General features: G+C 48.7%; 1 protein-coding gene and 1 non-coding gene across 5 annotated transcripts; one reads left to right on the forward strand and one right to left on the reverse strand.

Annotated features, from left to right (window-relative positions):
* Positions 1-1,801: 1,801 nt before the first annotated feature.
* LOC135277098 (U7 small nuclear RNA) lies at positions 1,802-1,863 on the reverse strand. The gene has a single exon (XR_010344699.1). It is a non-coding gene; the product is annotated as a U7 small nuclear RNA (small nuclear RNA).
* A 2,957-nt stretch (positions 1,864-4,820) lies between these two features.
* ZNF341 (zinc finger protein 341) lies at positions 4,821-60,311 on the forward strand. 4 transcript variants are annotated; one of them, XM_021665821.2, is made up of 15 exons: positions 4,821-4,875; positions 14,651-14,761; positions 15,643-15,839; positions 18,847-18,996; positions 21,900-22,151; positions 26,698-26,893; positions 28,260-28,350; positions 31,357-31,550; positions 35,590-35,780; positions 39,140-39,348; positions 48,032-48,128; positions 50,459-50,591; positions 55,972-56,083; positions 56,951-57,021; positions 59,058-60,311. In XM_021665821.2, exons 1-15 carry the CDS (start codon positions 4,845-4,847, stop codon positions 59,585-59,587), a joined length of 2,565 nt encoding a protein of 854 aa, XP_021521496.1. In that variant the 5' UTR covers positions 4,821-4,844; the 3' UTR covers positions 59,588-60,311. The 4 variants fall into 4 exon arrangements, with proteins under 4 accessions (XP_021521496.1, XP_021521497.1, XP_064238399.1 ...); XM_021665822.2 differs by having other exon boundaries at positions 26,698-26,872; XM_064382329.1 differs by lacking the exon at positions 15,643-15,839 and having other exon boundaries at positions 4,831-4,875.
* Positions 60,312-70,589: the final 10,278 nt, after the last annotated feature.

The raw sequence follows: 70,589 nt of genomic DNA on the forward strand, positions 1-70,589 counted from the left end.
AGTTACATTGAGAAACCTGCAGGGGAGAGAGGAGAATCTGAGGCTATTGGATCCAGGAGCATGTGAGAGACAGGGAGGAAGGAACCCAGGCTATACTCTGCCAGCGAGGCAATGCAAGGGGACGTTTACAGCTTGGGGTGTGCCCTGGGTCTTCAAGATTCCCAGGAAGGGAGGTAGGGTGTGGAGTCTTGGAGAAGAGAGGATTTTCTCTTTTTTCTCTCTCCTTTTTGTGGAGAATGGGGTCTCACTACGTTGCCCTGGCTGGTCTTGAACTCCTAGGCTCAAGCGATCCTCCACCCTCTGCCTTCCTAAATGCTGGGATGAAGGCTTGAGCCACCGCCCCTGGCAGAGTGGGCTTTCTGTGGGGAACATTTGCTCAGGGCTCACTGTGCAGAGGGGGATGGGAAGGGAAACGGAGGTAATGGGGTGGCAGTGGTATGCACAAGAGTGGTGTTCAGGGAAGTACAGGGAGCTCCCTGGTAGAAATGGGCCTTGAGGGCGTGAATAGGCAGAGAGTCTGTGAGGCTGTTCTGTGAAAGAGCTATATATACAAAGCGGCCTCCAAATGCCAAGGGAGCCAAAAAACCAAGGAATGAGGCAGACAAATTCAGTTTGTCAGTGAAGGGTGTTTCAATGTGGAACCTTAGAGACAGAGGCATGGGCTTGGGCGGCAGCAAGACATGGAGATCCCTGCATCTGTTACTCCCAGACTCAGGGCTCATATTCCACAGGAAAAGAGTTTTAAGTGCTCTGTGCAAGACGATTAAAGGAATCCTTCAGAGCAGGCAAGAATGCTATATATGTCATAGCTTATAATTTGTGCAATAACATCAGGTTGACTAGGGACAGTAAATAAAGTAGGAATCAGGAGGCATTCATAGGACTGGGGCTAATCAGAAGTCAACATGGGGGATTAGCATCCAAGATGGAGTCACTTTTGTCTCCACAGAAACAGCCTGTCAGGGAACAGTGGCTGGCAAGTTTCCCCAAGGGGAGAGAAACTTTGAAAAAACAGTTTAAAAAAAGTTGGCCAGGCATGGTTACTTATGCCTGTAATCCCAGCACTTTGGGAGGCCAAGGTGGGTGGATCACCTGAGATCGGGAGTTCAAGACCAGCCTGGCCAACATGGTGAACCTGTCTCTACTAAAAATACAAAAATTAGCCGGGCATGGTGGTGCATGCCTGTAGTCCCAGCTACGGGAGGCTGAGGCAGGAGAATCACCTGAACTCGGGAGGTGGAGGTTGCGGTGAGCCGAGATCTCGTCATTGCACTCCAGCTTGGGAGACAAGAGCAAGACTTTGTCCTCCCAAAAAAATTGTAGTTCAGAGGTCTCAAGCTCCTGGGCTTATGCAGTCCTCCTGCCTTGGCCTCCCAGAGTGCTAGGATTAGGGCCATGAGCCACCATGCCCAGCTGTGAACAAATAATTTTTTTTTTTTTGACATGGAGTCTCATTCTGTTGCCAGGCTGGAGTGCAATGATGAGATCTCGGAGTAGCTGAGATTTCAGGCACACGCCACCATGCCCAGTTAATTTTCATATTTTTAGTAGAGACAGGGTTCTACCATGTTAGCCAGGATGGTCTTGATCTCCTGACCTCGTGATCTGTAGGCCTACCAAAGTGCTGGGATTATAGGCGTGAGCCACCATGTCCAGCCAAACAAATAATTTTTAATTATAGGAGTTATATAGTGAATACAAGAAAAAGAAAATTGTGACTTTTAAAATTTATTTAGCTGAGGTTAAAATATATAAAATCAATGCACGCATTTTTTTTTTAATTAAAAAAAAATTTTTTTCTGGGGGCTTTCCAGCAAAAACCAGAAACCCTGCTAGACAAATTCTAAAAGAACTATAACACTAGTGAACGCATTTAGAGTCCAATCTATGGTGGTCCCGTCGTATGAGGATATTTCCATGTTCATGGGAGAGATCCATGATTGATGGTGACAAAGATTCTTTGCTTGGTCTAATTGCTTGGTCAGACTTTGGAATCTTCTGATAGTCCCACCTGTGTACTTCCTGGTAAAATCTGGTTTCTGGAAAGAATGCTTTAAGTCAGTTTAGCAACAACTCCCATCCTTGATATCTAATCATCCTAGATACCTGACCAGGTTCCGCATCTGTCACCATCTCCCAGGTGATGTTGATTACCCTGGCCTGTCTTCAGCAAGAATCCTGTTAAGTCGGTTTAGCCAGAATCCCCTTACCTCTGATGTTTCCTCTTGGTAATTTTCTATCCACTGACCCCCCCATCCCCACCCCCAGCCAGCGCCCACAACCTTCTATGATGTTCCTCGGCTTTACATTTCCACTTGCCTATGCTGTATTCAGAGTTGAGCCTAGTCTCTCTCCCCCACTGCAAGACCCCTTTGTAGTGGTCACCTGAACTTCTTGCAGTAGTCCTGAATAAAGCCTTCCTTATTGTGTTTGTGTTTTAGCAAGGATCATTGAACAATTTTCTCTTTTACCTTTTCTTTTTTTTTTGAGACAGGGTCTCATTCTGTCACCTAGGCTGGCATGATATAGTGACATGATCACGGCTCATTACAGCTTTGACCTCCCAGGCTCAGGAAATCCTCTCACCTCAGCGTCCCTAGTAGCTAGGACTACGGGCTAATATTTTTTTTTCTTTTTTTTTTTAGAGACGGGGTTTCACCATGTTGGCCAGGATGGTCTCAATCTCTCAACCTAGTGATCCGCCCGCCTCAGCCTCCCAAAGTGCTGGGATTACAGACATGAGCCACTGCGCCCGGCCTACAGGCTAATATTTTCAAAAATCATTTGTAGAGATGTGGGTCTCACTATGTTACCCGGTCTGGTCTCCAACTTTTGGGCTCAAGTGATCCTCCTGCCATCTCAGCCTCCCAAAGTGCTGGGATTACAGAAGAGCCACCACGACCAGTTAAATAATTTTTTCTTTCTTTTTTTTTTTTTTGAGATACAGTTTAGCTCTTGTTGCCCAGGCTGGAATGCAGTGGCACGATCTTGGCTCACCGCAATCTCCACCTCCCAGGTTCAAGTGATTCTCCTGCCTCAGCCTCCCAAGTAGCTGAAATTACAGGCATGTACCACCACACCTGGCTAATTTTGTATTTTTAGTAGAGAGGGGGTTTCTCCATATTGGTCAGGCTGGTCTCAAACTCCCAACCTCAGGTGATCCGCCCAACTCAGCCTCCCAAAGTGCTGGGATTACAGGTGTGAGCCACCGCGCCCGGCAATTTTTTCTTTAACAATGGTCCCTTCCTCTGTTTTTCCCTCCCCTCTATGCACTCCCTAAACTCTTGCTTGTTGCCCAAGGATACTTTGAAACCACTATCACACATTATGATTATGATTATTGAGAAAAGGTCTAACTCTGTTGCCTAGGCTTGGGTGCAGTGGTGAGATCATAGCCCACTGCAGCCTCCACTTTCCAGGCTCAAGCAATCCTCGTCTCTCAGCCTCCGGAGTAGCTGGTAGTTTGAAGTGCAAACCACCATGCCTAGCTATTTTTTTTTTTTTTTTGTAGAGACGGGATCTCACTATGTTGCCCAGGCAGGTCTCCTGGATGCAAGTGATCCTCCAGCCTCAGCCTCCCAAAGTGCTGGGATTACAGGTGTGAACCACTGTGGCCGGCATACACGTTGTAATTAATTAAATAACCTTTAAGATTTAATCTTAAAGGTTATTTAATCTTAGAGGTGTCTTTTTTCCCACCTCTAATTCCATGGGAAAGGACCACCGTGTCTCTAGAGCTATCACAGGATTTGGTGCATAGCAGGCCCTCAATAAGCAGTTGATGGAGCATGAATGAAGACGAGAGGGGTCTGTGTGTGGGAGGAGTCCCAGTGAGGAGCACCTCTCATTCTGTGCCACCTGGACAGGGTCCTTCAGAGGCTGGCCTAAGAGTGGCTGAGGTGGGTGTTGGGGGTTTATATGACAGAAATGGGGTCCTGACAAGCAGGGATGGAGGGTGAAGAGATGGAGTTACTTAAGAGATAATGGGAGCTCCAGCACGGAGACTCACGCCTATAATCCCAGTGTTTTGGGAGGCCGAGATGTGAGGATCGCTGGAGGCCAGAAGTTCGACACCAGCCTGGGCAACATGAGATCCTGATCCCTACAAATAAATTTAAAAATTAGCAGGAGATGGCAGTGTACGCCTGTAGTCCATGCTACCCTGGAGGCTGAGGCGGGAGGATGGCTTGAGCCCAGCAGATCATGGTTATGATCGCCCACTGGGCTCCGGGCTAGGAGTCATGCGAGGAGAGACAGGTGGCTCGGTGAGGAGAGACAGGCAGAGTTGAGGGGGGTGTCAAGGGCTAGAAATCGTTAACAGGGAGTGGTGAATGGGAATCTGTGCTGCACAGTTGCGGGATCCCTGTGACAACTGGGTGGTCTGGGTGAAATGGAATGGGGTTCATGGTTTGTTGCAGAGTCGGAGCATACTGTGCTCAGTGGAAATGGGGTCCGTGTTGCAGACCTGGGGGACTCACGTGCAGTGGGAATGGGAGGTTCTGTGTCAGAGTTGGAGGGTCTGCTCCAGTGAGATGGGGATATGGGTTCAGATAATAGGGACGGGAAATTTCGCGCGTGCGGTGGATATAAGGTCGGCGTAAGACTCGGACGTTCAAGTGAGGCGGAGTCCACACTCGATGGTCCGGTAACTGGGTTATCGAGTGGAGCCGTGGCAGCCCAGGGATGCGGGGGTCCCGCGAGCCGAGGCTTGGTTTCCAGGGCTGGGGGCTCAGCGGCGGCTCCTGGGCGCCCCCTGGCGGCCCCGACTCCGCCGCCGCCGCGGCTCCCACAATGCTCGCGTAGCCGGTTTCGGCTCCCGCGGCGGCGACGGCGGCGGCTCCAAGATGGCGCAGGCGATCTTTGAGGCCCTGGAGGGTGAGCGACGGCGGAGCCGGGGGAGGCGGCTGTTCCGCATTGGGCCCCCTCCCGCCGCGCCCGGCCCTGGGCGCGCGGCTGCCGCGGGGCGGAGGGCGCCGGGGCCGGAACAGCCGCGGGAGGGGCGTGGGCGGGAACAGCGTGGGAGCCGAGGCCCGGCGGGGGGGCTCCGGGGCCGGAACAGCCGGGGAGAGCCGGGCCGGCGGGGAGGGGGCTTGAGCCCGGAACAGCGCCAGCCTGGGCGGCCTAGGGCGGGCGTGGGAGGGGCTCCCTCTAGGGAACCGCGCGGAAGGCGGCGGCGGGGCGGTCTGGAACAGCTGCGGCCCGAGAGGCTGCTCGGCGGCGCGCGGGGCCCGGGACGGGGGTGCGGCCGCAACTGCGGGCCGGAGGACCTCGGCGGCCTGACCACGAAGAACTTCTGCGGATCGGACTGTATGCCTCTTGCTGGGACGTAGTCTCAAAATCAAACCACAGCAGCAGGGGCGCCACCTGTGTGCACAGCCTGGTCTCAGAGCTAGGGACCTAAGCCAACAAACACCCAGCGCCTGCAGTGTGCACCTTAGCCGGTGCAGTTTTACAAATTCAATCGACCCAAGCCAGCGAACGCTGGGTGCCCATGGACTGTCCCGTGCTCTGCAAGAACCTGGGATGGGGGTGGTGCTCAGGCTCAGAACTGTGGGCTTTGGAGACTGCAAACTCTGAGCGCCTCCATGTGAGCACCTGCTGGGCGTCGGGGAGGAGGAGCAGCCTTGGCGACTCAGGGCCATGGCACAGAATAGACACTGTGGGAAATACAGACTCTTGGAGGAGTGGGATGAGATGGGTATATAGATAGGGTACAAACTCGATGTGCTAGACTGGCGGGATGAAGCTGAAGCTTTGAGTCCTGTAGCTTCCTAGGAGAAGTCAGCCACTCTTGCACTTTTTTAGTTTTTGAGACGGAATCTCACTCTGTCGCCCAGGCTGGAGTGCGATGTCTCGATCTCGGCTCACTGCAACCTCCACCTCCCGGGTTTGAGCGATTCTTGTGCCTCAGCCTCCCGAGCAGCTGGGACTACAGATGTGCGCGGCCACGCCCAACTAATTTTTTTGTATTTTTAGTAGAGATAGGGTTTCACCATGTTGGCCAGATTGGTCTTCAACTCCTGACCTCAAGTGATCTGCCCGCCTCAGCCTCCCAAAGTGCTGGGATTACAGGCGTGAGCCACTGCTCCGGGACGCCCTTCACTTCTTGAAGGATCACAGTTTGCACCAGGCAATGGGAGGGGGGCGGGTAGGCCTACCTCCATCTAGAGGTGTTCGGATTCAGAATACTCACTGACACTCTGCATAGTCTCTGCCCTTCAGTCTGGTGGAGGAGAGAAATTATAGAACAAGCAATTATAGAAATTATCGAATTAGGGAAAAGGTCATATAGAAGAAGATGATCTCAGCTGGCGTTCCTACTGTGAATAACATAAGCAGGGGGTGGTGGATCTGGAAGGCCAGGGTCAGTGGTGATTCCCTCCCAGAGGCCAGTAGAATGGGGTGAGGCTCACTTTCTCTTTAGGCTGTTTGGACTTCCTCATTGTTTGAATTTTTACTGCAAGAATGTGTTTGTGTATTGAGTAATGAAGACAGTTAAAGAGAAATCAGTTCCTACGACAGTGGGATGCCTGTTGGGTGAAGAACGGGCAGCAGGGGCCGGGCACAGTGGCTCCCGCCTGTAATCCCAGCACTTTGGGAGGCTGAGGCGGTTGGACACAAGGTCAGCAGTTTGAGACTAGCCTGGCCAACATGGTGAAACCCATCTCTACTAAAAATACAAAAATTAGGTGGGTGTGGTGGTGCATGCCTTTAGTCCCAGCTACTTGGGAGGCTGAGGCAGGAGAATCACTTGAACCCGGAAGTTGGAGGTTGCAGTGAGCCAAGGTTGTGCCACTCTGCTCCAGCCAGGTGACAGAGGGAGACTTCATCTGAAAAACAAAAGCGGGGTGCAGCAGGACTGTGGAGATCTAGGAGAGCATGAGAATGGCCCAGGCAGTGGGAACTGCATTTTTTTCAAAACCCTGGGGAGAGAGGTCTCCTAGGATTCACAGAAGGTCGGTGTGGGTGAGCTGCTAGAGTTGGGGTTTGATGGAGGAGCTGAGCTTTATCTTGGGATCGATGTGGAGCTAAGAAAAGGTTTTCAGCAGGGGAGCAGCACAATGTGATGTATGTTTTATAAAGTTCACCCTGGCTGCTCTGGAACAGACTGGAGGGGGCCAGAGTGGCAGTTGGGGGTCGAGGTGGAGGCTGCCAAGGTTGTACCGCAGAGAACAGGGCTGGGGAACAACGGTGGGGATGGAAAGAAAGTTTATTTGAGATGTATTAGCAAGGCAGAATAGGCTAGAATTGCTGAAGAACCAGAAATGGGCAGTAGGGAGGGGGAGCAGTGGGTTGGGGGAAGACCCAAGTGGTGCCCCAGGGGCTGTGGATGGGTAGACAGTGGTGCCCTGGTGCCTTGTTCTCCTTGATGAGGATTCCTGGAAGAACAAACTTCAGGATGGAGGATGACATTTAATTAGAGTTCAGTTTTACACAGGCTGCCTTTTTTTTTTTTTTTTTTTTGTGAGACAGAGTCTCACTCTGTTGCTCAGGCTGAAGTGCAGTGGTGCAGTCTTGGCTCACTCTAGCCTCCACTGCACCTTCCTGGGTTCAAGCAATTCTCGTGCCTCGGCTTCCAGAGTAGCTGAGACTATAGCCTCATGCCATCATGCCTGGCTAATTTTTGTATTTTTAGGAGAGACAAGGTTTCATCATGTTGGCCAGGCTGGTCTTGAACTCCTGACCTCAAGTGGTCCACCCATCTCGGCATCCCAAAGTGCTGGGATTACAGGTGTAAGCCATCGAGCCTGGCCCAGGCTGCCTTTTTAATTTAATTTAACTTAATTTTTTTTTTTTTTTTTTGTGACGATCTTGCTCTGTCACCCAAGCTGGACTGCAGTGATGCGATCTTGGCTCATTGCAGCCTCTGCCTCCCGAGTTCAAGCAGTTCTCCTGCCTCAATCTCTTGAGTGGCTGGGATTACAGGCGCTCACCATCACACTCAAATAATTTTGTACTTTTAGTGGAGACAGGGTTTCACCATGTTGGCCAGGCTGGTCTTGAACTCTTGACCTCAAGTGATCTGCCTGCCTCAGCCTCCAAAGTGACGGGATTATAGGCATGAGCCACTTTGTCTAGCCAGTCTTTTTTATTTTCATTTGTAGAGACAGGATCTCACTCTGTTACCAAAGCTGGAGTGCAGTAGTGCATTCATAGCTCACTACAGCCTCAAACTTCTGGGCTCAGGTGATCCTCCTACCTCAAACTCCCAGGTAGCTATAGGTGCATAATACCACACCCAACCAATTTTTAAAATTTTCTAGAGATGAGGTCTTGCTGTGTTGTCCAGGTTGGTCTTGAACTTCTAGCACCAAGCAATCCTCTCACCTTGGCTTCCCAAAGTATTAGGATTATAGGCATAAGGCACTGTACCCACTGTTTAAATTTTTTATGTTTATTTCTATTTTTATTTATTTGTTTTTAAAGACGGGGTTTCACCATGTTGGTCAGGCTGGTCTTGAACTCCCGACCTCAGGTGATCTGCCCACTTTGGCCTCCAAAGTGCTTGGATTACAGACGTGAGCCACTAAATTTTTTATTTTGAAATCACTTTTTCTGTAGATTCACATGCAGTTGTGAGAAATAATATAGAGAGATCCCACGTGCCCTTTGCCCCATTTCCCCCAGTGTAACATTTTGCGAAACTGTGGTATATCACCACTGGTCAACATACAGGACAGTGGCATCACTCCAAGGGGTTGCCCTTTTATAGCCACACCCTAAATGTTCCCCTCCTCCCACCATCCTTGATGCCTGGGAACCACTCATCTGTCTCCATTTCTAAAATTTTGTGAGTTCAAGAATGCTATGTAAATGAAATACTAAAGTACAGAACATTGAGATGGGCTTTTTTCACCCATCATAATTCCCTAGCGATTCATCCAAGTTGTTGTGTATAGGAATACTTTGTTTCTTTTTATTGCTTAGTAATATTCCATACTATGGATATTCCACCATTTAACCATTCATTGAAGAAAGTCTGAACTGTTTTCAGTTTTTATATTTATAATAATAATAATGATAATTTTTTGAGACAGAGTCTCACTGTGTAGCCCAGGCTGGAGTGTAGTGGCATGATTTCAGCTCACTGCAACCTCCACCTCCCAGGTGCCAGCCAGTTCAAGCAATTCACCTGCCTCAGCCTCCCGAGTAGCTGGGATTATAGGAGCGCATCACCATACCCAGCTGATTTTTGTATTTTTAGTAGAGATGGGGTTTCACCATGTTGACCAGGCTGCTCTTGAACTCCTGACCTTGTGATCTGCCTGCCACTGCCTCCCAAAGTGCTGGGATTATAGGCATAAGCCACTGTGCCCGAACTTTTTTTTTTCTTTTTTTTTTGAGACAGAGTCTCCCTCTATCACCAGGCTGGAGTGCAGTGGCACAGTCCTGGCTCGCTGCAACTTCTGTTTTCCAGTTTCAAGCGATTCCCTGGCTTAGCCTCTCGAGTAGCTGGGACTACGGGCATGCACCACCACGCCTGGCTAATTTTTTTTGTATTTTTAGTAGAGATGGAGTTTCACCATATTGGCCTGGATGGTCTCTATCTCTTGACCTTGTGATCCGCCCGCCTCACTCTCCCAAAGTGCTGGCATTACAGGAGTGAGCCGCCACGTCCTGCCTTTTATTATTTTTTTTGAGGCAGGGTCTCAATGTCTCAAAAAAGAAAAAAATAATAATAAAAGCTAGAAACAGTTACAGTTGTTCTTCTGAACCATTTCCTACACTCCGTCTCCTCTACTACCTTCTGGTCCTCTTCCCCAACTCTAGTGGGGCTTAAGCCCCCCACCATTCTGAAACTGCATCTGCAAAAATTCTAACAGTGAGAAAATCGTGACAGAAAAAGACACCTGACCTCACCAGCCCTCACCTTGCCTTTAACCTCCAAACTGCCCTTAGTTGTCCCTGGGCTTGGACTAACCTACCTTTGGGAGAAATTTAGTTTACGGTTTAAATGATAATAGCCCTTCCCCAAAAGTAAACCACCTTTGTAAAGCTACTGAAAGACCACCAGGTTTTCACCTGGGCAATATGTGGTGATCCCATCTCAAAAGGTTCACTGTTGCCCAGGCTGGAGTGCAATGGCATGATCTGGCTCACTGCAACCTCCACTTCCCAGGTTGAAGCAATTCTCCTGCCTCAGCCTCCTGAGTATCTGGGACTACAGGTGCGCACCACCACACCTGGCTAATTTTTTGTATTTTTAGTAGGGATGGGGTTTTACCATGCTGCCTCGGGTAAGGTTTTTACTATTATACATAAAAGTGCTATGAACATTTGTGTACAGATTTGCACACAAATGTTAAAATACTGACAATTTTGTGTAAAATGGTGGGAGATTCACTGAAGCTTGTTCAGGGGAGCTTGAACCGCAGGCTTCAAACTCCAGATATTGGAAGGAAGTAGACTGGGGTGAGTGAGACTGCCCAGGGACAGCCTGAGAGGCAGAGGAGAGAGAGTCCAGACAAAGGAAGAAAGGACAAAATGTTTCCTCATAATGGAAACACTTGGGAGTGGCCAGGAGAAGAGAGTAAAGAAGGCACAGAAAGGTAGAGCAGACCCAGGGAGGCCGTGCCCTGGAGGCAAGAACAGTGTGTTTCAGGGAGTGGCAGATGCTGCCAGATGGTCTTTGGTGATGATAGGGAAAGTGTTTTGGTGGAGCTTTAACCACACAATGGATTTATTTTGCTTGCTGCCCAGATACAGCCAATTTATCCATACAGGGGAATTGCAATAGAGAAAAAATTAAATTCACACAGAGGTGGCTGAATAGGAGACTGGAATTTTGTTATTACTCAAATCAGCCTCCTAGAAAATTTAGAGGCTAGGATTTTTCTTTTTTTTTTTCTTTTTTTTTTGAGATGGAGTTTTGATCTTGTTACCCAGGCTGGAGTGCAATGGCGTGATCTCGGCTCACCGCAACCTCCGCCTCCTGGGTTCAGGCAATTCTCCTGCCTCAGCCTCCTGAGTGGCTGGGATTACAGGCACACGCCACCATGCCCAGCTAATTTTTTGTATTTTTAGTAGAGACGGGGTTTCACCATATTGACCAGGATGGTCTCTATCTCTTGACCTTGTGATCCACCCGCCTCGGCCTCCCAAAGTGCTGGGATTACAGGCATGAGCCACCGCGCCTGGCTGAGGCTAGGCTTTTTCAAGGATAGGTTGTGGGGCAAGGACATGGGCTGCTGATTGATTAGGGGTACAATTATAGGGATGTGGAAAATAGTCATCCTACATGCAGAGTCTGCTTCTGGGTGGGGCCGTAGGACCCACAAAAATATGAAGATATCTCAAAAGGCCAATCTTAGGTTCTGTAATAATGATGTTGGGACCGGATGTGGTGGCTCATGACTGTGATCTCAGCACTTTGGGAGGCTGAGATGGGCGAATCACCTGAGGTCAGGAGTTCGAGACCAGCCTGACTAACATGAGGAAACCCCCTTTCTACTAAAAATACAAAATTAGCCAGGCGTGGTGGCGCATGCCTGTAATCCCAGCTACTGGGGAGGCTGAGGCTGCAGAATCACTTGAACCTGGGAGGCAGAGGTTGCCATGAGCCAGGATCATGTGATTGCACTCCAGCCTGGGCAACAAAAGCAAAACTCTATCTCAAAATAATAGTAATAATATTAAAAAATAAAATAAAAAAATAGTAATAATAATGATGATGTTGGCCAGGTATGGTGGCTCATGCCTGTATTCCCAGCACTTTGGGAGGCCGAGGTGGGAGGATCCCTTGAGCGCAAGAGTTTGAGACCATCCTGGGCAACATAGGGAGATCCCATTTCAAAATAATAATAATATTATCTGCAGGAGTAATTGGAGAAGTTTCATATCTTGTAACCGCTGGAGTCATGACGGGTAATCATTTGTGTCTATACCTTAGCAGAATTTAGGCTCCTCTTACCCTCCTTACCTGGTAGTCTTTCATTAGCTTTACAAAGGTGGTTTAATTTTGGGGAAGGGCTATGGTTATTTAAACTGTAAACTAAATTTCTCCCAAAGTTAGCTTGGCCCAAGCCCAGGGATGACTAAGGGCAGGTTGGAGGTTAAAGGCAAAGGTGGGGGTTGGTTAGGTGAAGTGTCTTTCTCTGTAATGATTTTCTCACTTTACAGTTTTTTCAGAGGTGGTTCCAGATGGTGGAGGGCTTAAGTCCCACTAGAGTGGGGAGGAGAACTGGAAGGTGGTCGAAGAGATAGAGGGTATAGGTGACCCTCATGGGATACTTGCCGTTGAAGGGAGGAGAGATGAAGAGTTCGCAGGAGGGCACTCCGGAGAGACTGATCTGTGTAGCTGTGGATGGTTCCCGGACACAGGGTGGTGAGAGCTGGTGGAGAGTGTTTTCTGGGGAGCAGGAGGGATTGGAGGGGAGGGCTGGCGTCAGGAGGGACACAGCCTGCATTGTGACAAGGGAAAGCATGGATTTAGTTTGGCTGTAGGAGCTGGTTTCAATTTGCATTGCAGTTAGAAGCTGGGGCAGACTTCCAGGTAAGAGCTGAGAGGTTGGAGACAGAGTATTGGCTGTGGGGTCATAGAGATGAGGCACCATCTGGGTCTTTTGGGAGGGGGGCAGTGTGCCTTGGTGGCCACTGAGATGTGAGGTGGCCCGTCATCCGGCTAGTGACATGGCCGGACAGTATACTACTGTGAACTTCAACTGTGGTAACTGATGAGAAAACATGGAAGAAGTCAGTTTCTTGATCCACCAATTCAGAGTCTATTGTTTACTGAGGAATAAAAACGACAGGCACACATTGAAAAATCAGGAAGGCAAGGATGCCTGTGTGCAGACAGATCTGTGGGGTTTGTGGGTGTGAATGAGGATGACTGGCTAATGTGATTTCCAGAGGGACTTTGTCACTTAGGATTAGAGTCAGCCATTAGTAAGGAGCCGCACGTCACAGTGGCTGCAGCAGGCTGGAAGGTTATTTCTTTCACGAGAAAGTTCAGAGGAAGGCAGTGTAGGATAGGAGGATGGCTGTGTTCTACAAGGTTCTTAGAGGGCTAGGATTTATCCAATTTATCCAGCTTTTTCTTTTTTTTTTTTTTGAGACAGAGTTTCTCTCTTGTCACCCAGGCTGGAGTGCAGTGGCACAGTCTTGGCTCGCTGCAGCCTCTGTCTCCTGGGTTCTAGTGATTCTCCTGCCTCAGTCTCCCAAGTAGTTGGGATTACAGGTACATGCCAACACACCCAGCTAATTTTGTATTTTTAGTAGAGATGGGGTTTCACCATATTGGCCTCGAACTCCTGACCTCAGGTGATATGCCTGCCTCAGCCACGCAGAGTGTTGGGATTACAAAGCATAAGCCACCGTGTCCAGCCCTATCCAGGCTTTTTTTTTTTTTTTTTGGAGACAGAGTCTTGGTCTGTTGCCAGGCTAGAGTGCAGTGGCACAATCTCAGCTCACTGCAACCTTTGCCTCCTGGGTTCAAGCAATTCTCCTGCCTCAGCCTCCCGAGTAGCTGTGACTACAGGTGTGCGTCACCATGCCCAGCTAATTTTTTTGTATTTTAGTAGAGACAGAGTTTACATTGGCCAGGATGGTCTCGATTTCCTGACCTCGTGATCCACCCGCCTCGGCCTCCCAAAGTGCTGGGATTACAGGCGTGAGCCGCTGTGCCCAGCCCCTATCCAGCTTTTTATCCTATGATCCTAGGGTTTGTCCTTATGGTCCAGGATGGTGGATAGAGTTGCAACCACCATATTCTTATTCTGGGAAGTAGAAAGGAGGCTGGGACAAAGTAGAGGGTCACTTATCAGTCAGTTTTAAGAAAACTTCCACGCTTGTAATCCCAGCACTTTGGGAGGCCGAGGCGGGCGGATCACGAGGTTAGGAGATCGAGACCAGCATGGTCAACATGGTGAAACCCCGTCTCTACTAAAAGTACAAAAAATTAGCCGGGTGTGGTGGCATGCGCCTGTAATCCCAGCTACTCGGAAGGCCGAGGCAGGAGAATTGCTTGAACCCAGGAGGTAGAGGTTGTAGTGAGCCAAGATCGCGCCATTGCACTCCAGCCAGGGCGACTGAGGAAGACTCGGTCTCAAAAAAAAAAAACAAGGAAAAGAAAACTTCTCAGAAGCAGCCATACAGCACATTTATATTCCTTTGGCCAGAATTTATTCCCTAACTGCAAGAGAGGTTTGAAAGTGTAATCTTTATTTGGGGGGCCATCTTTCCATCCCAAAATCTTGGGTTCTATCACAATGGAAATAGGAGAGAATGTATATTGGGGCATAGTCAGCCGTCTTTGCCACAGGGTTTTGTCTTGTTTGAGACAGGGTGTAATTTTTGTATTTTTAGTAGAGATGGGGTTTCACCATATTGGCCAGGATGGTCTCAATCTCTTGACCTCGTGATCCACCCGCCTCGGCCTTCCAGAGTGCTGGGATTACAGGCGTGAGCCACTGTGCTTGGCTTTTTTTTTTTTTTTTTTCTTTTTGGGCAGTCATCTTTAGCTAAGACTGGTCTTAAACTCCTGGGCTCAAGTGATCTCTTGCTTCAGCCTCCCAAAGTGCTGGGATTACAGGTGTGAGCCACCATACCCAGCCGCCACAGGGGTTTTGCTGTAGGTCTGGCTTATAAGGGTGATGTCAGAGCACGATGCTGGGCCTGCCTTCCAAAGAGGCTGCATTTCTTTTTTCAGGAATGGACAATCAGACCGTTCTGGCTGTCCAGTCATTATTGGATGGCCAAGGAGCAGTCCCTGATCCAACAGGCCAGAGTGTCAACGCGCCTCCTGCCATCCAGACATTGGGTGAGTATCTGTTCAAGTTCACCAGTGGAAGGGTGAGTGGCTCCCCAGGAAGAGTAGGTGGAGCTCGTGCTGGGCTGTGGGAGTGAAATGCCTGCTGTGGGCCCCAGGACGTGCTCTGGAGTCTGAACCCTCTCCCCTACCTCCCAGCCTGGATCTCTGGGCTGACGCCTTTCTCTGCTTAGCTCTGAGGACACCAGCTCTCAACTGCTTAGTAAACGTGGGGAGATGGGGTCATGATGCAGGGAATGGCTAAGGGCCCTGCTGCCTTACAACAATGTTTGTGCCTTTGCCCTGGAAGTGATTTTTCAGCCTCTCTTCTGTAGAAATAATAGGCTGAGCATGAGTTTCTCCTGTTTACACACCAGGCCTGTAAGGGTCTTCTTCTTTTATTTATTTATTTTTCTTGATACTGAGTGTTACTCTGTCCCCCAGGCTGGAGTACAGTGGCACAATCTAGGCTCACTGCAACCTCTGCCTCCCAGGTTCAAGCAATTCTCCTGCCTCAACCTCCCGAGTAGCTGAGACTACAGGCATGCACCATCATGTCCAGCTAATTTTTGTGTTTTTAGTGGAGATGGGGTTTCACCATGTTGGCCAGGCTGGTATTGAACTACTGGCCTCAGATGATCCACCCTCCTTGGCCTCTCAAAGTCCTGGGATTACAGGTGTGAGCCACTGTACCTGGCCACCTATGTGGTTTTGAAAGCTCCTAGGAAGCACATGGTTGATACCTGACACCTGCGTGTCACCCAGATTGCTGCTCCTGTGGTCAGCACAGTTCTATTTCACACTGTGATGCCCCTTGACATATTCTTGCTTTTTTTTCATTACTTTACCTTTGTCTGTGGCCTCTTCCCACCACCCTGTGGGTATGACCCCAGATGACGAGGATGTCTTTCTCTGCGGGAAGTGTAAGAAGCAATTCAACTCACTGCCAGCGTTTATGACCCACAAGCGGGAACAGTGCCAGGGGCACACCCCCGCCCTGGCCACAGTCTCGCTGGCCACCAACAGCATCTACACACCTTCAGCAGTCCCCACAGCGGTCCAGCAGGCCCCACCTCCTGCCAATCGCCAGGTATTCATTTGTTTGTTCATTCATTCATTCAGCATGTCTCTTTTGAGTGCCTATCATGCTCAGGTACTGTGCCAGGCACTGGGGCTATAGTGATGGATAAGACAGACCAAGTCACTGCCCTTGTGGAGTGGGGTGGGATGGATAGTGCACATGTATGTTTTCAGCATGTTAAATGCAGAGATAGGGGATGCCAGATGGGGGTGGGAGGCTTTGCCATATTGCCTCTGGTGCTTGGGGAAGGGCTCTGTGAAGAGGTGAGCAGGAAGAATAAGTACTATATAGCAGGTAAAGGTGTTGTATGAAAAATCAAGTCGTGTAATAATAAGTAGATAATATATTATTATTTTAAAAATCCAAAATGATAGTACTATTTAATTTCTGCAGTTACTTAATAGGAAGAACATACCAGATAGACCTAAGGAGGCCAGGGAATGAGTCATGTGGCTGGTTTGGGGAAGCAGGAGCCAGGTTCGGGGATCAGCAGATGCAGAGGCCTTGAGGCAGGAGTGGGTTTGTTCCAGGAACTAGGAGGAGGTGAGAGTGGCTGGGGCTGAGTGAGTAAGTAGGAAGGTGGGAGGTGATAGGAGGGGCGGCAGGAGGGTCTTGGCAGATCGTGTGGGCCCTGGGGCTTTCACTGAGAATGAGATGGGAGCTATTGGAGGCTGTCAAGCCGAGGAGGGACATAGTGACTTTAATCAGGTCACACTGGCTGCTGGATAGAGAATAGGTTTTGAGGGAGGGCAAGGGAGAAGGCCAGGAGACCAGATTGGGGGACTGTGGCACAGATCCAGGCAGTGGATGCAGGTAGCTTGACCAGCATGTTGGCAATGGAGGTGGTGAAAAAGCGTGAGATTTTAGAAGCACTTTGAAGGTGTTGCGGACAGAGATTGTGAATTGATTGGGTGAGGAATGTGAGATAAAGAAAGGTCCCAGGGGACTCCTGATTTAGAGTTGCCACTAACTCAAGGGAGGAGGCTGTGAGGAGAAGGTTTTCGGGGGATGTCAGGAGCTCAGCTGCGCATGTTAAAGTTGAGATGCCTGCCGACCTTTAAATGGAGGCAGTGACGAAGTAGACAGTGTAGACTTCCAAGTCGGGAGGCCAGAGGAGAGGCCCAGGCTGCAGGCATCTGGGGAAGCTTCCAGAGTCCTCAGCCAAACACATGCTTCTGGAGCAAAGACACCCTGGGTGGGGGGCTCATAGAAAGATTAAAGGATCCCTCATAAAGGAGGCTGGGCATATCTCAGGATGCCAGGTCAAGGGGTCAGATTTCCAACTGGCTTCCTTTTCTTTCCTTATCCCTTTGGAACATTATCTTCATTCATTGTATTTTCTCACTGCTTGACTATGAGTTTTGCTAGTAGAAAATATTCCCCTCACCCCATCTTTGTTTGTTTGTTTGTTTTTGAGACAAAGTCTTGCTCTGTTGCTCAGGCTGGCGTGCAGTGGCACAGTCTCAGCTCACTGCAACCTCCATCTCCCAGGTTCAAGTGATTTTCCTACCTCAGTCTCCCGAGTAGCAGGGACTACAGGCAACCAACCACCATGCCTGGCTACTTTTTGTATTTTTAGTGGAGACATGGTTTCACTATGTTGGCCAGGCTGGTCTCGAACTCCTGACCTCAAGTGATCCACCTGCCTTAGCCTCTCAAAGTGCTGGGATTACAGGCATGAGTCACCACACCAGACCGAATATTCTTCTTGACCTAAGATACTTGTGGACTTCCTGTGGACGTGGGTTCGGTGTTTCTCTAGGATAGATACAAGGAAGTATTTATTTATTTATTTGAGATGGAGTCTCACTCTATTGCCCAGGCTGGAGTGCAGTGGCACAATCTGCTAACTGCAACCTCTTCCTCCTGGGTTCAAGCGATTCTCCTGCCTCAGCTGAGTAGCTGGAACTACAGGAATGCGTCACCATGCCTAGCCAGTTTTTGTATTTTTAGTAGAGACAGAGTTTCACCATGTTGGCCAGGATGGTCTCTATCTCTTGACCTCATGATCCACCCGCCTTGGCCTTCCAAAGTGCTGGGATTACAAGTGCGAGCCGCTGTGCCCGGCCAATACAAAGAAGTATTATTACTGAATCATAGGGTATGTACTTTGCAGAGAGATGTGAATTATTCTCCTCATTTGTTTTGAGACAGAGTTTTGTTCTTGTTACCCAGGCTGGAGTGCAGTGGTGCAGTCTCGGCTCACTGCAACCTTCGCCTCCCAGGTTCAAATGATTCTCCTGCCTCAGCCTCCTGAGTAGCTGGGACTACAGGCGCCTGCCACCATGCCCAGCTGATTTTTTTTTTTGTATTTTAGTAGAGATGGGGTTTCACCGTGTTGCTCAGTCTGGTTGCAAACTCCCGAGCTAGGCAATCCACCTGCCTCGCCCTCCCAAAGTGCTAGGATTACAGGTGTGAGCCACTGCGCCTGGCCTGTTTTTTTTTTTAGAGACAGAGTCTCACTCTGTCATTCATGCTTGAGTGCTGTGGTGCGATCATGGCTCACTGCAGTCTGTACTTTCTGAGCTCAGGTGATCCTCTCACTTCAGCCTTCCAAGTAACTGGGACTACAGGTGTGTGCAACCACACTGGCTAATTTTTGTATTTTTTTGTAGAGACAGGGTTTCACCGTGTTGCCCAGGCTGGTCTTGAACTCCTGGTTGAAGCAATTCACCTGCCTCAGCCTCCCAAAATGAGTTCAAGTGATTCACCTGCCTCAGCCTCCCAAAGTGCTGGGATTACAGGTGTGAACCACCATGACTGGCCTTATCTTTCTTGTTTGGTAGATGATTAAATGGAGGCACAGAGACGTAGAGTGACTTGCCTAGGGTCACATAGCAGGGAGCAGTGGAGGTAGAAATAGAACCCAAGTCTGTGGGACTCCAGAACCTGGATCTTTTGCATCATGCCCTCCTCGGCTGACTTACAGAGCCTCAGATGTGTCCACACATGTGCACACACACTCTGTCTCTCTCTCTGTTTCTCTCTCACTCAGTCTCTCTCTCTCACTGTCCAGATCTCCACATACATCACAGTGCCCCCATCCCCACTGATCCAGACCCTGGTACAGGGGAACATCTTGGTGAGCGATGACGTGCTCATGTCTGCCATGTCAGCCTTCACATCCCTGGACCAGCCCATGCCCCAGGGCCCCCCACCTGTGCAGGTAAGAAGGCGTGGGCTTCTCGTGGTGTCTTGATTCCAGACCTGCACATTAACTCCTGCAGATTCAGAATCTTGTAGAATAAAGGGGGCCTGGCCCCAGCTCTCCCTGATGCCGAGGGGGGTGTCAGCTTCCCCCTTGTCCAGCTCTGCTATAGGTGGGGAAACTGCTGCATCTAGGTGGGACCCAGAATGTGTGGGGCTTTGTAGGTTCAGTCCAGCTGTTTTGACCTTTTTTTGTTTATTTTTGAGATGAAGTGTCACTCTGTTGCCCAGGCTGGAGTGCAGTGGCGTGATCTCGGCTCACTGCAGCCTCTGCCTCCTGAGTTCAAGTGTTTCTCCTTCATCCTCCTGAGTAGCTGGGATTACAGGTGTGTGCCACCACACCTGGCTAATTTTTGTATTTTTAGTAGAGACGGGGTTTCACCATGTTGCCCAGGATGGTCTCGATCTCTTGACCTAGTGATCCACCCACCTTGGCCTCCCAAAGTGCTGGGATTACAGGCGTGAGCCACTGCGCCCGGCCTGTTTTTATTCTTAACAAGTTTCCCCTGTCCATTAGAAAAACAGAAAATGCGGGCCAGGTGCGGTGGCTCACGCCTGTAATCCCAGCACCTTGGGAGGCCAAGACAGGTGGGTCATGAGGTCAGGTGTTTGAGACCAGCCTGGTCAACATAGTGAAACCCTATCTCTGCTAAAAATTCAAAAAATTAGCCAGGTGTAGTGGTGGGCACCTGTAATCACAGCTACTCAGGAGGCTGAGGCAGGAGAATCTCTTGAACCTGGAAGGTGGAGGTTACAGTGAACCAAGATCGCACCACTGTACTCCAGCCCAGGCGACCGTGCAAGACTCTGTCTCAAAAAAAAAAAAAAAAGAGAAACAGAAAATGCATAGTAGTTCCTGGAACTAAAAATAAAAATTGTAGAGATGGGGGTCTCCCTTTGTTGTCCAGGTTGATCTTGAACTCCTGGGCTCAAGGGATCTTCCAGCCTTGGCCTCCCAAAGTGCTGGGATTATAGGTGTGAGCTACTGCACCTGGCCGGGATTTTTTTAATACAAAAAGGATCTGCGGCCAAATGAGCCTAAGGTGGAGGCGTTTTACTTCTCCCTTTGCTGTGTCCCTGGGTTCTTCCTGCCATATAGAAATCCTTTTGATTTTTCTCAACAGAGACTTTTTTTCCTCAAACATATTTTACTGTGGAACATAAGGAATAGCAGTGAAAAGGAGGACTCCGTGTTCTTTATGAAATGCTCATCAGCATCATCATGTTTTTTGTTGTTGTTGTTTTGTTTTTTCTTTTTAAATTTTTGAGGCAGTGTCTCACTCAGGTTATTCAGGCTGGAGTGCAGTGGTGGGATCATAGCTCACTGTAACCTCAAACTCTTGGGCTCAAGCAATCCTCCCTCCTCAGCCTCCTGAGTAGCTGGGACTACATACGTGTGCCAACATACTTGGCTAATTAAAAAAATTTTTTTAGAGACAGGGTCTGGCTACATTGCCCAGGGTGGTCTCGAACTCCTGGGCTCAAACAATCCTCCTGCCTCTGCCTCCCAAAGTGTTGGGATTACAGGTGTGAACCACTGCACCCATCATCACCATCATTTTAATAGCTGCAAAGGATTCCACCATATGGAAGGGCTGTCTTCTATTTAGCCAAGTTTCTATGTATAGACATGTAGGTCATTGCTAGTTTTTGCTGTTATGAAAATGGTTGGAGTCACTATCTATGTATAGACGTCTTTGCCCACCTGCTTGATTTTTTTTGTAGCATAAATTTCTAGAAGTCACTGGCTGTGTTTCACGACTACCCACACATTCATGATTCTCTCGAAAGACTCACGGGACTCAGAGGTGGTTGTACTCATGGCTGTGGTTTATTACAGCAAAGGGACAAATGGCAAGTTCAGCGAGGGAAAAAGACAGCATCTGGTGGCATCTGTAGAAATCCAGAGTTCTCTGTCTTGGGGAGGAGGAGAGAGGTTGCACAAAACACACTTCTTCCTGCAGCCATGAAGTCTAGCAACATGTGTGCCGTGTTTCTACCTGCGGAAACACACTTAAGACTCCATGGCCAGGGCTGTTTTTTTTGTTTTTTATTTTTTCTGGAGTCAGGGTCTTACTTCAACTGCCCTGGCTGGAGTGCAGTGGTGCGATTTTGGCTCACTGCAACCTCCACCTCCCTGGGCTTGGGTGATTCCCCCACCTCACCCTCCTGAGTAGCTGGGACAACAGGCATGCACCACTATGCCTGGCTAATTTTTTTGTATTTTTAGTAGAGATGTGGTTTTGCCATGTTGCCCAGACTGGTCTCGAACTCCTGGATTCCACCCACCTCGGCCTACCAAAGTGCTGAGATTACGGGCGTAAGCCACTGCGCCAGGCCCAAGGTCAGGGTTTCTGTTAGGGACTGGTCATATAGTTGACCAGTCATCATGACCAAAATTCCAGATTCCCAGAAGAGAAGGAAGTGTTCACCATGAATCCCATTTTTGTCCAGATAGGCTACGTAAGCTGGTACAATAGAACAGTGCCCCAGGTGGGCAAAACAAGCCTTATCAACAAAGGAGATGTCCCACAAGCCAGGTTCTCAGATCCCAGTCACAAGCTGGTGCTGCAAGAAAGCCCTTTTTAAGACAGCAACATTAGGCTGCTCTATTAACTCTTTTCTGTGTGAGTTAGGTCATTTTTGCCTACTTTCATAGGGAAGAGGGATAGCAGCACCAAGCCAAGGCTTCCTCTGAATTCTCCCATGACTTTGTTTCCCCAACCCCTCTTAGCCCCTCCCCAGAGCTGCCTAGTGAGTAGCTGTTCTTTCCACCTGGCTGGCTAAAGCCAATGCCCTTCCTCCCTGACAGTAAGACAGCTGGTATCAAGAAGCTGTAACACTTTTCTTTTCTGATTTCAGAGCAGCCTAAACATGCATTCCGTGCCCAGCTACCTCACCCAGCCTCCACCCCCTCCTCCGCCTCCTCCACCACTGCCCCCACCGCCACCACCTCAGCCCCCACCACCTCCACCCCAGAGCCTAGGCCCCGCTGGGCGTCCCAACCCTGGAGGGAATGGTGTGGTGGAGGTGTACAGTGCTGCTGCGCCCCTGGCTGGGAATGGAACCGTGGAGATCCAGGCGCTGGGGATGCAGCCCTACCCACCCCTGGAGGTGAGCAGAGGGGGCAGGGTGGAAGGGAACACTAGTCATGGACATCATGGGCAACCTGGACCTGTCCTGAGCACCAGCTGTGTGCCAGGTCTTATGCTGGGGATACCATGAAGACTAAACCCAGTCCTGGCCTTCATGGGGTGTACCACATCATGGGGAGAAGGACTTTCATCAAAGTATCAAACCCACAGATGTAAGATGCCAGCCATGAGAAGGTGAAATGGAGTACAGGTTGTAGCAGAAATATAAGCTGCCTGCAGGTAATGCTCAGAACAGTCCGAGATTGCCTGCCTTTTCGGGCAAAAAAATTAAAAAAGATTCAAAAAAGTTATCTGCCTAAGTGTCTCTGACAGTTTTTAATAAGCTAGGTGTATCAGTTAGCTATTGCTGGGAAAGAAATATCCATCAGACGTCAGTAACGTATCGCAAAAGTGCTTATTGTTCACGTGTTTGCATGGTCAGCTAGACAACTCTGCAGATCTTGGCTGGACTCGCTCATATGTCTGAAGGTTGGCTGGTTGTCAGCTGCTCTAGGATGGCCTGGGCTGGGACAAGTGGGGTGTCTCAGCTCTGTTCTGCGTGACTCTCATCCTCCAGTAGGTTCTCGTGGCTATGGTGGAGGTGCAAAAATGCAGGCAGAAATGCCCAGGGCCTCTTGAGGTTTAGGCTTGTGAATAACACGGAATCACTTCTACTGGCCAAAGCGGATCACAAGGCCAGCTTAGATTCAGCAGGTAGGGAAATAGATGCCACCTCTTGATGGGAGGAGCTGCAAAGTCACACTGCAAAGGCATGGGTACGGGGAGGGATGAAGAATTGGGGCCATAATCCAATTAATGTACCATGCTAATTTCCTGCCCATGAGCTCTAAGCTACAGGCTGTCTACTTAAAATGCACTGAGTTCATAGAAGCTTCTAAGACACCAGTGCTAGAGGGGATGGTTATGACAGAAACAACCGACCTGCACTGGAAATCACACTAACTCAGAATCACCCCATGTCAGGTAGTCCCTTATAAAGAGAGCCCAGACCAGTTGGAAGATCCCACCGCAAGGCATTCACGTGATGTTCTCAGGGGCTTTGAGGGGCTTTGCCCTATCCTGGGAGAACAGAGCAGGCTTCTCTAGGGAATTGATTGAATTGAGAAAAAGTTCAGTGGGATGCTGAGATAATCCTGGTGGCTTGGTAGTCAGGGGACCAGCCCAGTGGGGACCAGCACAGAGGGAGCTGCTGCTGTTGATTTTCCATGTAGATGAGGGTGATATTTGAGGGCAGAGCCTGAGTCTTATTAGACTTTGCATCCTTAGCACCTAGCAAAGCACCTGGCCTGTGGTCCTCCTAGAGTAGGTATCTTAAATTGGGCCATGACCTCAGTTTGCACTCCTCTAAAATGGGAACTCTCCTAGAAGAGCTGTTGAGGATAATAAGAGCCTATGCCAGTGGCAGTCACATTAATTATTCAGTAATGCCTTGAGTGATAGGTGAATTTATTCGTGTGACAAATATTTATTTATTTATTTAAGACAGAGTCTCACAATGTCTCCCAGGCTGGAGTGCAATGGTGTGATCTCAGCTCACTGAAACCTCCACCTTTTGGGTTCAGGCAATTCTCGTGCCTCAGCCTCCCAAGTAGCTGATATTACAGGCGTGCGCTACCACGCCCAGCTAATTTTTTTGCATTTTTAGTAGAAATGGTGGCCAGGCTGCTCTGGAACTCCTGGCCTCAGGTGATCTGCCTGCCTCGGCCTCCCAAAGTGCTGGGATTACAGGCGTGAGCTACTGCACCCGGCCCAACAAGTATTTATGGAGTGCTGTATTGGTCAGGGCTTGGCCAGGAAAATAGAAACCAGGCAAGGTATTGCTGCAGAGGGATTTTTTTTTTTTTAATTAGAAATGGTGATCTCACTTTAGCCCAGGTTGGTCTCCATCTCCTGGCCTCAAGTGAGCCTGTCACCTCAGCCTCCCAGAGTGTTGGGATTACAGGCGTGAGCCACTGTGCCCAGCTAGATTTTATAATTAGTGTTTTTTAAACCTTTTTTCAGTTTTGTCTGATTTTATTACTCCAACTGTAGCTTTCTATTTATTTATGTTTGTCTGAAATGTTTTTTCAACTTTGGGCTTTTTGCTTAGTTGTAGTCTTTTTTAAAATTTTTTTTTGAGACAGAGTCTTGCTCTGTCACCCAGGCTGGAGTGAAGTGGCATGATCATGGCTCACCGCAGTCTCGATCTCCCAGGCTCAGGTGATTCTCCCATCTCAGCCTCCTGAGTAACTGGGACTACAGGCATGCGTCACCATGCCCAACTAGTTTTTTAAATATTTTGTAGAGATGAGCTCTCCCTATGTTGCCCAGGCTAGTCTCAATCTTATGTGCTCAAGCGATCCTCCTTCCTCAGCTTCCCAAAGTACTGGAATTGCAGGCATGAGCATTGTGCTTGGCCAGAAATTTTGGGTAGGACACCTCAGGAAGACCAATGAATGATGAATAGGCCAGGCACAGTGGCTCATGCCTGTAATCCCTACACCTTGGGAGGCCAAAGTGGATGGATCACTTAAACTCAGGCGTTTTAGACCAGCTTGGGCAACATGGTGAAATCTCGTCTCTACAAAATACACAAAAATTAGCCGAGTGTGGTGGCGTGTGCCTATCATCCCAACTACTTGGGAGGCTGAGGCGGGAGGATTGCTTGGGCCTGGGAGGTCAAGGCTGTGGTGAGCTAAGATCACATCATTGCATTCCAGCCTGGACAATAGAGCAAGACCCCTTCTCAAAAAACAGCAACAATAACAACAAAAAGGCTGAAAAAATGAATTCTTTATGATGTCCCAGGTGGGGATGTAAGCTTAATGTTAACTAAATCTGAATGACTCAGAATTCGTGTGGTCATTTCTTGTGGCTTCAGTTCTCAGTGAGGGGAAGCCTGCTACTGTGCCATTGGGTACTGTCAGTCAGGAAGTGGAGCAGCTGGGGAGAGCACAGACCCCTCTGACTTCCTGGTTCTCTCTCTCATTTTTTTTTTTTTTTTGAGACAGAGTCTTGCTCCGTTACCCAGGCTGGAATGCAGTGGTGCGATCTTGGCTCACCGCAACCTCCGCCTCCCAGGCTCAAGCAGTTCTCCTGCCTCAGCCTCCTGAGTAGCTGAGATTACAGGTACATACCACCATCCCTGGTGAATTTTTGTATTTTTAATAGAGATGGGGTTTCACCATGTTGGCCAGGCTGGTCTCAAACTCCTGACCTCAGGTGATCTGCCCACCTTGGCTTCCCAAAGTGCTGGTATTACAGATGTGAGCCACAGTTTCCAGCCACCTGGTTCTCTTACGCTAGCAAAGAACCATTGATAAGAGTAGTTGGCCGGGTGTGATGGCGCATGCCTGTAATCCCAGCACTTTGGGAGGCTGGGACAGGTGGATCACAAGGTCAAGAGATTGAGACCGTCCTGGCAAACATGGTGAAACCCTGTCTCTACTAAAAATACAAAAAAAAAAAAAAAAAAAAAAAAAAAGCTGGGCGTGGTGGCTCACGCCTGTAATCCAAGCACTTTGGAGGCCAAGGCGGGCGGATCACCTGAGGTCAGGAGTTCAAAAAACCAGCCTGACCAACATGGTGAAACCCTGTCTTAAAAAAAAAAAAAAAAAAAAAAATTATGGCCGGGTGCGGTGGCTCACGCTTGTAATCCCAGCACTTTGGGAGGCCAAGGCATGCGGATCATGAGGTCAAGTGATCGAGACCATCCTGGCCGACACGGTGAAACCCCATCTCTACTGAAATACAAAAATTAGCTGGGCGTGGTGGCACGCACCTGTAGTCCCAGCTACTTGGGAGGCTGAGGCAGGAGAATTGCTTGAACCCAGTGAGCTGATATCGAGCCACTGCACTCCAGCCTGGCACCTGGTGACAGAGCGAGACTCTGTCTCAAAAAAAAAAAAAAAACAATTAGCTGGGCATGGTGGTGTGAGCCTGTAGTCCCAGCTACTTGGGAGGCTGAGGCAGGAGAGTCGCTTGAACCTGGGAGGTGGAGGTTGCAGTGAGCCAAGATTTTGCCACTGCACTCCAGCCTGGTGATAGAGTGAGACTCTGTCTCAAAAATAAAAAAAACCAAAAAAAACCGTAGTCATGGCAATAATAACAGCTAATGTGTATTTTGTGCTCACTCTGTGCCAGTCACTGTTCTAAGCCCTTTACTTGTTGCTTCCTTTAATCTTCACAGTAACCCCATGAGAGGGGTACTATAATGAGTCCCATTTTACAGATGTGGAAACTGAGACAGAGAAATTAAAAGATGCCTAAGGTCACTTAGGTGCTAAGTGGAAGAGTCAAGATTTGAACCCAGGCAGCCTGGCTCCATAGCTGTTCTGGCCTCCTGGCTTCATGAAGTTCTGAGGGGACTTGGGAGTGACTTGGGTGACCGGGGCAGGTGGAGGGTCTGTGATGGTGATGTAGGGGACAATGGCTGAGGTTGCCAGGGAGGCAGAGAGAGTGCCCCTGGCTGGGAGCTCTTCCCCTCCCCTGGCAGGGCTTTTTCCCTGACTGTGCTGTCCTTCTAGGTGCCAAACCAGTGTGTGGAGGCTCCAGTATACCCCAGCCCTGCAGTGTACAGCCCTGGCAAGCAGGGATTCAAACCCAAAGGACCAAACCCCACTGCCCCCATGACCAGCGCCACCGGGGGCACGGTGGCCACTTTTGACTCTCCACCAACGCTGAAGACCCGACGGTCTAAAGGTGCCAGGGGACTCCCGGAAGGTGGGCCCCCAGCCTGCCATGGGCATCTTTCCTCAGCATTGGCCGATCCACAAGCTGCTTGGTTCTGGTCTTCCCTTTCATGGTAGTTCAAGTTTGGTTGCATGTAATAGAAAATTCAAAATAGCAATAACTTCAACATGATAGAATTTTGTTTATTTTCTGTGTAAATCAAGGCCAGAAGCAGACAATCTGGGGATCATGTGACTGCATGGGCACCAGGCACCCCTGTTTCTTCTTTCTGTTTCTACCACTTCCAGAACATGGTATCAGTTATCCTGATGCCTCATTGTCTCAGATGACTGCTGGAGCTCCGGTCATCAATTTAATATTCCAGGTAGTAAGAAGAAGGGAAAGGGAAGGATAAAAGGGGCTTCTCCCAGCTTCTAGAAGTTCTGTTTGATATTTTTGCTTATATCTCATTGATGAAAACTTAGTCACATGGCCATACCTAGCTGCAAGAGAAGCTGGGAAGTGTCTCTTTTGGCTAGGGACGTTGATATTCCCTTTATGGGATTTGTGAGGAGTGAAGGAGAGAGTGGATATTAGGCAAGCAGTAGTGTCTGCCATCCTAATGCAGATGCTAAGTATGGGCTGGGCTGGGAGGTGGTGTCAGAGCAGGGAGCAGATGGAGAGGAGAGAAACTGAGAATTTTTCAGGGGCTTTCCAGTCGACTACTCCTACCCTTCCTTCCTTCCACAATGATGTATGGAGCATCTGTATGCCAGGCCCAGTGTCAGGCACTGGGATCTGGTCTCTTGGTCTATGATTTCTTCTGCCTTCAGTTTAATGGAAGAAACAGACAAGGAATAAATAAATAAATAAATATTTCTGAGTTGCTCTAGGAAGGAGGCTAATGGGTCCTGTGATTGAGAATAACTAGGGAGAGCCTGGTAAATGATTCTCCTCGGGTGAGGAGGAGAAGGAAGCAGCCTTGTGGGTATCTGTGGAACAAGCATTCCAGCCAAGGGGGAACAGCAGGTGCAAAGGCCCGGAGGTAGGAACATGCTTGAGGTCTTTGAAGGTTAGCAAGGTTAGCTACGAGTCTACTGCACCTGGATGGAGGGAGTGATGAGGTTGTCAGGAGTTAGGGGATGGAGAGCACTGTGGGCCACAGCAGAGGGTAGATTTGATTATAGGGCAGAGGGGAGCCTTCAAAGGATTTGTCTTACTTTCCCAGCCAGAGCATGACCTGGGCTTTCCTCCCCAGTCCCTGTGAAGCTCTCCTGTGTCTCCTCCTCAGCCTGCACATGGGTGTAGACTTCTTGGGGTGTGCATTGTCTGGCTCAGGTTCAGCAGCCAGAGGCTGCCCTTGGCGCCCTGAGCTGTACCCCAGCCTCATTGTCCCCTCCTTCCATTTGTCTTTCAGCTGCAGGGAAGCCAAAGGCTCAGAAACTCAAGTGCTCATACTGTGACAAGTCATTCACCAAAAACTTCGACCTGCAGCAGCACATCCGAAGGTAGATATGCGTAGTGAGGCAGGTGTGGCTGGGGCCATCTGTGCTGGAAGCGAGACTCTTTTCAGCCCCTAGCCTGGGGGGTGACCCAGGTTGCACCTGCCATGTCATGGTGTTCAGGCTGTAGTCCAGGTCGGGATGGTTTTTCCTCTTCTATCTCAGGAGCGGTGGAAGGGACCTGTAAAAGCTGTGGGACCTGTCCACAGAGACCGGGAAGGTCAGGAACGGGCCGGTAGGGGAAGAAAAGCACTGAACCCAGGCGGGCTTCGCAGATATGTCAGGGCTGTCTCAGGCCTCCCCTCTGCAGAACAGGCTGGCCAGCCAGGGCTGCCGTGCTCTGCAAATGGACTCTGCGGGCTCTCTGCTCACTCCGGACTAAGCATGCAGGGATCCCTGCTGGGCCTGGGTTTTTCCATCTGTGAAAGGGGAGGCTGGACTTGTTCAGTGTCTGTCACACAGCGAGATGCACTAGTACATGAGATGATTTTTGGTGGTTCATGGATATGAGGCTGAAAAGTTCTGAAAGATATAGTGGGAAAATTCTTCCCTTTGTAATTTCAGTCCTTGAAAACCTCAATTTGGTATAATTTGGTCTTTAATACCTTTAGTATACATGCTCATCTCTTATAACAGAGAGAGAGAGAGGGAGAGAGAGACAGAGAGAACAAACCTCAGATTCCAGCCATGGCTGGCAACAGCTTCTATCTAGACCAGGGTTTTTCAGCCTTGCTACTACTGCCATTTTGGATTTTGGATCACATTATTCTTTGCTGTGGGGAGCTGACGTGTGCATCATAGAATGTTTAGGAGCATCCCTGGCCTCTAACCGTTAGATGCTAGGAGTACCGCAGCCTACAGCTGTGACAATCAAAAATGCCAATGTCTCCTGGAGGGCAAAACCGACCTCAGCTAAGAACTGGTCTACACTAGTGCTGTCCAATAGAACTTTCTGTAATGATAGAAATGCCCAAATTGGGCCGGACACGGTGGTTTATGCCTGTAATCCCAGCACTTTAGGAGGTTGAGGTGGGCGGATCACTTGAGGTCAGGGATTCGAGAGTAGCCTGGCTAACATGGTGAAACCCCATCTCTACTAAAAATACAAAAATTAGCCAGGCATGGTGGTGGGTGCCTGTAGTTCCAGTTACTTGGGAGACTGAGACAGGAGAATCCCTTGAACCCAGGAGGCAGAGGTTGCAGTGAGCTGAGATCATGCCACTGCACTCCAGCCTGGGCGACAGAGTGAGACACCATCTCAAAAAAAAAAAAAGAAAAAAGAAATGCTCAAATTGGCTCTCTCCAATATGGTAGCTACTGACTATACATGGCTGTTGAGCACTTGGAATGTGGCTAGTGAGACTGAGAAATTGAATTTTGTATTTTATTTTAATGAATTTTATTTATTTATTTTTAGACAGGGTCTTGCTTTGTTGCCCAGGCTGGAGTGCAGTGGTGTGATCTTGGCTCACTGCAGCCTCGATCTCCCAGGTTCTAGCAGTCCTCCCATCTCAGCCTCCCAAACTGCTGAGACCACAGGCTCACACCACCACACCTAGCTAATTTTTGTATTTTTTGTAGAAACAGGGTTTCATCATGTTGCTCAGGCTGGTGTTGAACTCCTGAGCTCAGGCGATTCCCCCATCTTGGCTTCGTGTTGGGATTACAGGCATGAGCCACCATGCCAGGCTTGAATTTAAATTTAAATAGCCCCATATGACTTATGTCTACCTTATTGGACAGTGTAGCTCTGGATCTTGCATTTTTTTTGGTTGCTTTATGACAAGTGGTTTTCCATACAGAATAACAAAAGGAAGCTTTTTTTAAAAGATTATTTTATTTTCATTTATTTAATTTTAGAGACAAGGTCTTGCTCTGTCATCCAGGCTGCAGTGCAGTGGCACGGTCATAGCTCACTGTAACCTTCAACTCCTGGGCTTAAGCAATCCTTCTGCCTCAGACTCCCAAAGTGCTAGAATTACATATGTGAGCCATAAAATTATTTTAAGTTGGGGTGGGTGTGGTGGCTCACGTCTGTAATCCCAGCGCTTTGGGATGCCGAGGCGGGCGGATCACAAGGTCAAGAGATAGAGACCATCATGGCTAACATGGTGAAACCCCATCTCTACTAAAAATACAAAAATTAGCCGGGCATGGTGGCGCACGCCTATAGTCCCAGATACTCAGGAGTCTGAAGCAGGAGAATCGCTTGAACCTGGAAGCAGAGGTTGTAGTGAGCTGAGATCGCGCCACTGCACTCCACTGTGATGACAGAGCAAGGCTCTGTCTCAAAAAAAAAAATTATTTTGAGTTTTAAAGAAGTGAGTTGATTTGAAGAAAAATGTTAAACTGTGGTACAAGTGCTATGCTGTGACAACGAGAATGTTTTCTCCTTCAAATGACAGAAGTCCCCATTTGTTTTTTCATTTTTGAGATGGAGTCTCGCTCTGTCGCCCAGGCTGGAGTGTGGTGGTGTGATCTCGGCTCACTGCAACCTCCACCTCCCGGGTTCAAGTGATTCTCCTACCTCAGCCTCCTGAGTAGCTGGGATTACAGGTGCGCACCACCATGCCCAGCTAAGTTTTGTATTTTTAGTAGAGATGGGGTTTCACCATGTTGGTCAGGCTGGTCTCAAACTCTTGACCTCAAGTGATCCACCTACCTCGGCCTCCCAAAGTGCTGGGATTACAGACATGAACTACTGTGCCAGGCCAGAAGTCCTCATTTAAATGGGCTTGGACAATTGGGAAATGTTATCTCACAGTATGGGATGGCCAGAGGAGGATGGCTCCAGGGTTTGTTGATGAGCAACTCAGTAACATGACCCAGAACCCAGGGTCTTTCCATCTCTGGTCTGCCTGCCTCAGCAAGAGGGCTTGTCTCCATGGTGTCAGAGGGTGGCCAGCGGCATCTGGATGTTCTTTCTGGGCCTTCCTGGTGGCTGTGAGCTCCTGGGCTGAGGCCTTGTCCTCGTTCCTGCAGGAGGGCACTGACAAGCCTTTTCTTCCACAGCCACACCGGCGAGAAGCCCTTCCAGTGTATTGCATGTGGCCGTGCCTTTGCCCAGAAGTCTAATGTTAAGAAACACATGCAGACCCACAAGGTGTGGCCTCCAGGACACAGTGGTGGCACCGTGTCTCCAAACTGTGTGACTGTACAGGTCATGGCCCTGAACCCCAGCAGGCAGGAGGACGAGGAAAACACAGGTGGGTGGAAGTAGGGAATGCCATGCTCCCCACGCCTCTCTTCTGCTGCTTCACAGGTGTTGTTGCTAGCTGTGTGACCTTGGGCAACCCCCATGACCAAACATACAACATATGTGGCATTTCTCTAATACTATACCCATGGCAGACATCACTATTCAATCACCTACTCTTTTTTGGCTGAGCCTGGTCTCACCTCAGAATCTTTTTATTTTTTTTTAACTTATGAATTGCTTATTTCTGGAATTTTCCATTTAATATTTTCAGACCATGGTTGACTCTGGGTAATTAAAATCATGGAAAGCAAAACTGCAGATAAGGGGAGACTAGTATAACATAAAAAATTATGAGCCCATACTATTAAAATAAATGAATGAATAAATAAATAGGGGATGAAAGACAGCCCTTTCTTTTTTAAAAAAATTTTACTTTAAGTTCTGGGATACATGTCCCGAATGTACAGGTTTCTTACATAGGTATACCTGTGCCATGGTGGTTTGCTGCACCTATCAGCCCGTCATCTAGGTTTTAGGCCCCGCATACATTAGGTATTTGTCCTTGTCCCCCACCCCACAATAGGCCCCAGTGTGTGATGTTCCCCTCCCTGCGTCCTTGTATTCTCATTGTTCAACTCCCACCTATGAGTGAGAACATTTGGTGTTTGGTTTTCTATTCCTGTGTTAGTTTGCTGAGAATGATGGCTTCCAGCTTCATCCATGTCCTCATAAAGGACATGAACTCATTCTTCTTTATGGCTGCATAATATTCCATGGTGTGTATGTGCCACATTTAAAGAAAGTCTTTTCTTAGGTAAAATGTGTACTGATTAAAGTAGAAATAATGGTTAAATTAGAAAATAACTATTTAACAGCCACCATGGTTATATGATCATGTGCTGTGTAAGGATGTTTCCATGAGTGACAGATGGCATATGTGACAGTGGTCCCATAAAGTTGTAATGGAGCTGGAAAATTTCTGTCATCTAGTGACATTGTTGCCATTGTAAAATCATAGCACATTGCATTACCTTTCCCATGTTTAGTTACGTTTATTTTAAAAATTTTAGATTTAGGGGGTACATGTGCTGGGGGCTGGGCTTCTAGTGTACCTATACCCAAATACTAGACATTGTACCAACAAGTAGTTTTTCTTTCTTCTTTTTCTTTTTTGTTTTTTGAGACAGAGTCTCACTCTGTCACCCAGGCTGGAGTACAGTGTTGCTATCTCAGTTCACAGTAACCTCCATCTTCCAGGTTCAAGTGATCCTCCTGCATCAGCCTCCCAAGTAGCTGGGATTACAGGTGCCCACCACCATGCCTGGCTAATTTTTGTATTTTTAGTAGAGATGGCCAACATGTATTTCACCATGTATTTCATCATGTTGGCCAGGCTGGTCTCGAATCCTTGACCTCAAATGATCTGCCTACCTTGGCTTCCCAAAGTGCTGGGATTACGGATGTGAGCCACCACACCCAGCCAACAGGTGGTTTTTCAACCCTTGCCCTCCCTCACCATCCCCCCTCAGAAGCTGTTTTCTATATGTTGCTCCAAGCAGTCACTGTAGTTGATGAGAAGTTGAAAGCTATTCAACCTCCGTGGGCAGTTGGTCTCCAAAGCTCTTTATACATGTGGGATTCTTATCATTTGTCCCTGAGCTAACGATCCTACCCCTGATATTAGTTTAGTTTCTTTTTTGCATGAAGACTGAGAACTTACTAGGTTTAGAGCAACACTGCCCAACAGAAATATATGAACAATATATGTAATTTAAAATGTTCAGCCAGGCATGATGGCTCACGCCTGTAATCCCAATACTTTGGAAGGCTGAGGCAGGCAGATCACGAGGTCAAGAGATTGAGACCATCCTGGTCAACATGGTGAAACCCCATCGCTACTAAAAGTACAAAAATTAGCTGGGTGCGGTGGTGTGCGCCTGTAATCCCAGCTACTTGGGAGGCTGAGGCAGGGGAATCACTTGAACCCGGGAGGCGGAGATTGCAGTGGGCCGAGATTGAACCACTGCCCTCCAGCCTGAGGGATAAAGCAAGACTCTGTCTCAAAAAAAAAAAAAAAAAAGAAAAGAAAAACATCAGCTTGGGCAATATAGTAAAACCCTATCTCTATTTATTTAAAAAAAAAATTATAAGTTCTGTCTTTAGTGGCAAAAAAACCTTAAATAAATACATGAAATATCAAAAGCAAGTTAGTTACTTCCTAGATATAAAAAAAATAAATAAAATTTTCTAGTAGCTACATTAAAAACAATTTTTAAAAAGATTAATTTTAATTATCTTATTTAACCAGGTATATATATTATATATATATATGCGTGTGTGTGTTTGTGTGTGTGTGTGTGTGCGCTAGAGTCTCACTCCTCACTCTGTCGCCCAGGCTGGAGTGCAGTGGCACAATCTTGGCTCAATGCAACCTCCATCTCCTGGTATCTAACCCAATATATTAACATTATTATTATTTTAACATGTAATATAAGGATTAGATATACTTTATATTCTTTTTTTACTAAATTTTGTATATAATGTATATACAAGTAGGTATATATACTTATCACACATCTGGGTATGGGCCTAGACATCATATTTCTTTCTTTCTTTATTTCTTTTTTTTTTTGGACTCAAGTGATCCTCCTGCCTCAGCCTCCTAAGTAGCTGGGACGGGGGTGCACTACTGTGCCTGGCTAATTGTTAAACATTTTTTTTGTAGAGACAGGGTCTTGCTTTGTTGCCCAGGCTGGTCTCAAACTCCTGGGCTCAAGTGATCCCCTCACCTCAGCCTTTCAAAGTGCCGGGATTATAGGTGTGGGCCACCATGCCTGGTACCACATTTCAAGTTTTCAGTAGCCACTTGTGGCTCAGGACCACCGTATTAGACAGTGTAAGGCCAGAGTCTAAGCCCTTCCCATGTAGCTCCAAGGGTGAGCAATGCCAGCCATGTGCTAGGTAATGAAGGGAGTGTTTTGCTGGACAAGCAACTTGTGGCCACTTTTATCTGAACTTCCTTCAGTCTTCCTGTTGGAAGTAGTCCTACTGTGTGCCCTCTTGTGAACTCCTTTTTTTGTTAAAAAAAATTTTTTTTGAGACAAGATCATGCTCTGTCACCCAGGCTGGAGTTCAATGGCACGATGGTGCTCCCCGCAACCTCAATTTCCCGGGCTCAAGTGATCCTCCCACCTCAGCTTCCTGGGTAGGTGGGACCACAGGCACATGCAACCATGCCCAGCTAATTTTGTTTATTTTTTGTAGAGATGAGGTCTCATTATGTTGGCCAGACTAGTCTTGAACTCCTGACCTCGGGTGATCTACCTGCCTTGGGCTCCCAGAGTGCTGGGATTACAGGTGTGAGCCACCGTGCCTGGCTGATGATTATAATTCTTCTTCTTGTTGTTATTATTTTTTGAGACAGTGTCTTGCTCTGTCATCCAGGCTGGAGTGCAGTGGTCCAATCTCTGCTCACTTTAACCTCTGCCTCCTGGGTTCAAGCGATTCTCCTGCCTCAACCTCCTGAGTAGCTGGGATTACAGGCGCCTTCCACCACATTTGGCTAATTTTTGTATTGTTAGTAGAGACGGGGTTTCACCATGTTGGGTAGGCTGATCTTAAACTTCTGACCTCAAGCGATCCATCCGCCTTAGCCTCCCAAAGTGCTGGTATTACAGGTGTGAGCCACCGTACCCAGCCCGTTGATTACAATAAGAAGGGACTGGGAAGGCATTATGAGTACAGCTAGGATGGTCTTGAGAATTTTTAACAACCATGGAGAGGCCTGTAGTGTCTGAGGGGAAAGTCAGAGCAGGGAGGCTTGAAGCAGTAGCTGTTTCTCACTAGGAAAGGAAGTATTTCCGTATTTGAACCTAGGGGATGACCGTATCAGTGCACACCAGATGAGTGTGACACTTTAGGACAGAGTCTGACACAAAGTGGGGAGCAGGTACTAGGTGAACACAGAGGAGCATGGAGTAGGCGTTCTGTGTGTCCTTCCTGAATGGCCTGGCTCCTTGTCCTGACTTCCCCGGCTTTCTTCATAGGGTTGGGCCAGCCCCTGCCCAGTGCACCACAGCCCCAGGCCTTGCCCGCCACCGGCGAGGATGAGGGAGACAAGCCGGAGCCCAAGCAGGTGGTCCTTATCGACAGCTCCTACCTGTGCCAGTTCTGCCCCAGCAAGTTCAGCACCTACTTCCAGCTCAAGTCTCACATGACCCAGCATAAAAACGAGCAGGTAGGCGGGTGGTGGCAGAGAAGGCCACACCACACCAGTCACGGCCTTTCACTGGTGCTGGGGAACGCTGCCTAGGAAGGGGTAGGAGTCAACGAGTCAGACCTTCCACGGCTCTGTTTGCCCCGGGTCAGATTCTAGTGGGGGCTGATGGAGTTGAGTAAGGTTACCCTTGGGGCAAATCACAGAAAACTTTGACTCAACTCCAGGCCTGAGACAGCTGACTCTACTCAGTAAAAGGACCCTGTGTCTTTCCAGCTCTGGTCTCTGCCATCTCAGGGTGTGGCCTTGTCCTCTCCTGATGGCTCATCTTGTGCTTCTGTCCTGGGATGGTGGCACTCTTTTTTTTTTTGAGACAGTTTTACTCTTCTGCACAGGCTGGCACGCAGTGGCATGATCTTGGCTCACTGCAACCTCTGCCTCCCGGGTTCAAGTGATTCTTGTGCTTCAGCCTCTCAAGTAGCTGAGATTATAGGCACGCACCACTATGCCCGGCTAATTTTTGTATTTTTAGTAAAGATAGGGTTTTACCATGTTGGCCAGTCTAGTCTCAAACTCCTGACCTCAAGTGATCTGTCCACTTGGCCTCTGGAAGTGCTGGGATTATAGGCGTGAGCCACTGCAGTCTGGCCGGTGGTCACTCTCTCTAGGCAGCAGCTCTAGGCAGCAGTCTAGACCCACTGTTATCCATGAGCAAAAAGGGGTTATCTCTTTATCATTTTTAGGAGCAAGGAAACTTCTCAGAAGCACTTTGTAGATCTCTCCTTAGTCAAAGCCAGTACATGTGCTCTATCTTTTGAGAATGCATTATTATGTACAAATAATAGAAAACTGACTTCATAGGGCTTATTTCTCTCGCATCAGAAGAAATCCCTAAGTAGGCAGTGTTGGGCTTATATAGAGCAGGTCAGATATGTCCCTATAGACTCAGGCTTCTAGCTTTCTGATCTGCCATTCTTAGCTTATGGGGTTCATCCCAAGGTTGCAGGATGGCCGCTATGTCTCCATCCATATTCCAGTCAAGCAAACGCAGAAAGCAGAGGGGATTTCTCCTGGGAAGCTTTTGCCTTTGTGTTCTGGAAGTGATGTTGTCCCCAAAGACTACTGCCTGTATATCATTGGCTAGAAAGGAGTCACATGGCTGACACTAGGTGCAAGAGAACCAGAATCAAGTGTTTTTTTTTTTTTTTCTTCTTCTTCTTCTTGTTTTTTCCTGAGATGCAGTTTTGCTCTTGTTGTCCAGACTGGAGTGCAATGGCACGATCTCAGCTCACTGCAACCTCTGCCTCCTGGGTTCAAGTGATTCTCCTGCCTCAGCCTCCTGAGTAGCTGGGATTACAGGCACCCCCACACCACACCTGGCTAATTTTCGTATTTTTCGTAGAGACAGGGTTTCACCATGTTGGCCAGACTGGTCTCGAACTCCTAACCTCAAGTGATCCACTGCTTTAGCCTCCCAGAGTGCTAGGATTACAGACGTGAGCCACCACACCCAGTCTGTGTTTCTGGTTTTTTTTTTTTAGACAGAGTCTCACTCTGTTGCCCAGGCTGGAGTGCAGTGGTGTGATCTTAGCTCACTGTAACCTCCGCCTCCTGGGTTCAAGGGATTCTCCTGCCTCAGCCTCCCAAGTAGCTGGGCTTACAGGTGTGCACCACTACACCTGGCTGATTTTTGTATTTTTAGTAGAATTGGGGTTTCACTGTGTCAGCCAGGCTGGTCTCAAACTCCTGGGCTCAATTGATCTGCCTGCCTCGGCCTCCCAAAGTGTTAGGATGACAAGCATGAGCCACCTTTCCTGGCCAGGACCATGTATTTTAACTAGGTATGTTACTATTCTGAGCAAATCAAGGTTCACTTTTTTAGGTAGAAGGAGTGCATGATATTGTGTAGGGAGCCAGGACTTAGGCTATCAAAGTATAATTTTCAAGATGTTAAAAACATACTTCTCATACAAATGAGACCTGAACATGAATCAAAATATTGCTTAACTCATTAATGAGAGAACCCGAAGGAAGACAAAGCCTGTTCAACAGAGGCCGTGAGACACAGCTAGCTATGCCTAATAACTGTCATTGAAAAAAAGAGATTCTGAAGTCAGACTGCTAAATTACATACAAATCTGGTTAATGTCTTGCAAGATAACAAAACCTATGACCCTTGGGGTTGTCTTCTCTACCTGACAAAAATCAATTACATTGGATCAGTTTTTTATAAGTTAAATTTAACTATAGAGTCCTAATCAGTGGGAAGTAGTCAGAAGTAGCCACCTCCCCTAGAGTGGGATGACTGTGGGTGGGCTGTAGGTGGGCTCGTTAGATAGCAGTTCTTAAAGTGAGGTTCCATGCCAGCAGCAGCAGCATCCCCTGAGGATTCCTCATTAGGGGTACACATATTCAGGCCTGCTGAGTCAGATTCTCTGGGGGCGGTCCCCAGCAACCTGTGATTCTGAGGCCTGCTCCAGTTTGAGAGCTGCTATTCCATTATGACATTGAAAGGGTACCCTATCATCTTTTCACTATATTTCCAGTTCTTGAACAATTTTTCTAAATATACCCATTCCACATAGAGCCTGAGGGAAGGGTATTAGGGCCATCATGACTGGCTGAGAGGAGGGAACCCTCTAATCAAAATAAAACCAAGGGCTGGGCACAGCGGCCCATGCCTCTAATGCCACCACTTTGGGAGGCCAAGACGGGTAGATCACTTGAGGTCAGCCTGGCCAACATGGCAAAACTCCGTCTCTACTAAAAATACAAAAATTAGCTGGGTATGGTGGTGCACACCTGTAATCCCAGCTACTTGGGAGGCTGAGGGAGGAGAATCACTTGAACCTGGGAAGTGGAGGTTGCAGTGAGCTGAGATTGTGCCACTGCACTCCAGCCTGGGAGACACAGTGACACTCTGTCTCAAAAATAAATAAATAGGCTGGGCATGGTGGCTCACGCCTGTAATCCCAGCACTTTGGGAGGCTGAGGTGGGTGGATCACGAGGTCAAGAGATTGAGACCATCCTGGCCGACATGGTGAAACCCCGTCTCTACTAAAAATACAAAAATTAGCTGGGCTTGGTGGCGGGTGCCTGTAGTCCCAGCTACTCAGGAGACTGAGACAGAAGAATTGCTTGAACCGGGGAGGCAAAGGTTGCAGTGAGCCGAGATTGTACCACTGCACTCTAGCCTGGCGACAGCGTGAGACTCCATTCGGTGGTGGTTGGGGGGAAGAATAAATAAATAAATAAAAACCCAGGGCTTCAGCAGCAGCAGGGGAGCAGAGAGAGTGTCCCAGGTCAGTGCCACAGGCCAGGGGCTGCAGTGGAGGAAGCTCTCCTGCCTCCCATCACCTGCCCAGTGTTTTCCCTCAAGGTGTACAAGTGTGTGGTCAAAAGCTGTGCCCAGACGTTCCCAAAGCTCGACACATTTCTGGAGCACATCAAGAGCCACCAGGAGGAGCTGAGCTACCGCTGCCACCTCTGCAGCAAGGACTTCCCCTCACTGTACGACCTGGGCGTGCACCAGTACTCCCACAGCCTCCTGCCGCAGCATAGCCCCAAGAAGGACAGCGCCGTCTACAAGTATGTGCCCTCCCACTTCCCTCTCCCTGAGTGGACGGGTGGGTGGGCAGGGAGCCCAGGACCTGTGGTCTTGGTGGTTCTGACTGCTCAGGACCAGTGAGATACTTAAAAGGAGAAACTGAGGCTTCTGGCTGGGGTGCAACCTGGCAGAGTGGGTTCTGGGCTTTGGCACTGGTGGAAGAAAGGATGCTGGCTCTCCTTATATCATTCTTATGTCTTGGCAGACATTTTTCCTAAAAAAAAATCCCTAAAAAGAGGAACCAATATTTCCTTGTTCATAGTAGAAAAAGGTTTGAGCATTTCATTCCAAACTAAACAATTATGACAGTATTATTTTGACTCATTATCTACAAAATTTAGGTTACAGTCAAAGCAGTACACCAATTCTTACAATGAAAAAAGAATGGGCAGGGTGTGGTGGCCCACATCTGTAACCCCAGCACTTTAGGTGGCCAAGGCAGGAGGAGGTTAGGAGTTTGAGACCAGCCTGGCAACATAATGAGACCCCATCTCTACAAAATAAAATAAATTCTAAAATGAACAGTAGTATGTTTAAAAGCAAAAATCATAAACATAATATATATTTGTTTTATAATCTATAAAACTAGATTAAAGTTGAAGCTATATGCTGATTCTTATTTTTATTTTATTTATTTCTTTGAGATAATGTTTTGCCCTGTTGCCCAGGTTGGAGTCCAGTGGCACCATCACAGCTCACTGCAGCCTCCCCAGACTCAGGTGATCTTCCCATCTCAGCCTCTTGAGTAGCTGGGACTAACAGGCATGTGCCACTATGCCCAGCTAATTTTGTATTTTTTGTAGCAACAGGGTTTCGCTATGTTGCTCAGGCTGGTCTTGAACTCCTGGGCTCAAGTGATCCTCCCACCCTGGCCTCCCAAAATGCTAGGATTACAGGTGTGAGCCACCATGCCCAGCTTATATGCTGATTCTTAGAATGAACAAGGAGTGGATCAAGTATGGATTTTTTTTTTTTTAGATGGAGTCTTGCTCTGTTCCCCAGGCTGGAGTGCATTGGTGTGATCTCCACTCACTGCAACTTCACCTCCCAAGTTCAAGCAATTCTCCTGCCTCAATGCCTCAACCTCATGAGTAGCTGGGACTACAGGTTTGCGCCACCACATCCAGCTAATTTTTGTATTTTTAGTAGAGACAGGGTTTCACCATGTTGATCAGGCTGGTCTCCAACTCCTGACTTCAGGTGATCCACCCACCTCAGCCTCCCAAAGTACTAGGATTACAGGTGTGAGCCACCACGCCCAGCCAAAGTATGGAGTTTATTTAAGGTAATTTCTTCTGATAATCATTTATATCACTTCAGTCTTCCATTGTGGTCATGAAGAGGGTCCTTTGACAGAAATGATGAAGGGCTCCCTCAGTTTTGCCACATGCTTTTTATCCTTAGATCTTCACCTTGAGGCTGGGCACAGTGGCTCACACCTGTAATCCTAGCATTTGGGAGGCTAAGATGGGAAGATGGCTGAGCCCAGGAGTTTGAGACCAGCCTGGGCGACATAGCAAGACCTTGTCTCAACAAAAATCGAAAAATTAGCCGGTGTGGTGGCATGCACCTGTAGTCCCAGCTACTTAGGAGGCTAAGGTGGGAGAATTGCTTGAGCCCAGGAGGTTAAGGCTGCTGTGAGCCGTGATCACGCCACTTCACTCAACCTGGGCGACAGAGACTCCTGTATCCAACAACAACAACAAAAAAGATCTTCACGTTATTCTCTTCGGAGCTATTGACCTCTGATCATCCTTGTTGAATTTCTCTGCCTCAGTTATTTTCTGGTCCATCTGCCGGGTCCTCCTTTGTGGGTGGTGGTATCTGCAGATGTGCAGCATCACTTAAATGGTGTTGTGAAATCCCCCATCCACAGTCATCTTGCTGTGCATTTGCCTGCATCATCTGCGAGCAGCTGTCTCACAAAGCCCATGGGGGTAGATAGTAGTAAAAGGCCAGGAGTGGTGTTTGTCTGGAGCCCCCTTCCAGTTCATTAGCAAATATTTTCCTGTTAGAATGGTTTTTGCTTCTCTGTACAGACTCGTACCTGCAGAGATTTGGTGTATCTGTTAATGAGGCCCTTGTAACTCCTGGGTGAGCTTCTGGGGTTCAGAGATAAGTAAATACCTTGAGCTTAAAATGCATGGGCTGCTCAGGAAGACAGGTGCGTAAACAAATGCACCCTATCACTTGATAAAATGCTATCACATAGGTTTATAAGGTATAGAAGTACCACAGGGAGAGGCAGGTTAAGAGAAGCTGTCCCAGGAGCAATGACATCTGAACTGGATTTTGGAGGATGAATAGGAGTTTGCCAGGTAGACAATGGATGGGGCAGAGTAGATTTCTGGCAGGAGGAACCGATGAAGTTTAAAAAAAACAGCAAGTGGTTTATTAATAGAATGACTGGAAGCTGGGCGTGGTGGCTTACGCCTATAATCCAGGCACTTTGGGAGGCCGAGGCAGGAGAATCACTTGAATCCAGGAGGCAGAGGTTGCAGTGAGCTGAGATTGTGCCGTTGCACTCCAGCTTGGGCAACAAGAGCGAAACTCCATTTCAAAAAAAAAAAAAAAAGAATGACTGGAGGCTGGATGCAGTGGCTCATGCCTGTAATCCCAGCACTTTGGGAGGCCGAGGTGGGTGGATCACCTGAGGTCAGGAGTGATCCGCCTGGCTAACATTGTGAAACACTGTTTCTACTAAAAATACAAAAAATTAGCCAGGTATAGTTGTGTGCGCCTGTAATCCCAGCTACTCAAGAGGCTGAAGCAGAAGAATCACTTGAACCCGGAAGGTAGAGGTTACAGTGAGCCAAGATTGCGCTACTGCACTCCAGCTTAAGAAACAAGAGTGAAACTCCGTCTCAAAAAAAAAAAAAAAAAAAAAAAATAGAATGACTGTTGTGTAGAGTGGAAGCGGGAGGGAGATGTTTAGATGGGTCTGTGGGAAAAAGTAAGGCCAAGGCATGAAGAGCTGTGTAGAAATCACAAGAGCTTTGAGAAGTTGACAGAGGAACTAGAACTCAAGAAATGGGGTGTAGGGTAACTTGCCCCCAAGGCTCTGGGAAATGGGGCAAGAGAGGCAGGGAAGCCAAGCAAAGCTTTGGCCAGCCAAGGGGCAGAAATTTCTGGCAGTAATGACTTATTCCCATTTGTGCTCTGGAAATTTTCTTTTGCTCTTGCCCTTCCAATTTGTGAATTATCTGTGAGTTCCTGTGGCTGTGTGACCCTGGAGTGAGATGCCAAGTAAAGGGAAGGAAGTACCTGCTCTGTACCAAGCTTGCATTAGTGATATCAGTCCCTACCATCCTGGGAGGTAGGTGGTATTCTCCCCATTTTGAAGATGAGGGCATTGAGGCTCAAAGAGAAGTGACCTGCCCACCAGAGAAACAACATCAGCAGAGTTTGGATTCAAACCTTAGTGTGAGATCTTGGAAGGCTCACAGCCCTGGTCTTGGAGCTTCCAGGTTGAATGTTGAGCCCAAAGCTGATGGCCCTGTGCAGTTCCCTTGCAGGGTCATAGGGCCAGTGACCTTTTGTAGATATTGCAACTGTTGTTCCATCCCGAAAGTAAGGCCCAATGAGCCAGGCCCCCATCTGGACGGCCTGAAGGTGGAATGGTGTCATGGGTAATGATAAGGGTTCTGGAGCCATTGGCCTGTGCTTAAATCCTGTCTTGACTGCAAATCCAGTGGATGACCTTGGGCAAGGTATTCAGCCACTCTTAACCTCAGTTTTCTCTTCTGTGAAATGAGGATCACTGTAGTGTCTGCCCTATTGGATTATTTATAAGGATCAAGTAAGACAAGGCTCAGGCTCTTAGACATGGTACCTGGAACATAGTAGGTACTCAATAAATGTGATTGCAACAATTATTATTATCTATGTTATTTAAATAGAGGTTTGGCTGCATGCAATAGAGATCTAAAATAACAGTGGCTTATACACCATGAGAGTTGATTATCTCTCATAGTGGCTGTAAGGTCTGTTTTTGCCGAAGACGAAACGGAGAAACTGAGGCCAGCACGAAAATAATCCAATGCAAGGGAATTTATTCAGGCTACCGGATGAGGTTCTGCGGTCCGGACAGGAAGGGCCGGAGAAGTCGCGCGGACTCCTCTCAGGCACAGGGTTTTATAGGGAGTGGAGGCATCCGATTGGCTGTGGCCAAGGTGGGTGGGACAAAATGGAGGGGAGTGGGACCCGGATGGAAGGGAGTGGGGCCTGGATGGTATCAGGTAAGTCCTGATGGGGCTTTTTTCCCGGGCTCCCAGCGGGGGGAGGAGGCGTGTCTGAGCTCCCGGCCAGGGGAGGAGGCGTGTCCGAACTCTCCACGACGCAGCCAACCTTACAGTGGCGTTTGAGTGGGTGTGGTAGCTGTAAGGTTTGTTCTTGGGTTCTTGCCGAGTTTAAAAGGAAGAAACTGAGGCCAACACAAGAAGATCCAATGTGAAGGAATTTATTCAGCCTCCTGGGCGAGGTTCTGCAGTCTGACAGGAGGGGCCGGAGAAGTCCCACAGACTCCTCTCAGACGTGGGGTTTTATAGGGAGTGGAAGAGCTCAATTGGTTGTGGGAGAGCAGGACTACTATTGGGTGAGGTTACAAGCCTTTGTTTGCATACAGGACTTGGCTGCTATTGGTTAGAAATATTCAGCTGCTATTGGCTAGAAAGACTTGGCTGCTATTGGCTAGAATCACAAGACCCCACTTGCATACTAGGTTCTTTAAGGGAAAGCCAGGTTGTGGGAGAAGGGGAAAAGGGAACATGCCCGAGCATGTCCAAGCTTTCGGAAAAAAGGGTGGGGGGTATACGTCCGAGCTCCCAGTGAGGCAGCCGGCCTTACAGTAGCTTCATCATATTTTTAGAGGTCCAGGCCCTGTCATTCTGTCAATGTGTGAGACACATTGCCTTGGCCTGCTTATGAGTACTTTCCCCAAAGCTCTCAAACGAATTTTAATCATGCCACTATATGTTTAATTTTTTCTTTTAAAAAAGAAAATCTGGCTGGGCACAGTGGCTCATGCCCATAATCTCAGCACTTTGGGAGGCTGAGGAGGGTGGATTACTTGAGATCAGGAGTTCGAGACCAGCCTGGCCAACGTGGTGAAACCACATCTCTACTAAAAAAAAAAAAAAAAAAATCCAAAAATTAGCTGGGCGTGGTGACACACTCCTGTAGTCTCAGCCACTCCAGAGGCCAAGGTGTAGGAGAATCACTCAAACCCAGGAGGTAGAGGTTGCAGTGAGCCAAGATTGTGCCACTGCACTCTAGCCCGGGTGACATAGAGAGACTTCATCTTAAAAAATAAAAAAAAGATAAATAAGATGTATTAGTTTTTCCCCCAATTGCAAAAGTCAATGTTCAATGCAAATGTTCAATACAGAGAAAATAATTTTTTAAAAACCCACACAAAAAAACAGAACTGTCACCCAGAGATCACTGCACTGTTAACCTCTTGGTAGATGTTCTTTGGTATACATCTATAATAAATATGTTTACAGATATGGATACAGATATAAATATTACAGACTATATTTGAGTCAGGTGATCCCAAATACAGTCACTGAATTTGGTGAAAATTCATCATACCATCTTCCTGTAGCACAGTGTCCGGCGAACAGACTGATTTAAAGGGATTACTGTACGTGTGGTTTTATCACTTAAAACTTTTTCACTTAAAATAGTTATTAACTGGGCATGGCGGCTTGTGTCTGTAATCCTAGCACTGTGGGAGGCCAAGGCAGGCAGATCACTTGAGGCCAGGAGTTCAAAACCAGCCTGAGCAACATGGTGAAACCTTGCCTGTAAAAAAAATACAAAAATTAGCCAGGCATGGTGGCCTGCACCTGTAGTCCCAGTTACTTGGGAGGCTGAGCTGGGAGGATTGCTTGAGCCCAGGAGTTCAAGGCTGCAGTGAGCCATAATCACCGTGATCATGCCACTGCACTCGTGAGACCCTGATCTCAGGGAAAAACAAAAACACTGGTAATATGGATGTCTTTGCATTTCAGCACCAATAGTCCTGCCTCATTCTTTACACAGCTGCTTAGTATTCCATTGTGCATGGAGGTACTTTGATTTACTTACGGCATCTCCCACTGTTGGGTAGTGAGATTATTTTCAGTTTGTCATTAGTATAAAGAATGCTATAGGGAAAAACTTTGGGCATACATCTTTGCTCTTAGTTCCTAGAAGTGATTTTGCAGGTCAGAGTTCAAAGGGGTTTTTTTTTTTTTTTAAGATTCTCCACTTCAAAAAATAATTGTGTGTTTACAGTGCAATATTTAAAACTATGATAGGACATAGAGTGAATAGAAATTCTCCATCCACTGTAACCCACTTCCCCGTATCACAGGCAATCATGTTCAAAAGTGTTCTTTTTAGACCTTTCATTTTGTAATAATTTTATTATTGATTGATTGATTTTTGAGACAGGATCTTGCTCTGTCACCCAGGCTGGAGTACAGTGGCACAATCACAGCTCACTGCAGCCTTGACCTCCCTGGTTCAAACAGTCCGTCCCTCTCAGCCTCCTGAGTAGCTGGGACTACAGGTGTGCACCGCCACTCCCAGCTAATTTTGTATTTTTTGTAGAGATGGGGTTTTGCTATATTGCCCAGGGTAGCCTAGAACTCCTAGGCTCAAGCAGTCCACTCTTCTCAGGTTCCCAAAATACTAGGATTACAGGCATGAGCCACTGCACAAGGCCAATTTTTTTTTTTTTTTTTTGAGACAGGGTCTCTCTCTGTCACCCACGCTGGAGTACAGTGGTGTGATCACGGCTCACTGCAGCCTTTGCCTCCTGGGCTCAAGCAGTCCTCCACCTCAGCCTCCCGAGTAGCTGGGACCACAGGGGCATGCCACCAGGCCTGGCTAATTTTGGTATTTTTTTATAAAGATGGGGTTTCACCATGTTGCCTAGGCTGGTCTGGAATTCCTGGGCTCAAGTAATCCACCTGCCTTGGCCTCCCAAAGGGCTGGGATTATAGGCATGAGCCACCGCACCTGGCCAATTTTTACCTTTTTTAGAAACAGAGTCTCACTGTGTTGTCCAGGCTAGAGTGCATCAGCTATTCACAGGTGTGGTCCCCTTCCCTCAGCCTCCCCAGTAGCTAGGACTACAGGCATGCACCACCACTCCTGGCTAATTTTTTTTTTTTTTTTTTTGTAGAGACAGGGTCTCACTATGTTTCCTAGGCTGCTCTTGAATTCCTGGCCTCAAGTGATCCTCCTGCCTTGCCTTCCCAAAGTGCTGGGATTATAGGTGTGAGCCCCCTGGCCTGGCTGGTGTGTGGTTTCAGAGTGCAGTCTGAGGGGCTCCCCTGGGCCTTTCGCAGGCACAGCCTCCCTGGGGTTTCCCACAAGCAGCATTGGTGTAGGAACCACACAGCCTGCCTTTCTGTTTTTGGTGTGAATTGTTCACCTACCTGTGACGTTCCTCACTGATAACTCATTGCAAATAGGTCAATTTGCCAGCAAATGTTTTCTTTTCTTTTTGTCTGATAATACCTTTTCTTCCTTAGCTAGCACGTGTTTTCATGATGGGGAGAAGGTGGTGTCTTTTCTCGTTTCAGAGTGGTTTGTGGCCTGAGACTGCTGTTGTGAGGACATGTTTATGAGCTGTTTGGCACAGTCATGTTCTTTGACTCTGTGTTAGGCTGTTCTTGCACTGCTATAAAAAAAATACCTGAGACTGGGTAATTTATAAGAAAAGAGATTTATTTGACTCAGGGTTCAGCAGGCTGTACAGGAAGCATAGTGCCTGAGCTAGCAGATCTGCCTCTGGGGAGGCCTCAGGAGGCTTTTACTCATGGTAGGAGGGGAAGGGGGAGTAAACATGTCACATGGCCAGAGCAGGAGCCAGAGAGAGGGAGAGGGAGGCGCCATACACTTTTAAACGGCTAGATCTCGGGAGAACTCGCTATCCTGAGGACTGCACCAAGGGGATAGTCCTAAACCATTCGTGAGAAATCGACCCCCATGATCTAATCACCTCCCACCAGACCTCACCTCCAGACTGGGGATTATAGTTCAGTGAGATTTGGGTGGGCACACAGATACCAACTCTATTAGACTCTGACGATCTCTCTCTCTCTCTTTTTTTTTTTTTTGAGACAGAGTCTCACTCTGTCACCCAGGCTGGAGTGCAGTAGCATGATCTCCACTCACTACAAACTGCATCTCCTAGGTTCAAGCAATTCTCCTGCCTCAGCCTCGCAAGTAGCTGGGACTACAGGCACGCATCACCACACCCAGCTAATTTTTGTATTTTTAGGTAGAGATGGGGTTTCACCATGTTGGCCAGGATGATCTCGAACTCCCGACCTCGTGATCTGCCTGCCTCGGCCTTCCAAAGCATTGGGATTGCAGGTGTAAGCCACCATGCTCAGCCTGATTTTCATTTTTAAAGGTGCCCCTGGCCGCCCTGTGGAGAATGGACTACAGGAGGCAGGGTGCGGCAGGGTGGCCAGTGAGGAGGCTACTGTACAAGTCCGAGCAAGAGTCGATGGCACTCAGATGAAGACAGGCAGTGGCAATCGAGAAGAGTGATGGATTTGAAATGAATTAACTGTGGGTTGTTGGCCCTGGGGTGGTGGGTGGGGGGCTGCTTCCTGTGCCTGCTATGTTTCCTCCCTCACCCCTCCTGCTTCTTCCACTTAGGTGTGTCAAATGCGTCAACAAATACTCCACCCCTGAGGCCCTGGAGCACCACCTGCAGACCACCACTCACAACTTCCCCTGCCCACACTGCCAAAAGGTGGGTGCCATTGCCTTCTTTTCCGGGGCCCCAGGCCATAATACGGGCAAGGTGGTGGGATGCCCACCTTACCCTTTCCTTTTCTTCTCTCACCATAGGACACGCAGGCAGGGCTCAGGGGCTGCTCCACAGATGACACAGTATCTCCTCTTGGCCATCTCATTCATCACATTCCAGATGTGGCCATGCGGGGGCTGCTGCTGGAGCTGGGTTGGGCCAGGCTGTCCTAGGCTCAGGCCTAGTGTCTGAGCAGCAGCCTCCTAGCTTCCTGATGTATGATTATCCTTATTACAATTGGTTCTTCTTTTTTAATTTTTATTTATTTATTTATTTATTTATTTATTTTTGGAGACAGGGTCTTACTCTATCACCAGGCTAGAACGCAGTGGTTTGACCATGGCTCACCGCAGCCTCAACCTCCTGGGCTCAGCCTCCTGTAGCTGGGCCTATAGGTGTGTGCCACCATGCCCAGCTAATTTTTGTATTTTTTGTAGAGATGGGGACCTACAAGATGGGGATGGAGGTAAGGGACCCATCCACCTTGACCTTCCAAAGTGCTGGGATTACAGGGATGAGCCACTGCACCCAGCCTAAATTTTTTGTAGAGATGGGGTTCACTATGTTACCCAGGTTGGTCTCAAACTCTTAGCCACAAGTGATCCTTCCACCTCAGCCTCCCGGAGTGGTGGGATTACAGATGTGAGCCACCGTTCCCAGCCTTGATTCTTCTTTTCAGTGACTCTGGAAGCCTCACTAAAGCCTGTTCCTAATAACATCAAATATCCAGGAAGTGTTCCAATTTCCAGTTGCCTCAATGCTTCATCATTTTGTAAAGTTCATTTGAATCAGATTGCAATTGCAATTAATTGATACAACGAAAGTCTCTATTAATCTACAGGTTTCCCCATCCCCCGCGCCGACCACTGCTACCTTTTTTCTTTCCTCTGAATGTATTTGCTGAAGAAACTGGGCCATTTGGTCCAGTGGTGTTCCCCACAGTCTGCATTTTGCTGATTATGTCTCCCTGGTGTGTTTAACTTGCCTCTTCACTCTACTCATTTTCTTACAACCATATGTGGCAGATTTTCCAGGACAGCCCTGGTTTCGCTTTGGCCTCATTCTAGAGGTTTCTAATTATCTAGCCTAATTTTAAGCTTTAGAAATTGTGGTCCAAGTAAAAGATACCATGAATTGAGCAAGAACCACATGCCAGATACTGTTCTGAGCATGTAACTGAAATTGACTAGGAGATTACTATCCCCCTTTACCGGTGGGGAAACCAAGGCAGAAAGGTCACCTAGCTAGGAAATGATGGGATTAATAAGCATAGGTCAGCTGGATCTGTGCCCCTGACTAATGCTGTACCAAAATGAACACATGAATGAATGCATGAATACACGCCCTTCCTATGCCTGGATTGGAAAGAAATGTTCACTTCTGTGTTTTCTGGCTTAAAAAAAAATTACCTTTCATACGAGAATTAGCCAGGCGTGGTGGTGGGCGCCTGTAATCCCAGCACTTTGGGAAGCTGAGGTGGGTGGGTCACCTGAGATTGGGAGTTTGAGACCAGCCTGACCAACACGGAGAAACCCTGTATCTATTAAAAATACAAAATTAGCTGGGCATGGTGGCGCATGCCTGTAATCCCAGCTACTCTGGAGGCTGAGGCAGGAGAATCTCTTGAACCCAGGAGGTGGAGGTTGCGGTGAGCTGAGATTGCACCATTGCACTCCAGCCTGGGCAACAAGAGCAAAACTCCATCTCAATAAATAAACAAACAAACAAATAAAATTACCTTTCCATTCATTAGTAATTTGTTCATTTTCCATTCATCCTTTTACTTGTCAGTCATTTGACCCAGGCTTTGTACTGGGAAATGAAAACCCCTCTCTGCCTGCTTGGAGCTCCGGTGTAAGCAAAGGGCTGTCATTCAGTAGGTTAAATGCTGACTTAAAAGTGTGGGTGGACATTCAAAGGCAGAATTGGCTTTGCCAGGCATGGTACCAGGGAGCTAGGAAAGGTTTGACAGAAGCAGTGATACCCCAGTTGGGTCTTGAAGGATGTGTAAAAGTTTGAGAGAAAAGAGAAAGGCTCTCTGGGTGGGAAGAACATCCAGGCAAAAGCTTGGGGCAGCCATGTTTTGGCTGGGCTTGTGGATAAGTCAGGGGAGCCATGAAGTTCTAAGGGCTGAGGCTGACATTCTGAGTCCTGGCCCCTGGTAACCAGAAAGGAAGGTGTCTCTATAGGGGCTGGAGACGAGGGACTGCTTGATCTCAGACAGGGGAGGGGGGCCTGGTGAATCAGACCTGAAGGCCCCTCTTCTCTGCCAGGTGTTTCCTTGTGAACGCTACCTGCGCCGTCATCTGCCCACCCACGGCAGCGGGGGCAGGTTCAAGTGCCAGGTGTGCAAGAAGTTCTTCCGGCGGGAGCATTACCTCAAACTGCATGCTCACATCCACTCAGGTGGGTACCCTGTCCCTGAGAACTCCAGCCCAGCCCCTCCCTTCCTCCTCACCCGCTCCTCATCCCTTTCTCCCCACCTCATCTCCGTCCCCCATCTCCCTCCTCTACCCCATCTCCTGCAGCCCCCTTCTCCTTCCTCCTTCCCATCTCCCTCCAGCCTCCTTCCGCCTCCCTCTCTCCATCTCCTTCTGGCCCCCTCCAGCTTCTCTCCCCTGTCTTTTCCCCCTTTCTTTCCAGGCCCCTCCCCCTTCTCTCTGTCTCTCTGTCTCCCTCCAGCCCTCCTGCCTCTCCCCTTGCTCCTGCTTCCTCCCTCCTTCCTGGCCCCTGACCCGTCTGCCTTAACTCATGAGCAAGGGGTTCCCACCACCACTGGAGCAGAGAAGAGCCCCTGGAGGTGGGGTGTGAGGGACTCTTGACTCTGCCCCCTGTGGTGGGGATGCTGCTCTCACTGTAAGTTCCCCACCAAACCTGGACAAACCCGCCTCTCCTTGGTTCCCCAGTTGAGGCACAGTGACATTTTCTTTTCTATTAATCTTTAGATGTTTTTTAATTAGTTAAATTTTTAAAATTGTTTTTTAATTGAAAAGGATCTAAAGATTGAGAAAACCTGAGGGAAAGTCCTGGACAGGACAAAAGCATATGTAATAAAAATAAAAGACAAAAGCATATGTAATAAAAATAAACTCTCCTCTCTCTTCAGATAGACAATCTAATGTTTTTCCTTTTGTTTTTCTTTCATATGACCTATAGCAAAAAATACATTTCATATTGCAACCCAGGAAGCACATGTATACACATAGATTATATTGCAACAAAAGTTTTTCAAAGCAGTATTTTCTGTTTTGTCCTGTTCAATTTTATTTATTTGTTTCAAGTTCATTTATTTGTTTATTTATTTATTTATTTATTTTTTATTTATTATTATTATTATTATTATTATTATTATTTTTTGAGACGGAGTTTCGCTCTTGATACCCAGGCTGGAGCGCAATGGCGCGATCTCGGCTCACCGCAATCTCCGCCTCCTGGGTTCAGGCAATTCTCCTGCCTCAGCCTCCTGAGTAGCTGGGATTACAGGCACGCGCCACCGTGCCCAGCTAATTTTTTGTATTAGTAGAGACGGGGTTTCACCATGTTGACCAGGATGGTCTCGATCTCTTGACCTCGTGATCCACCCGCCTCGGCCTCCCAAAGTGCTGGGATTACAGGCTTGAGCCACCGCGCCCGGCCTATTATTTTTTTTTTGAGATGGAATTTCGCTCTCGTTACCCAGGCTGGAGTGCAATGGCGCGATCTCGGCTCACCGCAACCTCCGTTCACCTCCTGGGTTCAGGCAATTCTCCTGCCTCAGCCTCCTGAGTAGCTGGGATTACAGGCACGCGCCACCATGCCCAGCTAATTTTTTTGTATTAGTAGAGACGGGGTTTCACAATGTTGACCAGGATGGTCTCGATCTCTCGACCTCGTGATCCACCCGCCTCAGCCTCCCAAAGTGCTGGGATATTTATTTATTTTTGAGACACAGTTTTCCTCTTGTCACCCAGGCTAGAGTGCAGTGGCGCAATTTTGGCCCACTGCAACCTCCACCTAGATTTAAGTGATTCTTCTGCCTCAGCCTTCTGAGTAGCTGGGATTACAGGCATGCCCAACCACACCCGCTACTTTTGTATTTTTAGTAGAGATGTGGTTTCTCCATGTTGGTCAGGCTGGTCTCAAACTCCCAACCTCAGGAGATCCGCTCACCTTGGCCTCCCAAAGTGCTGGGATTACAGGCATGAGCCACCATGCCCGGCCAATCCTTTTATTTTTTATTTTATTTTATTTTTTGAGACAGGGTCTCACTCTGTCACCCAGGCTGGAGTGCAATGGTGTGCTCTCATTACAACCTCTGGCTCCCAGGTTCAAGCTATTCTTGTGCCTCAGCCTCCTGAGTAGCTGGTATTACATGCTCATGCCACCATGCCTGGCTAATTTTTGTATTTTTGTTAGAGACAGGGTTTCACCATGTTGGCCAAGCTGGTCTCAAACTCCTGGCCTCAAGTGATCCACCCGCCTTGGCCTCCCAAAGTGCTAGGATTACAGGTGTGAGCCACCACGTGCTCGGCCTATTTTTAATTCTTAAAATAACCACCAGCAGGGTGTGACTTATAGTTTGCAGTTTGCAAAATACTCCTAATTCTCTTCCCCAAAGATAACTAGTGTTAGCGGTCTCGTCTGCATTCTTCTAGTTTTATTTTACGCTTATACAAAATGCTTGCTTACTTTTGCAAAAATGAGCACATACTATAACTTATATGCCTTTTTTTCTTATATACCTTGATGATGTTCTCCAGGGAATGTGTGCTTACAGTTCCCCTGGAAGCTAAATTCTGTGGGCCCCCCTCCCCTGGGCCCCCCAAAAAGATTTTGCCAACAGCACTTTCTTTTTCACATTTGGATAGTCTTCCTCAACGAATTTTTCTTCTTGTATTTAACCAGTTCTCTACGTATGAACCCTTTTTTTTTTTTTTTTGAGAATGAGTCCCACTCTGTTGACCAGGCTGGACTGCAGTGGCATGATCTTGGCTCACTGCAACCTCCACTTCCTGGGTTCAAGCAATTCTCCTGCCTCAGCCTTCCAAGTAGCTGGGATTACAGGTATGTACAACCATGCCCGGCTAATTTTTGTATTTTTAGTAGAGACGGGGTTTCACCATGTTGGCAAAGCTGGTCTCAAACTCCTGACCTCAGGGGATCCCCCTGCCTCAGCCTCCCAAAGTACTGGGATTACAGGTGTGAACCACACACCTGGCCTATGTATGAATCCTTAAATTACATTTCAGCTATTAGTTTGTAGACACAGTGCTGTGTGGGTCCCTTGGCAAGGTTTTGGGAGTGTATCTGTAGTGTACATTCTTAGGAGTGGAAATGCTAGGTTAAAGTGCACATGTAATACTGAGTTTCAGTTTGGGATGATGGAAAAAATTCTAGAGACATGGTGGTGATGGTTGAATGATAGTGCAAATGTACTTAGTGCCACTAAACTGCATACTTAACAGAAGCTTAAGATGGTCAATTTTCTGTTATGTATGTTTCTCCACAATAAAGAAAGAAAAAAAAGTAATGCATTGCAAGTTTGATATTACCAAATTGCTCTTCATGGTTTTAAAAAAATTATTATTCAAAAGTAATACATGCTACCAGGTGTAGTGGCTCATACCTGTAATCCCAGCACTTTGGGAGGCCAAGATGGGTGGATCACCTGAGGTTAAGAGTTTGAGACCAGCCCTACCAACATGGTGAAACCTCATCTTCTAAAATTACAAAAATTAGTTGGGCGTGGTGGTGTGCACCTGTGATCCCAGCTACTTGGGAGGCTGAGGCAGGAAAATCGCTTGAACCCAGGAAGAGGAGGTTGCAGTAAGCCAAGATCGAACCACCGCACTCCAGCCTGGGTGACAGTGAGACTGTGTCTCAAAAAAAAAAAAAAAACAACCCACAAAAGTAATACATGCTTATTATAAAAATGGAAGCAATACAGGAGTACACAAAGTAAAATGTTAAATTTCCCTGAAGTTGTAGCTGCCACTGACAGTTTGGTCTGTCCTCTCTCTCTGTACCTCCCATCTTTCTCCTTGCATATTCAGTTTATATACAGAGACACACAGCTACGGCTTTTTTGGGATGTACGGGTTGTATTTTCTCTTTCTTTTCTTTTCCTTCCTTCCTTCCTTCCTTCCTTCCTTTTCTTTCTTTCTTTCTCTCTCTTTCTTTCTCTTTTCTCTCTTTGTTGAGCTTCCATATCCAGTAGGGATTATATTTTTTCTAAGCTGAGACTATGTTAAGATGTTCTATTGCTTTCTTTCCCCCGAGCAATGTGTCCAGGTCCTTCCAGATCAGGAAACAACAGACTGACCTCTTTAATCTTTTTAACGACCACAACATTCCATAGTAGGGACTAGAATTTCCGTATCAACTGGATTGACATTTCTTCAGAAGTACTTTATTCATTCCAGAGGGAGAAGAGAGGAAATAATGGCAGGGAGTCACAGCAGCCCAGAAATGGCCCCTTCCATCCAAAGGCAGGCTGTGACCTCATGGGAACTTTTCAGGCACCTCCCTTGATTTCCTATGGGTTCCTCAGGTCGCCCATCAGGCGAGAGCTGCCCCAGGACAGGTTTAACAGCAGGAAGAGCTGGGGTAGCTCAGATGGGCTCTGGATCACACTGCTGGGCTGGAATCTTAGCTCCCCCAACCACAGGGGTAGCCCCTGAGCCAGTCTCTTCACTTCTCTGAACCTCAGTCTTCTCATCTGTGAAATGGGGATGATGGGAGCACGTGCCTCCTGGTTTGTTGGAAGGATTCAGTTAGATAAGGTGTGATTGCGCATCCTCCAGGGTGGACCCCATTGCCATAAATGCCTTGAGGCCACCATGCTACTCAGGCCACGCCTCAGATTCATCCTTGACTCCGCTCCTCCTCTCACAGCCACAGCTAATCCAGCGGCAGGGGCTGCCGCCTCTGCCTTCCCGCCATGGCTGTCCTGGACCACTTCCTGGTTATCCTCACCTCCACCCTCACTCCCTCAGTCTGCTCTCCACACGAAGACAGAGGGAGCCTGTTAAAAGCTTACATCAAAGCCCTTTCCTTCGCTGCTCAGGCCCTCTGGTAGCTTCTCTTCTGGCTCAGAGTAAAAACCAAACCTGACCGGACGCAGTGGCTCACGCCTGTAATCCCAGCATTTTGGGAGGCTGAAGTGTGCGGATCACTTGAGGTCAGGAGTTCGAGACCAGCCTGGCCAACATGGTGAAACCCCATCTCTACTAAAAATACAAAAATTAGCAGAGCATGGTGGCACATGCCTGTAATCCCATCTCCTCAGGAGCCTGAGGTAGGAAGTTGCAGTGAGCTGAAATCTCACCACTGCACTCCAGCCTGGGTGATAGAGCAAGGTTCTGTCTCAAATAAAAAAAAAAGCGAAGTCCATAGCTCAGCCTCCCAGGTCCTCCCAGGCGGGCCTGGCTGCCCCACTGCTCACCTTCTGCCTGGTTCTCTGGCTGCACCAGCCTCCCTGTTGCTCATGAGCACCACCAAATGCACTCTTGCCTCAGGGTCTTTGCACCTGGTTTCTCTGCTGCCTGGACCCTCTCCCAGATCTCCCTGATAACCTCAGGTCTCTCTTCACACATGGCCTCATCAGAGAGGCCTCTCATGGCCATCCTTGTCCCTGGCAAATAGCCCCCTCTTGTCCCTGGCAAAACAAAGCCACGAAGAACGAGAGAGGCTATTTTCCCCCCGCCACCTCCCTTCTTGAGGAGATGCTGCCCAGCGGGCACCATTGTGCTCCGGATTCCAACTCCTTCTGATGAGTGCTGGTGCTCCCTGTCTGTGTCTGCTGCAGGTGAGAAGCCCTACAAATGCTCAGTGTGTGAGTCTGCATTCAACCGCAAGGACAAACTGAAGAGGCACATGTTGATCCACGAGCCCTTCAAGAAATACAAATGCCCTTTCTCGTGAGTAGAGACTGCCATGCACGGGGGTAGCTAGTAAAACACATTCTCCAGCAGGGCTGCCAGGGAGAGTGGGACAGATGGCAGGCCTGAAGTCAGGGTTCTCTTTTTTTTTTTTTTTTTGTGAGACAGAGTCTCACTCTAGGCTGGAGTGCAGTAACTTGATCTCAGCTCACTGCAACCTCTGCCACCTGGGTTCAAGCGATTCTCCTCCCTCAGCCTCCCAAGTAGCTGGGATTACAGGTGCCTGCCACCGCACCTGGCTAATTTTTGTATTTTTAGTAGAGACGGGGTTTCACCATCTTGGTCAGGCTGGTCTTGAACTCCTGACCTCATGATCTACCTGCCTTGGTCTCCCAAAGTGCTGGGATTACAGGCATGAGCCACTGCATCCTGCCTTTTTTTTTTTTTTTTTTGAGACAGGATCTCACTCTGTTGCCCAGGCTGGAGTGCAGTGATGCGATCTCCACTCACTGCAACCTCCGCCTCCCAGGTTCAATTGATTCTTCTGCCTCAGTTTCCCAAGTAGCTGGGATTACAGACGCGCACCACCATGCCCCGATAATTTTTGTATTTTTAGTAGAGATCAAGTTTCACCATCTTGGCCAGGCTAGTCTTAAACTCCTGACCTCGTGATCCACCCACCTCGGCTTCCCAAAATGCTGGGATTAACAGGCGTCAGCCACCATGCCCGGGTAGGTCTTTCTCCTTTTACCTTGTTCTGGGCCCTACCTGCCTCACTCCCCACCCTACCTCCTTGACCAGCCCTTAGGGTGGACAAGAGTCCCTCGTGTTCAGGGCTAGTGGAGGGGCCAGCAAGAGGGTCCTAAGCTTGGTGAACTCCCCCTGACCGATGGCTTTGGGTTTTAGGACGCACACAGGCTGCAGTAAGGAGTTCAACCGGCCGGACAAGCTGAAGGCCCACATCCTCTCCCACTCTGGTAAGTGGCTCATGGGCCTGCCAGGAGGGTCTGGTTCAGCTCTAATTCACTGGGATAGACCCGCCAGGAGAAGAAAGAGCAGACATATCCCATGAGGCTTGATTTCCCTGCCTGGCACATTCAGTTATGTGGGCTATTAGCCAGGCCTGAGTTAGGGACTTTAGGGTGAGCAGAGATGAATTAGACATAGTCCCCCAGTCCAAGGAGGAAGCTGACCTGAGCAGAGATGACTCAGTCAGAACAGTGCCCAGTGTGATAGAGGTGTGGACCAGGTGTGGAGGGAATCAGCCGGGTCCAAGACATGGCCAGGAAGCTTCCTTGATAGGTAGGGTAGGGCAGGAGTCTCCAAACCACCCCTCAGTTTCTCAGCAGCTTCTCAGAGCAGCCTGGCTGGCTTTCCACATGCCAGCCGAGGTCGAGAACAAGGTTCTTCAACCCTGGCACCATCGACATTTTGGGCCAGATAAATTTTTTTTTTTTTTGAGACAGTCTTGCTTTATTGCTCGGGCTGAAGTGCAGTGGCGTGATCTCGGCTCACTGCAACCTCCCCCTCCCCAGTTCAAGCGATTCTCTTGCCTCAGCCTCCTGAGTAGCTGGGATTACAGGTGCCCACCTCCACACCCAGCTAATTTTTGTATTTTAGTAGAAATGGGGTTTCACTGTGTTGGTCAGGCTGGTCTAGAACTCCTGACCTCAAGTGATCTGCCCACCTCAGCCACTCAAAGTGCTGAGATTATAGGCGTGTGCCACCGTGCCCGGCCTGGGCCAGATAATTTGGTCCTGGGTCTGTCTTGTGCCCTGCAGGATGTTTAACAGCATCCTTGGCCTCTACCCACTGGATGTCAGTGGCATCCCCCACAGTTGTGACAACCAAAAATGTGTCTAGGCATTGCTGAGTCCCCTGGGGGTAAAGTCTCCCCTGTTTGAGAAGCTTTACAGAAAGGGGTCAGTGGCCAAAGAAAGTCTGAAAACTGGGGAAGTAGGTCAAGGACTTGGACACACAGGGCTGGGTTTGAGTCTTGGTGCTGCCGCTTTCCTGCTGGGTAGCCTCAGGCAAGTCACTGCCCCTCTCTGAGCCTCCATTCCAGCTAGGTTGAGGGGGCCAAAGGCATGTGTGAAAGGTGCCCGGCCCAGGGGGAGAGTGGGCTAGAGTTGACTTCATGGTGGACATGGAGGCGCCAGTGATTTTTGAGAACCAACCATATGTCAGGCAGAAGGAACCAGACAGGCAGAACGCCACCCTGCCCTCCAGGGGATGCCTAACATTTAGTGGAAGAGACAGAAAATAACCATTGAACAAATAAACACATAACAGCGAAGTATGCTGAGGGCCAAGATGGAAATAAACAGGGTGCGTGTATCAGGGAGACCCCCCTGAGGAGGTGGCATGATGGCTGAGTCCTGAGTGATGCGAAGGGCCAGGATATAGCTTTCCAGAGTGAGGGAGCATCAAGTACTAGCCTCAAGGCAGGGACAAGGAAAGGTGGGTGGGAGGCCTGGAGCACAGGGAGGAGAGGAAGAGGGGAAGGGGAAGGAACTGAGGGCTGAAGGGGAGGACCAGATGGCCCCAGTGACCATGAGAGGTTGGGGGCGGGGCATGTCATGATCGTGTGTGTGTGTGTGTGTGTGTGTGTGTGTGTGTGTGTGTGTGTTTGTGTGTGTTTTGCAGACATCTCCAGCTGCCCCGTGGGAGATGGTCTGGGGGGCTGGGTGAGGGGGGCAGAGCTGAGCGGAGATTGCTGCCTTGGTCACCCAAGTGAGAGAGGACCTGGCAGAGCGAGCCAAGGTGCAAGGAGTGAGCGGCTGCTTCAGGCAGAGGAGAACCGCAGGTGCAGAGCCGCAGAGGCAGGAGCCAGCGTGGCGCCTCTGAGGACAGCAGGTGTGGCTGGGAGAAGGCAGATGACGAGGGTGGAGAGAGCTGGGGCCAGATCATACAGGCGCTTGTGGGGCAAGAGCCTGGATTTGATTCCCAGCGCAGGGCACCGTTGCAGGGTGAAGGTCTGGATGCTTCTCACTGACTTTCCTTCACCCCCCAGGCATGAAGCTCCACAAATGCGCCCTGTGCAGCAAGTCCTTCAGCCGCCGTGCCCACCTCGCCGAGCACCAGCGCGCCCACACGGGCAACTATAAGTTCCGCTGTGCTGGCTGCGCCAAGGGCTTTTCCCGCCCCAAACACCTCAAAGATCACCGCTGTCGTCTTGGCCCCCAAAAGGACAAGGACCTGCAGACCCGGCGTCCCCCTCAGAGGAGGGCAGCCCCCCGCAGTGGCGGCACTGGTGGGCGCAAGGTGGTGACCCCCTTGCCTGACCCGCTGGGGCTGGACGAGCTGAAGGATGCAGGGCCTGGGCTGGTGCCCGAGGCTGTCCCTGGCAAACCACCTTTCGCAGAGCCGGACGCTGTGCTGTCCATTGTTGTGGGTGGTGCAGTGGGCGCGGAGCCGGAGCTGGTGGTACCTGGGCACGCTGAGGGGCTGGGCTCCAACCTGGCTCTGGCGGAGCTGCAGGCTGGGGCCGAGGGCCCCTGTGCCATGCTTGCTGTGCCTGTCTACATCCAGGCCTCGGAGTGATGGAGCTGGAGTATCTGTTTCCTGGGCAGGCCTGTTGCTCATATTTGGGTCCGGGCAGACTGGAGATCCTTCCCAGTGGAAGCGAGCCATCAAGACATTGGCAGAAATCCTGCTGAATGTCATTCATAAACCTTGGCCCGTGGCAGCCCTTCTGTGTCCCTTCTCCTGCTGCAAAGCCCTGGAACATTCGGGGTTGTGGGCAGGGCTTCTCATGGCAGAGCCGTGGCAGGAGAGAGATGGCTGGAGCCTGAGCAGACTGGGGTCTGGCTGTCAGGCTGGTGATTGGGCCCCCTAGGAGAGAAGACAGGGCGGTCCTGCCCACCCTGCCTCCAGGCTGCCTCCTGGTGGCCTCTAGCCCGCTGCTCTTCAGGACGCCTGCCATGGACGGAGTTTATCTATTGGACCTTTTCACAGATGGTTCCCCACAGCATCCTCAGACAGCTCTGTGATGTAGGCTTTTAGGAGGCACTCAAGTGTCATGGCTAGACTGCAGCTATGAGACAGATCTGGCTTCAAATCCAAGAGTTGCCACGCACTTGCTGTGTGACCTTGGGCAAGTCACTTCACCTCTCTGAGCCCCATATTCCTCATCTGTACAATGGGGCTTACGATGCTACTACCTCATAGGGTTGTCCTGGGGATCCAGTATGATGAAATGCACCAGGGGCTCGGTATGGCGCCTGGCACGCAGAAAGTGCTCAGTAAATGTTTTTGTCATAACGTGTCCAGGTGGCTTGGGCCAAGCTGTGTCAGTTTCCTTCTTTGCCCCTAGGTGGCAGCACTCCCCTCTGAAGCTTGTGGCTGAGGGGTCCCGGGCGGTCAAACGGGGGAGCCCTGGAGAGATGATAAGGGAAGCAAGGCCGGCGTGGCAGCTTATGCCTGTAATCCCAGCCCTTTGGAAGGCCAAGCACATGGATCACCTGAGGTCAGGAGTTCGAGACCAGCCTGGCCAACATGGTGAGATCCCATCTCGACTAAAAATACAAAGGTTAGCCAGGCGTGGTGGCATGCACCTGTAATCCCAGCTACTTGGGAGGCTGAGGCAGGCGAATCACTTGAACCTAGGAGGCAGAGGTTGCAGTGAGCTGAGATTGCGCCACTGCGTTCCAGCCTGTGAGATCCTGTCAAAAAAAAAAAAAAAATTAGCTGGACATGGTGGCGGGTGCGGGAGGATGACGTGGGAGGATTACTTGAGCCCAGGAAGTCGAGGCTACTGTGAGCTGAGACTGCACCACTGCACTCCAGCCTGGTCAACTGAGCAAGACCCTGTTTCAAAGATTTTAAAAAAAGGAAATTAGGAACACCCATTCACAGAACACAGTCCAGGACAACACCCCATGGGGGACGGGGTTTGTACTCACTTGTGGGAATTCAGGATTGCTAGCCACCTCCAAAACTGTTGTAATCAAGAGCAGAAATCCCTCTCACATGGGCATCTGGAGGCCGTCAATATCATCATGTCCAGTGCTCCCTCCTCCCGCTCAGCGGGTCCTTGTGGGAGGCCCACCCGGCTCATGAGAAGGCGGGAAGGAGAAAGGGGCCTTGACCAGTGTCTTCCCGTTTATCCTCACAGCCACCCTTCTGGGCTGTTGGACTCCATTGGATGACTGAATTGTTTTGAAGGCTGGCAGGTGCCTCAGGCCTCTGTGTTGGGACTCAGGACTGGAGCTCAGAGCCAGCCCTGGCTTCCCAGGTCATCAGGAAGGGTGTGACGTGGTAGGAGGGGCAGAGTTCGTGGGGGTGAGGTGTGTAAGTATACCCGCCTGGACAAAGGTCAAAGACCGACTGGTGGGGACAGGAAGGGGATGCCGCTGGAGCTGGGTCTTGGCCCGGAGTATGACCTTGACCTGGAGAGCTTTGATGGGTGGATCGATAGGGGAAGGTGTGCCAGGTGAAAGCAGGGCGTGAATGAACAGCTCGAGGTGGGACGTGCGGGGCCTGCTATGTTCTGGGGCCGGCGGATGTTCCAGCATGACCAGAGGTCTCAGAGGAGTAGGGGGTCATGATCAGGGCTGATGCTTCCAGCTTTTCCACATGAGGGACACTGTGCCAGGCTGTTTACAGTCACATCGCCTCAGCCTGTCATGTGAGTGCTGTTACTTTCTGTATTTTACAGCTAAGAATCCCAGGCCCAGAGGGGCAAACTTCCTTACCCAGGCTCACACAGCCAGGAATGTTGCGGAGCTGGAATTCAAGCTGGGGCAGCCTGCCTCCATGGGTTCTTAGCCACTTTCCACTATTTAATTATGGGTTGATGAATCAGAGAGGGCCTTAGATGCAGGTTAAGGAATCTGGACTTTATTCTCCACATAATGAAGAATCCATGGGAGACAGTGAGCATTTAAAAAAAATTGTAACAATGGCATTAAAGGAAATGTTAAGAACATCATCTTCTTCCTAATATCAGTGTACACAGGCATACACATCTACTGGTAATCATGAGAAGTAACATTTTTTTAATTTATTTATTTATTGAAAAAAAATTTCCTGGGGTACAACGGCACAATCTCGGCTCACTGCAACCTCTGCTCCTGGGTTCAAGCGATTCTCCTGCTTCAGCCTTCCAAGTAGCTGGGATTACAGGTATATGCCACTACACCCAGCTAATTTTTGTATTTTTAGTAGAGATGGGATTTCGCCATGTTAGCCAGGCTGGTCTCAAATTCCTGACCTCAGGTGATCTGCCTGCTTCGGCCTCCCAAAGTGCTGGGATTACAGGTGTGAGCCACTGTGCCCGGCCGAGAAGTAACATTTATTAGTTATCGAGTGCCTGGCACCATCCCAAGCACTTCAATGTAAGCCCTACTTTTAATCCCATTTTGCAGTTGAGATGAGGCAACAGGCACATTAAGGTGAAGCAGCCCAAAGTCATACAGCAGGGAAGTGGCAGAGCCAGGCCACAGAGCCAGATTACAGACAAGGAGTACATACCTATATCAGCTATAATTTTTTTTGTTTTGTTTTTTTGAGACGGAGTCTCGCTCTGTAGCTCAGGCTGGAGTGCAGTGGCACGATTTCGGCTCATGCAACCTTCACCTCCCAGGTCCTAGTTCAAGCAATTCTCCTGCCTTAGCCTCCTGAGTAGCTGGGATTACAGGAGTGCACCGCTATGCCCAGCTAATTTTCAGATTTTTAGTAGAGACGGGGTTTCACCATGTTGGCCAGGCTGGTCTGGAACTCCTGACCTCGTGATCTGCCTGCCTTGGCCTCCTAAAGTGCTGGGATTACAGGCGTGAGCCACCATGCCCGGCCAGCTATAATGTTTAGCAGAAAGTTGGTGACAGCTGCTCCAGGACCCTAGGGTATGCCACTGAACCCCAAGATGCTGGATAGAATGGATCATAAAAAGGGGCTGGCCTAGGCATCCAGGCTTCCACTCCACCCCGAGAAAGATCACAGTCTTTGGGCACAGTGACTCACGCCTGTAATCCCAGCACTTTGGGAGGCGATGGCTGGCAGATCACCTGAGGTCAGGAGTTTGAGACCAGCCTGGCCAACATGGCGAAATCCAATCTCTACTAAAAATACAAAATTAGGCATTCATGGTGGTGCGTGCCTGTAATCCCAGCTATTCTGGAAGCTGAGGCAGGAGGATCTCTTGAACTCGGGAGATGGAGGTTCTGTGAGCTGAGATCGTACCACTGCACTCCAGCCTGGGTGACAGAGTAAACTCCTGGACAGACAAAGAGCAAAGAATTTACTCTGTAAGACTGTAAGAGTGACTGTCACACACACACACACACACACACACACACAAGACTCTGTCTCAAAAAAAAAAAAAAAAAACAAAGAAAGATTACAGTCTTTGGTGTCAAGCAGAGCTGGGTTTGAATTTGGCTCTGCCCCTCCTAGCTGTGTGACTGTGGCAAGTCACTTCACCTCTCTGAACCTTGGTTTCCTCATGTCAGTGCAGAGAATAATAGTACCTACCTGGTCAGGTTGCTATCACAATTCAGGGGAACAATTCAGGTAAAGCAGAGATCACAAATTGGCTGCTCATGGCAGCCTCCAGACAGACAGTTTGGCATCCACAGTGTCTGAAAAAGTGAGCCAACATTTAAAAATAAATCTAAAATATACTGCAGTGGTGAAATGTGAGATGCTACATGTCAGGAATGAGACAAGGATGACTGCTATTATTACTCAAACTTTACATTAGTGGCCTGGCCAGAATAATAGGGCGAGAAAAAGAAATAAATAGTATCAGGATTGGAAGGGCCGAAATAATAGCAAGATCAGTCTATACAAATCTACTATGCTCCTCTATTCCAGAAGCAATTAGAAAATGTAAACATCAGGACATTTGGCTGGGCGTGATGGCTCACACCTGTAATCCCAGTACTTTCAGAGGCCAAGACAGGCAGATCACTTGAGCTCAGGAGTTTGAGATCAGCCTGGGCCACATGGAGAAACCCCTTCTGTACAAAAAATCCAAAAATTATCCGGGCTTGGTGGCACACACCTATAGTCCCAGCTACTCAGGAGGCTGAAGTGGGATGATTGCTTGAGCCTGGGAGGTGGAGGTTGCAGTAAACCAAGACTGTGTCACTGCACTCTAGCCTGTGTGACCGTGAGTCCCTTTCTCAAAATAAAATAAGGCTGGGCATGGTGGCTCATGCCTGTAATCCTAGCACTTTGGAGGCCGAGGCGGGTGGGTCACCTGAGTTCAGGAGTTCAAGACCAGCCTGGCCAACATGGTGAAAGCCCATCTCTACTAAAAATACAAAAATTAGCTGGGCATGGTGGTGGGCAGCTGTAATGCCAGCTACTTGGGAGGCTGAGGCAGGAGAATCGGGAAGTAGAGATTGCAGTGAGCCGAGATTGCGCCATTGCACTCCAGCCCAGGCAACAAGAGTGAAACTCTGTCTCAATAAATAAATAAATAATTTTAAAAGTAAAAATTGGGACATTTCACATACAAATCTGGTTTTCTGACCTCTATTGAAAACCAGGGTGTCTGGCACTGTAGGGCCAGTCAGGTGGGGCTGGCTAGCTGGCCCTTTAGATGGACATGTGTGCTGCAATGTCAAGGAGGTGACCACAGTCCCTGCCGTTCCCTGCCATCTCCTTGATACTGCAGCTGAATGTCACTTGCTATTTACTGTACTTACGTTATTTTATTTCAGAGTAGAGAAATATTTCTAAGTTCTCATGTCTCTCAAAAGTAGGAAAACAAGGCCGGTGTGGTGGCTCATGTCTGTAATCCCAGCACTTTGGGAAGCCAAGGAAAGATTGCTTGAGCCCAGGAGTTCAAGACCAGCCTGGGCAACATAGTGAGACCCCCACCTCTACAAACAATCAAAAAAGATTAGCTGGGCATGGTGGTGGTTGCCTCACGAGGCTGAGGTGGGAGGTCGCTTAAACCTGGGAGTTGTGATGGCCTCAGTGCACTCCAGCCTGGGTGACAGAGCGAGACCATGTCTCAAAAAAAAAGAAAAAGAAAAAGAAAGAAAGAAAAGGAAAAAGAAAAAAGAGTAGGAAACAGGATGGCCGGAAAGGCCACATGATTTTTCGTGTTTCTTGCTGTTTACTTACCCATGTCACTGTCTGGACTTTGTGAGTATGTGGCTTGAGGGACACCATCAAGCCTACTTCCCTTCCTCCCTTCCCCCTTCTAGTCCCCTCTCTGCCTCTAAGGTAGCTAACCTCGGTTTCTCTATCAGCAAATGTGGGGTGCTGTGTCATGACTAACTTTATTGAGTGACTACTTAGTGCCAAGGCTGTGCTGTGTGCTTTACTTACATGTCACTGAATCCTCAAGACACTCCGTGGAATGCAAGCACGCTGTCTTACCATGCCTGATTTACAGCTGGGGAATCCAAGGCTCAGAGAGGTGTAGCAACCTGACCAAGGACCCACAGCCACAATGTGTGGAGGTAGGCTTAAAACTTAGGACTGACTGACTGCAAAATTTATGTTAGGCTTTAGAATTTCTAAAGCTCTCACCAGTTCTGATAGGCTGGAGTTTTATTTGGAACCTCTTCTAGGCTCAACAACTCCTCACTTCCTCAGCCACCACCACCCTGGTCCAGGCTGCCAGCCTCTCTTGCATGGACGCCTGTATTTATTGGGTCCCTCTGGTCTCTTTGCTTTGTTTCTTTACCTATCATGATCCATTATCTTGATAGCAGCCCGAAGGATCTTTCTAGAGCCTGAATCAGACTATGTCACTTTTCCTGTTTAAAATTCTCCAGTGGGCCTGGCGTGGTGGCTCACGCCTGTAATCCAAGCACTTTGGGAGGCCAAGGCAGGCGGATCACCTGAGGTTGGGAGTTCAAGACCAGCCTGACCAACATGGAGAAACCCTGTCTCTCCTAAAAATAATAAAATCAGCCGGGCATGGTGGCACATGCCTATAATCCTAGCTACTTGGGAGGCTGAGGCAGGAGAATCGCTTGAACCTGGGATGTGGCAGTTCCAGTGAGCTGAGATTGTGCCATTACACTCCAGCCTGGGCAACAAGAGTGAAATTCTACCTCAAAAAAAAAAAGGGGGTTGAGTGCTCGGACGGGCGCGCCACCTGGAGCGTTCCATCCTGCCCCCTCCTCCACCCTTTAAAAAAAAAAAACAAAACTCTCCAGTGGGCCGGGCATGGTGGCTTACACCGGTAATCCTATCACTTTGGGAGGCTGAGGTAGGCAGATCACTTAAGCCCAGGAGTTCAAGGCCAGCCTGGCCAACATAGCAAAATTCCGTGTCTATTAAAAAATGCAAAAAATTAGCTGGACATGGTGGCATGTGCCTGTAATCCCAGCTACTCAGGAGGCCGAGGGAAGAGAATCACTTGAACCTGGGAGGCAGAGGTTGCAGTGAGCTGAGATGGTGCCACTGCACTCCAGCCTGGGCGACAGAGCGAGACTCTGTCTCCAAAAAATAAATAAATAGGTAAAACCCTCCAGTGGCTTCTGATCTCTCCCAGAATGGAAGCTAATGTTTTTCCCGGGGATTTCAAGGCTCTGTGTGATGTGGCCCCTACCTAACTCTTCAGCCTGGCCTCCCACCACTCTCCTTTCCCTCCACTCCGGCCACATCTGCCTTCTTGCTGCTCCTCCGCCGTGTAAGCTAATTCCTGCCTCCAAACCTTCCCACTTGCTATTCCCTCCATCTAGAATGTGCTTTCCCCAGATTTTCATAAGGTGGGCTCCCTCCTCCTATTCGCCTGTTTAAAACTCATTTCCAGTCAGGCATAGTGGCTCCCGCCTGTAATCCCAGCACCGTGAGAGGCCAAGGTGGGCAGATCACTTGAGGTCAGGAATTCGAGACCAACCTGGCCAACGTGGAGAAACCCTGTCTCTACTAAAAAACACAAAAATTATCAAGGTGTGGTGGTGTGCACCTGTAATCCCAACTACTCAGGAGGCTGAGGCTGGAGAACCACTTGAACCTGGGAGGTGGAGATTGCAGTGAGCCAATGAGACTCAAAACGAAAACATAACCTCATTTCCTCTGAGAGGTTTTCATTGGCCAGTCTGTCTAACATAGCCCCACCTCCATCATTCTCAAATTCTTTATCCTGTTTTATTTTTATTCATCACCCTTGACATTATATTAGACATTTATGTATTGTCTGTTATCCTCATTAGAAACGAAAGGTCCACAAAGGCATCGACTTTTGTCCGTTTTGTTCCTGATATGTCTGCAGTGCTTAGACCTTCCCAGGAATTGTTTGATCAGTATTTGCCGAATGAATGAAAAACAGCATTTTGAAAGAACAGGACCCACTTTACCCACCCCCTCCTCTCACCCCAGGGAGGCCAAGGGAGAATCTGTCACGCAGCCTGAGATATGACCGACCCAGGGTCCTGGGAAGTAATGTCTGATATAAAAGGATATCTTCCTTTGTACAAAGAGGGAGCAGAGAATATCTGGGCCAAATGGCTAAGGCGGGTGGCTTGGAAGTCTTGGTTGACAGAGCAGGTGTTGCTGTGGCCCAGGAGAACTGGTTGGACTAGTTTTGTCTCCCTTGGGGAGGTGGCAGCTACTGGTGCTCCCAAACCCCAAGGCTGCCAGCAAGTGACCTCCCCACACACAAGACTTTCAGAGCCTGAAGGGTGGTGATCAGGGAGGTGAGCAGGATCCTTCTAAGGTATAGGGTGACCTCTTACTAGCTCAGGGTGCCTTGGGTAGACTTAGGCACAGAACCCTGAGGCAGGAGGCCAACGCCCAACTTCAGGACCTTGGGTCCTTTGAAGAATAACAGAGAATAAGGTGAGGCCCTGGGAGGGAGAAGGTCTTGTCCAAAGTCTCATCAAGGCAAGGCTGCTTCCCAGGTCACTGCTACCTCAGTCCACTTATTTATTCATTCAACAAATATTTATTTATTTATTTATTTATTTTTTTATTTTTTGAGACGGAGTTTCGCTCTTGTTACCCAGGCTGGAGTGCAATGGTGCGATCTTGGCTCACTGCAACCTCCGTCTCCTGGGTTCAGGCAATTCTCCTGCCTCAGCCTCCTGAGTAGCTGGGATTACAGGCACGCACCACCGTGCCCAGCTAATTTTTTGTATTTTTAGTAGAGACGGGGTTTCACCATGTTGACCAGGATGTTCTTGATCTCTTGACCTTGTGATCCACCCACCTCGGCCTCCTCAACAAATATTTATTGAGTACCTACTGTGTGCCAGGCATAGTTCTTTTTTTTTTTTTTTTTTTTTTGAGACGGTGTCTCCCTCTGTTGCCCAGGCTAGAGTGCAGTGGCGCCATCTTGGCTCACTGCTGCAACCTCCACCTTCCGGGTTCAAGCAATTCTCTGCCTCAGCCTCCTGAGTAGTTGGGATTACAGGTGCCCACCACCATGCCCGGCTAATTGTTGTATTTTTAGTAGAGATGGGGTTTCACCATCTTGGCCAGGCTGGTCTTGAACTCCTGACCTCGTGATCCACCTGCCTTGGCCACCCAAAGTTCTAGGATTACAGTCATGAGGCACCATGCCTGGCCAATAGTTCTTTAATGATACATCATCATTGATGATACATAGTGAGCAAAACAATGATTTGTGGAGATCCTTTGTGGAGGAAGCAGAAGATAAACAACAAAGTAAATAAGAAAGTTATAAATGTTATAAATGTTAGGAGGTGCTGAGTACTATAGAGAAGGAAAAAAGTAGAGGCCAGGAGAGGTTTTGAGAGTTTGGGGGGTGCTGGTGTGTTTGAGGAACAGCAGAGAGGCCAGTGTGGCTGGAGTGAGGCACTGGAAAGGAGGAGGGCAAGGAGGTGATGGGAAAATCATGACATCATGTAGGGACTTGAGGGACATTGAAAGGACTTTGGATTTTAGTTGAGGGACATGGAGAGCCATTGGAGGGTTGTGAGCTTTCAGTGACTGAATCTGACATACATACATATGTCCTATGTCAAAACATATATATATATGGCAGATGTCAAAAAAAAAAAATATATATATATATATATTTTTTTTTTCCTTAGAGTCTCCCTCTGTCACCCAGGCTGGAGTGCAGTGGCGTGATCTCGGCTCACTGCAACCTCCACCTCCCAGGTTCAAGCGATTCTTATGCCTCTGCCTCCTGAGACTACAGGCGTGCCACCATGCCTGGCTAATTTTTGTATTTTTAGAGATGGGGTTTCATCATGTTACCCAGGCTGGTCTTGAACTCCTGGCCTCAAGTGATCTGCCTGCCTCAGCCTCCCAAAGTGTTGGGATTACAGGCTTGAGCCCCTGCACCTGACCACACACGTATTTTTTTTAAAGGACATCTCTGCTTACCATGTAGAGAATGAGCTGGAAGGAGTAAAGATGGAGACAGGAAGGCCAGTGAGGAAGAGTATTAGGTTCTTCTTGCTTTTGTAATAAAGAACCAGAAACTTAGAGACTTAAAGCAACACAGATTTATCTTACCACTCTGGAGGTCAGAAGTCTGCTATGGTTCTCAGTGGACTAAACTCAAGTGGTTGGAAGGGCTGTGTCCTTCTGAAGGCTCTAGGAGAGAATCTGTTCCATTGTCTTTCCTGGTTTCTAGAAGCCACCTGCATTCCTTGGCTTGTGGCCTCTTTCTCCATTCAAAACCAGAAGGGTAGCATTCTGCAGTCTCTGACTCTGAAACCTCTTGCTTCTGTTTTGTGATTACATTGATGCCAGCTGGAAAATCCAGAATAATCTAATTATTTCAAGATCCTGAACACTTCTGCAAGGTCCATTTAAGGTGACATTCTGGGGTTGAGGACACGGACATCTTTGGAGGACCATTATCCTGCCTACCAGGAGGCTACTGTAGTATTGCAGGCAAGAGATGATGGTGACTTGGACCAGAGTGACAGCAATGAAGGTGGTAAGAAATGATAGGGTTCTGGATATATTTTGAAGGTTGGGCCAACAGGATATTCTAAGGGATTGGATATGGACTTTTCCTTCCTTGTGCAGGGAGACTTCTAGTCTACCTATGCCTTGGGCCTGGGCCTAGGTGAGGATGTGGGTTTCTCTGGGGTAAAGTCCCGGGAGTCACAGTCATTTACTGGAGCCTGTGTGGCCCTCTAGGGCCTGCTGCGTGGCCTGCTTATGGGTATGAAGTAGGCCTTGTAACCCACCATTAGCACAAGTGTAGGGTCCTTTCTGATCAACAATCTCACCCGTTTCCTCCTCACTCCTCACTTAATCCCTCAAGTTCTGCTGGGCCAGGTGTTTCCTGCCCCTGTTGCTAACTTTGCCCCACTCCCCTGGGAGGTCAGACCTACTCCCAGGCCTACCACACTTTATTTATTTACTTGTTTGTATGTGTGAGTGTCTCTCTGTTCATTCATTCATTCATTTGCATGTAGGCAGAATAGTACAGTGGCTAAACTGGTTGCCTTTACAGTAAGAATCCCAGCTCTGCCTTCTACAAGCTGTGTGATCTTGGGCAAGCTGTCCAACCTCTGTTTCTCTAGTAGCTAATGTATGAAATGGGAGTGATAAAGCCTGCCTCATGTGGTTGTTGTGTAGGTTAAACGAGGTAATGCACATAAAAGCCTCGGCTCAGTGTCTGGCTTAGCATAAAATGCTGACTAAA

Source organism: Aotus nancymaae, unplaced genomic scaffold (genome assembly GCF_030222135.1).
Source record: "Aotus nancymaae isolate 86718 unplaced genomic scaffold, 86718_ANA_hifiasm-v0.15.2.pri h1tg000029l, whole genome shotgun sequence".
NCBI lineage: Eukaryota > Metazoa > Chordata > Mammalia > Primates > Aotidae > Aotus > Aotus nancymaae.

Excerpts from the sequence above, each read along its gene's own strand:
- ZNF341 (XM_021665821.2), top strand. The coding sequence starts at position 4,845 with ATGGCGCAGGCGATCTTTGAGGCCCTGGAGG. Across the intron at positions 28,351-31,356 it reads CTGCAGCAGCACATCCGAAG|CCACACCGGCGAGAAGCCCT; the intron begins GTAGATATGCGT and ends TTTCTTCCACAG. Across the intron at positions 56,084-56,950 it reads AAATACAAATGCCCTTTCTC|GACGCACACAGGCTGCAGTA; the intron begins GTGAGTAGAGAC and ends TTTGGGTTTTAG.